Source organism: Diaphorina citri, unplaced genomic scaffold (genome assembly GCF_000475195.1).
Source record: "Diaphorina citri unplaced genomic scaffold, Diaci psyllid genome assembly version 1.1 scaffold957, whole genome shotgun sequence".
Classification (NCBI taxonomy): Eukaryota; Metazoa; Arthropoda; class Insecta; order Hemiptera; family Psyllidae; genus Diaphorina; species Diaphorina citri.
Window position 1 is genome coordinate 16,051 of NW_007378388.1, and position 72,089 is coordinate 88,139.

Here is a 72,089-nt window from a genome sequence, read left to right on the forward strand (position 1 = left end):
CTGTAGAACTGTAGAAGTCACTCAGAATAAAGCCCACTACGGTTTCTCCTATGGCCGATCCAACCCAAAGTCTAATGGGAAAGGTAACTTTAACGGATGAACTCCCAAACAGATAAGGTTCGTTCTCGGAACGGCTAGATTTCTCCTATCCTGTCTTAATTCTCACTTCGATTTCGGGACGATGAGATCTTGGCAGTTACAGTTCCCTCCATCAAAAATCAAAGTGATGGCACTATTATTTTCGTAGAAATCCCTTCTTATCACACACCCTGATTGAAAACCCCCCCAACACGAACCAGATCATCTGCATAAACAATATAAACATATACACAACCTGACCTACATTGTTTATTTTCCTTCGACTTCGAACTTGTTTGCTCCGCTTTTTCCATATCCAAGAGCTTTTTCAAAGACTTGATTGAGGTGCTTTGTAGCTTGTTTGACTTGTTTGTATATGCTCTTTGCTCTTTTTGTGTGACAAATTGTATATTTATGTAGGTTAAGTCTGGTTAGGTAAAATTGTACGTATGTATTTATATATATAGGTAGTTAGGTACGTGTGTTTGTTACCTTACCGTTTCCTACAGGTCTTTGGTAAACCTCCGTACCTACGAGCAGAGACAAGTTGTACGTGTATGTATATTTATGTAGGTTAAGTCTGGTTAGGTAAAATTGTACGTATATATTTATATATATAGGTAGTTAGGTACGTGTGTTTGTTACCTTACCGTTTCCTACAGGTCTTTGGTAAACCTCCGTACCTACGAGCAGTGGCGGTTCGTGAGCTTTTCAAAAGGGGAAGGTAGACACCCATGTTCACTTAGGTATTACAGATTTTCGGTAACTAGAAAATAGTGGTGAGAAAAACCTTGTGCCACAATGACGACCATGGACCATTCACCCTCTCCATCCACTATGGCAGAAAAAATACCCAGCCAAATTTATTGATTTTCTGTGAGGGTCGGTACTAAGGTCAAGGCACCGTTGAGGACGCTTCTATTCATTAGCATGGTTTTATTTTCTCTAGGGTGGGTACTAGGACTACTAGAGTACTAGGTACAAAAGGTCTGTTTTTCATTCCGACGTGGGTGCGATGCGAACCCGACGCGTGTTTTTCATTCCACTTCCCCTACTTTAGCGTCAACGTGAGCTTTAGCAACTTAAGTATAAGCTTAAAGGTAGACCAGAGCAGCGTTAAGCCTGATACACGTGCTTTTTTTTACTTTCTATTACAAAAGTAATGAGAAAGTATGCAATCGGTCCATTTTTTTCTTCTTTTTTTTCTTTCTTTTTTTTCTGGATGGTTTGATCTTTCGAGTGGTTGTGAAAGTGGGTAAAATTTCTCTACTGGTGTACCGGCCTAGCCGGCCTAATTAGCTTGGAACGTTGCGCGTCTGCTTTGTAAGCGCGAGATCACGGGTTAGAGTCTCACACGGGGCGGATATTATCCTATACTGATAAGGTTCGTTTTCGGAACGGCTCGCTTTCTCCTATATCCTGTCCTCCTTCTCTCTTCGATTTCGGAAAGATAAAACCTTAGCAGTTACAGTTCCCTCTATCAAACATCTTGAACAAAAAAAAGTGAGTTCCAATCAACTCCAGCATTCGATATTCCTATACCTACCAGCATTTCGGACATAAATCAGTCCATAAATCAGTCAACGCCAAACTTTCTTTAGATTGACAGCCCAGATTGTGAACCGCTTTCTCAAATCTAAACTGAAAACTTTTACCCGAGCAAATCTAAACAAAATCTAAATGCGAAAGCAAACACGAAATGAGTTTCTCAAAAAGGTAAAAAAAAAAATGAAAAGAGTTTTAGAGTTTCTTTATGGAAAATGCAAATAGAAAATTTGCCACTGCATTTTCAGCGTTTTTATTGGGAAAAAAAAATGAAAAGAGTTTTAGAGTTTCTTTATGGAAAATGCAAATAGAAAATTTGCCACTGCATTTTCAGCGTTTTTATTGGGGTCAAAAGTTGCTCGTGTTTTTGCGGGGTGTGCTTTGTTATTTTATAACTTCAAATAAAGCTCAACTTATACGTTTATACTTGTATTTTATACGTATACTTGTTTAAATCAAAACTTGAGGTTAATTGTAAAGAGAGGGGCATAAACCCCAAGACAATATTGTTTATGATTTCACATGAAACTCGTCAACGGGGAAAGGTGGCGAATATGGAGACCCATGGGTGAAAATGGGGAACTTGGGTTTTTTAACTTGTTAAAGAAAATTTGTCCGAAATTTGCAGGTATATTTATACTTGTATTTTATACGTATACTTGTTTAAATCAAAACTTGAGGTTAATTGTAAAGAGAGGGGCATAAACCCCGAGACAATATTGTTTATGATTTCACATGAAACTCGTCAACGAGGGAAGGTGGCGAATATGGAGACCCATGGGTGAAAATGGGGAACTTGGGTTTTTTAACTTGTTAAAGAAAATTTGTCCGAAATTTGCGGGTACCTACTTTTGATGGAGAATTTTCCTTTCTATTTGTGAAAGTTGTACCTATTGAAGTTTTGAAAGATGATAAATGGATCAGAGATGGCAATGATGGAATCTTCTGACCAACATCGATCTCATTGGTTGATGTCTGTGTGAATGTTACTCTCTTTACTTTCGTTGTTCTACTCTACTTCTTCGAACGCTGCTCAAAATGTTTATTGTTTTGATTGATAAAATTCAAGGTTAGGTAACACCATAATTAGAGTTAGACTTAGTTTAAATTTAACTCTTAGCTTAAGCTATGTGATTGGTTGTTTTCAAAGTTTTCAGCCAATGAGATTGCTTAGTCTAAGAATTCAACCAAGTTTAATTTAAACTTTAAACTCTGATCGTAGTCCCGGCCATCAGGAGGCCGAGAAAGAATCGGTATTTCCTGCACCCATTTCTAAACGGTCCCCATTTAGACGTCCGTTCCCCTACGTCACAAAGTACTTAACTTTGTTCTTATGAATTTATGTGGATTACGAGCGCCGTAAATTAAATCTAGCACACTATGTAACGCTTCTAACTTACTATAAATATATGTATTTCTATAAATATATAACTTGCTATAAATATAATCGTGCCATACACCTTGTGTTTAAGTTCCGAGTTATAAAATTTAGGATTCAGGGTGGGTTTCACCAACCTTTTTCTTTTACATTCACGGATATCGTATCCATTTTACACAATACGCGGAAAAGCCTACCTAAATAAGAATTACATAAGTTTCACGTATCTAACAACTTGAACTACTTAATGGGCAATTAAGGAATAAATCAATCCCCGCATCCCCGGCAGTATTCCTTATGGACTGAAGCCTTTGCATAGGGGAGAATTCACCACCTTTTTTAGCCCCTACAGCCCTGTTAGCTTAAAATGGAACTTAACAGGCTGTTAGTTTGACGGGCCTTCTAAGGGCTGAAGAAATATTGGTGAAATCCACCCTCAGGGTTGTCTGAAAAGTTCCTCACCTTTGAATCCTGGACATGACCCCTTTGAACCAGGATGGTCATATCCGAAATCGACCAAAGTTCGTAAAACACTATGAAAAAATGTTGGTTACTTTAGGTAAGCCAGCCTAGTTAGGTAGTTAGCTTGGTTGGTAGCGCGTCTACCTTGTAAGTTTGTAGACGATGTGACACACTTTTCTGTCACCCTGTTTCGAAATCGTAAAACCTTACTTACACCCTGTGATCATGACTGTAATTTTTCACTACGTTAGGGTAAAGTTGGTTAAACATTAAATCCGCCATTCATAACACTCTAGTGGCCTTTTTTTTTACTTTCCTTATCCTACAGAAAAGGAAAGTATGTATCTCGTAACTTGAAATTTGGTATGCAGCTGTTCAATGTGACAAGGATGCGACACGAAACTATTGGTTAAGCTAGATCCTGCTTTTGGCGGTATTTGGAGATTTGGACCGCTTTTTTACAGTTTTCGATCACTTTTTTTATGTTTTCAGCTGTACTGACTAATGGGTTAGAGATATTGTAAAAGTTAAGGTAGAAGAGCACGATCGCTTTTTTTTTATGTTTTTAGCTGTAATAATCGGTTAGAGACATTGTAAAAATTAGGGTAGAAGGAAGCCAAAATAAGCATCATTCAGTTCGATAAGGAAAGTCGTGTGATATTCACACCAGATTATTATTATTATTTTTTTTTGTCTCCCCTTTCCTCCCTTTCTGTTTTTTTTTCTCCTTCCCAAATCTCCTCTTTTTCTTTTTCCGCTTTATAAAAAAAAACCTTATCCTACAGGAAAGTATGTAGGTATCTCGTAACTTGAAATTTGGTATGCAACTGTTAAATGTGACAAAGGATGCGACACGAAACTTTTGGTTAAGCTAGATGCTGCCTTTGGCGGTATTTGGACCGCTTTTTTACAGTTTTCGACCGTTTTTTTATGTTTTCAGCTGTACTGACTAATGGGTTAGAGATATTGTAAAAGTTAAGGTAGAAGAGCACGATCGCTTTTTTTATGTTTTCAGCTGTAATAATCGGTTAGAGACATTGTAAAAATTAGGGTAGAAGGAAGCCAAAATAAGCATCATTCAGTTCGATAAGGAAAGTCGTGTGATGTTCATTCTAGTGGACTTTTTTTTATGTTAGATATTTACAGAGGGAAACTGTAACTTGCGGACGTCTGCTGTGCACAAATTTGTGTCAAGATTTCTACCTCACTGCAGTCTGCAATGTAAGGGGGTTTTTACGTTTTTTTTTTTTTTTATTAACTATTATTCTTTAGGTATTATTATTAGTAGTACCTACCTACCTATCTTTTTTTTTATTTTTTATCTGGCTACAAAAACCATCCATGCGTTATTTTAAAATCAAGCGAGGAGTGAGGATGGGGCGTGAACGCCAAGATTTGAATGGTCAAATTGTCCAACCAGTAATGTACACTAGAAAACGGCTACTTGGTCTGTAGCTTATAATTTCTCTAGTAGCGCTGTCAAATTTTGGCTTGGCGGGGCAGAGCGCTACATTGCTCCTTAATATGAAATTATGATTACGTATAGGTATGTGTTTCATTTATTTCTCATGCATACCTAGATTGTCCAGGACTTTTTCTCAATTTTTAAGCTCAATAAAAAGGGGACATTTGAAGAAAGAAATCTGAAATTGAAATTAAAGAAAAAGGAAAAGACGAAGGAGGAGGAGAAGAAGAAGGAGGAGGAGAAGAAGAAGAAGGAGGAGGAGGAGAAGAAGAAGGAGGAGAAGAAGAAGACGAAGGAGGAGGAGAAGAAGAAGGAGGAGGAGAAGAAGAAGGAGGAGGAGGAGAAGAAGAGGAAGAAGAAGGAGGAGGAGGAAAAGAAGAAGAAGAAGAAAAATCAAATGACGAGGGCAACGACTTTGAAAAGAAAAAAAGTAGAAAGAAAAAAAAAACCTCCCAACCCCCGCCTCAGACAACAATTAAATGTGGAACAATAGAAATTTAATTAAAAACAATTTTGTTTTTGATTCTTAATTATTATTATTATTTTTTTTTTCATCATGGAGTAAAACGATAAGTTTCATCATTAAGGTTGTTTGTGTGTCGTTTAATTGGAACTTTCTGGAAAATAAACGAGTGTAAAGAGGAGGAAAAAAAAGAAGTGGTAGGAGGAAGGGAGATGGGAGAGATAAAGAAGAGAGGGAAGATGAAAAGAAAAGTCAGGAGAGAGAGATAGAAAGAGAGAGAGAGAGAGGGAGAGAGAGAGAGAGAGAAAGAGAGAGAGAGAAAGGGAGAGAGAGAGAGAGAAAGAGAGAGAGAGAGAGAGAGAGAGAGAGAGAGAGAGAGAGAGAGAGAGAGAGAGAGAGAGAAAGAGAGCTCTGTATCGTCGTAAGGGCCAGCCGTTAGCGCGTTGTACTAGCACTCTGCACCTCCTAGGTCGTGGGTTCGATTCCAACCCTGGGCAAATTTTTCTCAGAAGAAAAATTCGTTCTCGGAACAGCTGGCTATCATTCTTCTCTCTTCAATTTCGAGACGATAAGTCCTCACTACCTTAGATGTTAAAGTTCCCTCTAGGCCGCGGGTTCGATTCCCGCCCGGGGCGGATTTTATCCTGATGGGATAATGTTCGTTCTCGGAACGGCTGGCTTTCTCCTATCCTGTCTTCCTTCTCTCTTCGATTTCGGGACGATGGGACCATAGAAGTTACAGTTCCCTCTGTCAAACCTCTTAAAAAAAAAAAAAAAAAAAAAAAAAAAAATTTTATGGTGGGATATCTGGGGTATCAAGCGAGGAGTGAGGATGGGGCGTGAACGCCAAGATTTGAATAGTCCAATTGTCCAACCAGTAATGTACACTAGAAAACGGATACTTGGTCTGTAGCGTATAATATCTCTAGTAGCGCTGTCAAATTTTGGCTTGGCGGGGCAGAGCGCTACATTGCTCCCTAATATGAAAATATAATTACGTATAGGTATGTGTTTCATTTATTTCTCATGCATTCCTAGATTGTCCAGGACTTTTTCTTAATTTTTAAGCTCAACGAAAAGGGGACATTTGAAGAAAGAAATCTGAAATTGAAATTAAAGAAAAAGGAGAAGACAAAGGAGGAGGAGAAGAAGAGGAAGAAGAAGGAGAGGAGGAAAAGAAGAAGAGGAGGAGAAGAAGAAGGAGGAGGAGGAGAAGAAGGAGGAGGAGAAGAAGAAGGAGGAGAAGAAGAAGACGAACGAGGAGGAGAAGAAGAAGGTGGAGGAGAAGCAGAAGAAAAAGAAGGAGGAGGAGAAGAGGAAGAAGAAGGAGGGGGAGGAGGAAAAGAAAAAGAAGAAGAAAAATCAAATGACGAGGGCAACGACTTTGAAAAAAAAGTAGAAAGAAAAAAACCTCCCAACCCCCGCCTCAGACAACAATTAAATGTGGAACAATAGAAATTTAATTAAAAACAATTTTGTTTTTGATTCTTACCTGCCGGTAATGGGGGTTCCGAAAACACTTGTGTCCCTAATAGGTAGGTACTTACCAAAATGAATTTAGTTATTTTTAAGTTGATATTTTTTGCAATTTTATCTTGTAGGTACTTTGGAATAGGTTTAGTTAGGGTTAAAATTGTGTATTTAGATAGCAAAGGGTCCGCCCGTTTAAGTGTTTAAATAAATAAAATAAATAAATATACGTATATAGGTACAGTCGAACCTGTCTAAGTGGGAATCCAAGGGAGCGGAAATTTTTTCCCACTTATCCAGGTTTCCCAGTTAAAAAGTATCCCACTTAGAGAGGTTTCCATTTTCCTATTCCCACTTATAGAGGTAAATGTGAACGCTGGTTTGAATATGCTATGCTTTCGTACAAAGACATTTGAAGAAAGAAATCTGAAATTGAAATTAAAGAAAAAGGAGAAGACAAAGGAGGAGGAGGAGAAGAAGGAGAAGAAGAGGAAGAAGAAGAAAGAGAAGAAAAAGCAAATGACGAGGGCAACGACTTTGAAAAGAAAAAAAGTAGCTAGAAAGAAAAAAACCTCCCAACCCCCGCCTCAGACAACAATTAAATGTGGAACAATAGAAATTTAATTAAAAACAATTTTGTTTTTGATTCTTACCTGCCGGTAATGGGGGTTCCGAAAACACTTGTGTCCCTAATAGGTACCTACCAATATGAATTTAGTTATTGTTTTAAACGTACATACAGTCGAACCTGTCTAAGTGGGAATCCAAGGGAGCGACAATTTTTTCCCACTTATCCAGGTTTCCCAGTTAAAAAGCGTCCCACTTAGAGAGGTTTCCATTTTCCTATTCCCACTTATAGAGGTAAATGTGAACGCTCGTTTGAATATGCTATGCTTTCGTACAAAATCCCACTTACAGAGGTCCGCAGAAGGCTCCGGACCTAGGAAAATGACAACCTTTCCCACTTACAGAGGCTCCGGACCGAGTATCTAGAAAAAGTCATTCCCACTTAGAGAGGCTCGATTTTCTCATTTAAATAGGTTTTTTTAGTAAAAAAATGAAGGGGCCACGATTTTTTTCCCAGTTATCCAGGTTTCCCACTTGGACGAGTCCCACTTAGACAGGTTTGACTGTATTATGTAAACAACTTTAATACGTATATTATTCAATTGAATAGGTACCTGTTTACCTACGCCAAGTTTTGATTATTACAATCAGGACCTAAGCGATGTTGGTTTTTATAGGCAGCTAATATACGCACCTACTTAGGTAAGCATTAACGAGTGAAATTTTAAAAATAGGTACGTTGTTAGAGATAAGAAAATTACAAATAGTTACCTTGAAAGTCTTGACATCCAATGAAAAAATTCGATTTTTTTTTCAAGAAAAATTCTAACAAGCTAACCTACCTACCAACAAACAAAACCTATCAACTAGCAAATTACCTACCTGTTGTAAATTTATTAGGACACGAAAAAAAGTCCACTAGCAATTAAGAAAAAAAAAAATATACTTTCACAAAAGTCCGAAAAAAAGGTCTGAAAAAATCTAACTCCTAAAAAAAACAGTCGAAAAATCTACTTGGGGGAAAAAAAAGTCGAAAGATCGAGAAAAAAAAGGAATTCTTTTTTCAAAAAGGAGTTCTGTCCGAGACAAAGTGAAAATTATCTCCTGTGAATCCGTGGGAAATCTAGTCGTTTAGAACTTTGAATGTGCCAATTCTAATCAATCTAGTCAAGTTGCCAAGAAATCTCTTTTTCGCGAGTGTTCCTACGAAATCAAACCTTCAATATCTGAAAAATTCCTCATCGTTTTCCATTGCTGAAAATCGTGTTAGTTTTTTCATTAATTCATAAAATATCGAACTAAACCTCAGCGTTTTTCGCCTCTTCCGTGTTTCGTTTCTTTTTCGTTCGTCCTAATTCGTCTTTGAAGAAAGTAAATAATCCTTCGTCGAAATTCGTCTTTACAAGAAAGTAATAAAAATGGCAAATTCCCTTCTCTCCAGCGAAGCGAGACTGTGTCTCTTCTCTCGCCTTGTGTTTCGACAGGCGAGTGTCTTGACCACTACGCTATCGAGGCAGGTTTAAAGCTGTGTCCAAACATAGTCGATCGACGAGGTGAATCTATGTTATCGAGGCAGTGTGGACGGTTCAGTCGACATCGATCGACGGCCGGTCGACTATGTTCGGACACACCTTTCAGACTCTACTTAATGTACTTAATGCCAGCCTAGTTAGCTTGAGAGGGTAACCTGCCTTGTAAATTCTAGGTCGTGGATTCGATCCCGCCCGGGGTCAACTTTATCCTAAACAGATCAGGTTCGTTCTCGGAACGGCTGGCTTTCTCCTATGCTGTCCTCCTTCTCTCTTCGATGTCGGGACGATAAGGCCCCTGCTAACGCTGTTACAGCTCCCTCCAACAAACCTCTTCAAAAATAATAGATAATCATAAATGAGATAAGAAAAATAACAAGGGGTTTGATGTCATACCTAACTGCTAAGGTGTATTTTCTTTTAGGATAACTGACCACTGCTCCATTAATTTTCTATTGAAGCAGTGGTCGATTTTCCAGTGGTCAATGGTCAGTTTATAAAACACACATTTTCCAGTAAAGACAATGGTTGTGTCCTAAAAAACGTCACAGTTCCGTGCTCTTTATCCTATCAAAATATTCGTGGGCACTTCTCTCTGCCTTCTACACATAATAAAAACAGTGTTTTTTTATATTGTCCATGTCAATGCCTTGTGTTTTATATTTAGGTCAATAGAAACGCCACGATATGTTACTGCGAAAAAAATAATAATGATATCGCGACAGAACGCGTCAGTCTTGATCGTGCGTTCGTTCGACACAGTCGCACCATGTCTACGACCGCGGACCGCCGTGCCGCTGCGGCGGCAAAGTGTCTCACGTTGGACAACATGAATCCGAATATCAAAGTGATGGAGTACGCCGTGCGAGGGCCGCTGGTCATTCGGGCCGGGGAAATCGCCCATGTCTACGACCGCGGATCGTCGTGCCGCTGCGGCGGCAAAATGTCTCACGTTGGACAACATGAATCCGAATATCAAAGTGATGGAGTACGCCGTGCGAGGGCCGCTGGTCATTCGGGCCGGGGAAATCGAAAAAGAGCTGCAAAGCGTAAGTAGACAAGCTTACCGTCCAATATAAATTATCTTGATTGATGTCTCAGCAACTTTGTGAAGGTCCATGTTGATTTGTTGATAGATGTAAATTGCCTTTGTTGTTTGTGAAAAAAGTCATCCTCACTCAAATGCTTTATGATGTTAGAGAATGCTGGATAGAGTGGTTATGGATATTCAAGCTTGTCGGTGAAAGGAAAGTAGGTACTCAACTTAGTCATCAAATGTGAAATTAGAAAATTACAATATCTACTTTCTAATTAGTTTTCCAAAAGTGCAAGTATCTTGCCATTGAATGTAAATTACAATATTTACTTAGTTTCTATCTTTCTTGTTATTTTTGCAAAGTGTAAGCTGTCAAACTTACCAATGAAAGGAAAGGGCTCACCTTTGCCGTCCAATGTAAATTACAACATCTAGGGTACATACAATCATCTTGTTTAGAATATAGACCACATAGCTATTTTAAACACATTTTTATAAAGGTCAGTGGAAAGGCCAAAGTTCAAGTTACCTACCTAACAAAAGCTGTTAATGATGAACTTTTTATAACCCAATAAACTTTCAATAAAGCTAATCAAGTAAATAATATTTATGTCCAATTTTTGTCATCACTTGAGCATTCTGTTGGCATGAAAAATGCCTTATAATAGTTTTGTAAAAGTTCTCTTCATTTTTATCTGGGGCATAGCCAAAACAGCAGAAAAACTTACTTTATTTACAAAATAGATATATACAAAGGGTAACAAAATTTATAGGTACAAAATAAAGTTTGATCAAGGGTGGGGTTAATTTAATGCCTACGGCATTCTCTACCACCCCACTCTTGATGTACATGTTTCTCTACCACCCCTGGGATTCAATGTTTTGGAGGGATTATGCAATATCTTACTTGTAATCATGAGAAAAAAATACAGGCCCCAGTATACCTCTACACCTACCTAGCTATACATGGGTATCTATTTGATCTAGGTAATTAAAATAATAATAATAAAACCTATTCATTTTTTTTTTTTTTTTTTTTTTTTTAAAAAGAAAAAAAAAAAAATTTTTTTTTTTTTTTTTTTTTTTTTTTGTTACAAAAACTTACTGAAAAAGAGATAAAGCAAGAGAGAGAGAGAGAGAGAGAGAGAGAGAGAGAGAGAGAGAGAGAGAGAGAGAGAGAGAGAGAGAGAGATGTGTTTGTCTTCAGGATGAGTCTCAGATTCCTGACCTGCCTCACTGTATCTTCTGCATCTTGTGTGTTTGTATTTTGATTCACCAGTCATTGACCTCAATACACTGTGACTGTATCTTATGATCACACTATGTTAGTCTATGTTACGAAACAGGCAGTGTTCTTGGTCTCCTTGAGTGAAAGTAAAAACAATGAACCTCTAGCCCACACCTGAGAGCAGCCTAAGACGCGTTTTGTTCTTATTGGAACTCATCAGTTAGACATAGCTCTCAGGTGCTGGCCAAGAATTTGGATGTGTAATGATGTTTTGTTCTTATTGGAACTCATCAGTTAGACATAGCTCTCAGGTGCTGGCCAAGAATTTTGATGTGTAATGAATGTTTCTTCTCAATCCTGATAATCCAAAAGCCAATAATAAACCAAGATAAAGTGGACTGTAATTTTAAATGAAGTCCTGCATTTTCTCTGTAAGATTATATTTAATGTTGAGTTTGTTGTGAGCGCCACAAACGTATATGAAGGAGACTTGATGCACCTAATCTATTCTCTAAGTACTTACAATGAGTAAGTACCTTACCTTAGTGAGCAGAACCCAGTTTTTTTTTTTTTTTTTTTTTTTTTTTTTTTTTTTTTTTATGTGTATCTCTTTATTCTCCTTCATATAAAGTTTTTTTTTTTTTTTTTTTTTTTTTTTTTTTTTTTTTTTTTTTTAAGTGGTAGTACCTACCTACTCCATTAGGTAAAATTAGGCATTTTTTTACCTTTCATTAAGTAGGTAAAATTTCACGATTATCCCAGATTCCCAGTAGGTAGGCATATTCTGTCCAAGTCTAGATTGACCCAAGATAATTGCTGGAAATCCCAGACATAATGAAACATTATAAAATAGTGTGGCCAGCCTAGTTAGCTTAGTTGGTAGTGCGTCTGCCTTGTAAGCGCTAGGCCGCGGGTTCGATTCCCGCCCGAGAAAAAAAAATACATGATGCTTTTTTTCGTCATATCTTGGCATTAGCTCAACATATTTTCTTATCAGCTGCCTCCCAACACCTCAACTAATTTTACTTCTCGATTTATCAGAGGCAGAAGTGAACCGTTCTCGTAACGAGACCAAGTGAAAATTATCTCCTATGAATCCGTGGGAAATCTAGTCGTTTAGAACTTTGAATGTGCCAATTCTAATCAATCTAGTCAAGTTTCCAAGAAATCTTTTTTTCGCGAGTGTTCAAACGAAATCAAACCTTCAATATCTGAAAAAATCCTCATCGTTTTCCATTGCTGAAAATCGTGTTAGTTTTTTCATTAATTCTTAAAATATCGAACTAAACCCCAGCGTTTTTCGCCTCTTCCGTGTTTCGTTTCTTTTTCGTTCGTCCTGATTCGTCTCTACAAGAAAGTAATAAAAATGGCAAATTCCCTTCTCTCCAGCGAAGCGAGACTGTGTCTCTTCTCTCGCCTTGTGTTTCGAAGCAATCATAAAAAATATCGAACTAAACCCCAGCGTTTTTCGCCTCTTCCGTGTTTCGTTTCTTTTTCGTTCGTCCTAACTCGTCTTTGAAGAAAGTAAATAATCCTTCGCCCAAAATCGTCTTTACAAGAAAGTAATAAAAATGGCAAATTCCCTTCTCTCCAGCGAAGCGAGACTGTGTCTCTTCTCTCGCCTTGTGTTTCGAAGCAATCGGAGTGTTTCGTGCCCGCGGTACTTTGGTTCGCATGACCGAACGGTCCTCCCTTCGAGTGATATCGCGACGCGGGAATCGAACCCACGGCTTAGCGCTTACAAGGCAGACGCACTACCAACTAAGCTAACTAGGCTGGCTTTTAAGAGGTTTGATAGAGGGAACGGTAACAACGAAAGCCGTAACAACGAAAGCCTATTTGTCCCAAAATTGAAAAGAGAAGGAGGACCGGATAGGAAATAGCCAGTCTACTTGGAATAGAGTTCCCAGTTGGAAAAACTTGTCTGCTTAGGACAAAGTGTGCCCTGAGCGGGAATCAAACCCGCGACCCAACTAGTTTATGGCATACCAACGAAAGCCTATTTGTCCCGAAATCGAAAAGAGAAGGAGGACCGGATAGGAAATAGCCAGTCTACTTAGGATAAAGTTCCCAGTTGGAAAAACTTGTCTGCTTAGGACAAAGTGTGCCCTGAGCGGGAATCAAACCCGCGACCCAACTAGTTTATGGCATACGGCGACTCCTGGGGCCTCCAATATTTGCTTGTCTCTTTGCGTGAGGTCAGTCGGATGATATATCTCCTTGTTAATGAGATTTTGGTAGGAATCCACATGAATGAGACTCCATTCATGATAAACTAAACACGTATTAGGCTGATATTACATACAAATCATCTTTATTAACCTGCCTCGGTGGTGTAGTGGTCAAAGCGCTCGCCTGGTAAACAGGAGGGCGTGGGCTCAATCCCAGCCGAGGTATGGAATTTTATCCTCAATATAATTTGAGAATTTGACCACAATAATAGTAGTAGCCTACTGCTGGAGTAAAGGGACTTTTCAGTCCTATGCGAGCAGTCTAATCCCCCAATTAAGAGTTATGGTGAACAAACAATTTCTTCCTTTTGATCGGACTTAACGTCACTGAATAGTTACCTAACTAAGTTCTTTATTAGCGGTGGTTTTACCCTCCTTTTGGCGACAAGCCTCCTCACATTAATCTCATCCAGCCTGAGGCCGGAAAAAGCCAGCAGGCTTCTCGAAAGGGTCTTTTTTTTATTTATTTGTCTTCTTCTTCGCCTTTTCCCATGTTCAGATGGGGTCGGTGTTTGTCGCCGGCCTCTCAATCAGCTTTAGAGTGATCGTTTGAGGCCAACTAACAAAATTTTCCGAGCGGGATGCCCTTCGCACTCAACCTTCGCTATTGATATAGCGTGAGGAAATTTGGGCTAGTCTTCTCCCTGTTTATAGTCCCCTAGCTAGACGCTGATCTACTCTCTTTTTATAGTCCCTCAGCCAGACTATTTTGTATTTATTTATTTGTATTTATAAAAAATAATCCTTTTTATTAAAAACAAAACATGGAATTTCATTCGATTAGATTACATTGAGAGGTATAAGAAATAATAAATAAATCCATTGTCAGTAAGGCTGATTGTTTTTCTCTTATCTGAGAAGGCGTTGTCATAATGCTGTGTACCTCTGAGTGATGAGCACCTTGTAATCTGACTGATAAAAATGATAGAATGTCATTTTAAGTGCTGAATTTGCACTTTTTGTCTGGATTTTTTTTTTTTCTTTTTTTTCCCCCTTGACGTCTTATTATGTTGAGGCGGTCTCTTCCTGATCCCTTATGTGCCGCGTCCATTTTAATTTAGGACTATTGCACTGAACTTCCCTTGACGTCTAATGTGACGAGAATTTTGGAGACATTGCCTCAGACGGGGCCCCCTCATTGTATAAACTATTTTACATACAACACCCTCAAAGAAAGTAGGCTTTGTCCTACAACTTGTTTCTGGTGATCCTCGCTCACACCAACCAGTTCCTCTTGCAAAAATTGTCCGTCATCTAAAGGGGCAACAGCCTGAGCATCAGGAGTACGCTCCCTCACTCTCGAGAATTTTACGACATATTTTTACCATTTATTACACCCACAAAAAAATCACTCATTCTCAAATGATGAGTGCGAAAACAAAAGTCCTAAAACACTATACTTGGGTAAAGTATGTATTTTATGATAAAGTTTAACGTGATTGAAATTTTACGTGCAAAATGTGGTACGTGCAAATCTGCACGTACGAATTTTTGATGGATAGAATGGATTTATGGATACAAATAAAAAAGTGGTTCCTAATTTACCTACCACAGTACAGTGGGAATTTTTTCTCTACTTTGTCCTTGTACTGTGCAATACCTACCTTGGTAGTGTAGTGGTCAAGACACGTCATTAGGAGGGCGTGGGTTCAATCCCAGCTGAGGCATGGGATTTTATCCTCAACATTGAGAATAGAATTTGGCAACAAAAATAGTAAGTAGAATAATATTGTTGGGGTAAAGAGACTCCTTTGGGTACTTATGTAGCTAGACTCAGTGGTTCTCAAACTGTGCTCCGCGAAGAGCTTCCAGGTACTCCGCATAGTTTCATTTTTCTTACCGCATAAAAAAAAAATCGCACGAATATGTTTAGTCAAATGGGAAGTATTGGAACAAGCCGTACGGACCGTACGCTAATGAACATTTCCGAATCATTCCGAAATATTTTTAAAAATTCCTAAAGGGTTGGGGGGGTGCTCCGTAGAGTTTACAGCAGTTGCTTGGTGCTCCGCGGCCAAAAAAAGTTTGAGAACCACTGAGCTAGACAATCAAAAATTATTACGTGACGTGAGGGCAGAGTGGGAATCATGAACGAAATTACCTACAATATCGTGGGAAAACTTTGAACTACATCTGACTCACGTTACGTGAGTGCAGTTTAGTAAATAGTAATGCAGTTGCTAAGTGATTGGATCACGTGAGCTCACGTGACGTGAGGGCAGAGTGGGAATCATGAACGAAATTACCTACAATATTGTGGGAACACTTTGAACTACATCTTTCTGACTCACGTGACGTGAGGGCAGTTTAGTTATCATGAACGAAATTACCTACAATATCGTGGGAAAACTTTGAACTACATCTTTCTGAATCACGTGACGCGAGGGCAGTTTAGTTATCATGAACGAAATTACCTACAATATTGTGTGAAAACTTTGAACTACATCTGACTCACGTTACGTGAGTGCAGTTTAGTTATCATTAATGCAGTTCCTTCTTTCTTTGCTTCTATCAAAGCTCTTTTTTTTTCTTTTTTTTTTAAAGATGAGTGTTCCACCGCCGTTTTTATTTCGTAGCAATGAAACAACTGCTACATTAGACGCATGTGGCCTGTGTCGTAGCATGCCCATCCCCTAGTATGCCTCTCATCAGATGGGCGAGAAGAAAAAAAAATTCCAGCTAAACATTACACTGGACTTTGATTTTAAATTGATTTGACATGTTGCCTGTTTTCTCCCTGTCCCTCCAGGTTCTGGCGTTGGTATCGTTACCTCAACTGTTTGATGATCCCAGATTCCCCGACGATGTTAAGCAACGGGCACAAGCCGTACTGGACGGGTGCCGGGGCCAAAGTGTAGGTGAGTAAATAGTAATGCAGTTGCTAAGTGATTGGATCACGTGAGCTCACGTGACGTGAGGGCAGAGTGGGAATCATGAGCGAAATTACCTACAATATCGTGGGAAAACTTTGAACTACATCTGACTCACGTTACGTGAGTGCAGTTTAGTAAATAGTAATGCAGTTGCTAAGTGATTGGATCACGTGAGCTCACGTGACGTGAGGGCAGAGTGGAAATCATGAACGAAATTACCTACAATATTGTGGGAAAACTTTGAACTACATCTGACTCACGTACTCACGTTACGTGAGTGCAGTTTAGTTATCATGCACGAAATTACACCGTACAATATTATGGGAAAACTTTGAAGTACATCTTCCTGACTCCCATGAGTTCACGTGACGTGATAGTAGTGTCTTTCTACCTTTACACCCCATTCTATGAAGAAGGAAAAGAATCTCTTTGTCAAATCGGACTAAAAACCATTTTTTGCCAATCAGATCTATAGAATTGATAATTGATTCATTGCAGCTTCGGAGCCATCATTTTGTCCATATAATATGGTCCCTATTATGATTTTTATCCTGAACGGATAATGTTCGTTCTGGGAACGGCTGGCTTTCGCCTAACCTGTCTTCCTTCTCTCTTCGATTTCGGGACGATAAGACCTTGGCAGTTACAGTCCCCTCTATCAAACCTCTTTTTTTCTATCCACTTCTTCTCTTCTATCCTTTTTCTATTCTACCCACTTCTGACAAACCTCTTTAATAATAAAATGTCTTTCTACATGCAGGGTCATACACTGATTCACCCGGTATAGAAATCATTCGTCGTCACGTGGCCCAGTATATTTCACGTCGGGATGGTCAGCCAGCTGATTGGCAGGATGTTATACTCAGTGCGGGCGCTTCGGACGGGATCAAGGTAGGTTTTCATTTACAACTCCTTATCATCAGTGGCGTATGGTCCATAAAATATAAAGATTAGAATATGGCGTATTGCCCATTGGAAGTTAAAGAATACAATAGAATAGACCTTGTTCATCCTGCTCGAATGAGACTTAAAAGTCCCTTTGCTCCCGCAGTCTAAACAAGGTCTTATGTATTTGGTACAGAATAGGTGTAAATTTTATAATAAAAATCTTGCTTATATTTAAGTTTTTTCCCTTCCTTTTCTTACAATTTTACAGTCTCGAAGGCTGACTGTGAACCAACTCACCTTTTCCCTCTTTATTTACTGTCAAAGGTCGTAGGGCAAGTTGATTGGACTTCCTAACCTCACGACTGCCCTGCTTATCACGAGAGATTAGCAACTACACGGGTCTAAGGATTAGAGTCCATAACGCATTATAAAACCGGGGAAAAAGTGAAAATTGGTGTGCAGGTACATCACACGGCTTTTTGGTACTCCCATTTTTACTTTCCTTATCCTACAGGAAGGAAAGTAATGTAATCGGGTCAAATTTTCGATGGTCAGATTTTAGTGCCAAAACACGTTTTGTAACAACACGGGTCTAAGGATTAGAGTCTATAACGCATTATTAAAACCGGGAAAAAAAGTGAAAATTGGTGTGCAGGTACATCACACGGCTTTTTGGTACTCCCATTTTTTCCAGTCCCGAGGAGGTTGGTGCCAAACTTGAACCAACTATGGTTGCGCTTTCACATTTTTACCGTTTTTTCACTGACGAAACGTTTTTGTTCACGATGTTATTTGAGTGGGGCAATTGAGTACGGGTCTACGAGTAGCTACTTGAAATCAGTTGCAACCAGTGGCAGAGTTACCTGAGTAAAGAAGAATAAAAATACAGGGTGGTCGGAATTTTTTTTAGAATACTCAAACCATAGATCCAGGAGGTCAATACAAGACTTTTTTACTCTATGAACATATGCCCTAAAATGCTTCCTAACCGTTTCCAGTCCCGAGGAGGTTGGTGCCAGACTTGGACCAACCATGGTTGCGCTTTCACGTTTTTGCCGTTTTTCCACTGACGAACCGTTTTGTTCACGATGTTATTGAATGGGGCAATTGAGTACGGGTCTACGAGTAGCTACTTCTTGAAATCAGTTGCAACCAGTGGCAGAGTTACCTGAGTAAAGAAGAATAAAAATATAGTAAAGGAGGCTCTCAGTAACGCCGTGATTCCACAAAAAATGTGAAGAGACATAATAATATATATTTATTGACGGGACGAGCCCTTTGTACAGTACTGTAAGACAACAACTGCCACATTAACCTTATTGTATAATTACATAATGTTTACCATCTTCACTGTTTTCAGTCCGTATTGAAACTCCTTATCGAAGACGTAGATGGCAAGAAACCAGGAGTCCTGATCCCTATTCCACAATACCCCCTGTATTCCGCTAGTCTAGCTGAATTCAACATGGAACAGGTAATTATAGTATTTTTGAACAATACCCCCTGTATTCCGCTAGTCTAGCTGAATTCAACATGGAACAGGTAATTATAGTATTTTTGAAGAGGTACGAAAATCAGAAACTTTGAACCAATCAGATGGTGCCTTTGTGACGTGTTCTGTACCTACTTGTACAGTGTGACCAGGAAGATTGCAAATTGAGAAAAAAAAAATCAAATATTTTAGATCGCGATTTTGAACTTTCAGGAGAAGATTTTCCATGGCAAGTCTAGTCTAGATCAGTGAGTTAATGAGTGAATCTCACTTTTATATGTAAATGTAATGTAAATGCAATTTCAGGTGCCTTTGTGACGTGTTCTATACCTACTTGTACAGTGTGACCAGGAAGATTGCAAATTGAGAAAGAAAAAAAATCAAATATTTTAGATCGCGATTTTGAACTTTCAGGAGAAGATTTTCCGTGGCAAGTCTAGTCTAGATCAGTGAGTCAATGAGTGAATCTCACTTTTATATGTAAATGTAATGTAAATGCAATTTCTTTGTGTTATTATGTCACAACCTTGGTGCTCACTGCAGCATTGTAGGATTTTTTCCCAATATCTAAAGGTCGTAGGGCAAGTTGATTGGACTTCCTAACCTCACGACTGCCCTGCTTATCACGAGAGATTAGTAACTACACGGGTCTAAGGATTAGAGTCCATCACGCATTATAAAACCGGGAAAAAAGTGGATAATGGTTTGAACATCACTCGATTTTTTTGGTACTCCAATTTTTTTTCAGTCCCGAGGAGGTTGGTGCCAAACTTGGACCAACTCTTCTTTTAGATAGCAGTGAAGAAAGTTACTTTTATATGCAGGGCCGTATCCAGGATTTTGTCGAGGGGGGGGGTCAAGAGTCCAACCAGTGATGTATCGGGGAGCGGGCTTTTACATATATGTATTATAGTAGTGTGTTCCTTTTATCCTCAGATCGGTTACTATCTAGACGAGTCCAAACAGTGGGGCCTCCCCATATCAGAGTTGGAGCGTTCGATTACCGAGGCCAGAAAACACTGCAACCCGAGAGCAATTGTGATCATTAACCCGGGCAATCCCACGGGACAAGTTCTGACCAAGGAGAATATTCAGGACATTATCAAGTTTGCACACAGGGAAAAGTTGTTCCTGTTTGCTGACGAGGTAAAGGGTTAAACACTATTTCGATAGTTTAATCTTACTATTTATATAGTTTAATCTTACTTTCTTTAATTTCTAGTCTCTTTCTGTGATCTTTGTGTTCCGTATACCTCTTTGTTTAAATGTGTTATTGTGAAGCCCTGACGATATGCTTGTGTTCTCGTCAGGTATACCAAGACAATGTATACGCAGAGGGCAGCAAGTTCTATTCCTTCAAAAATCTTTTTCTTTAATTTCTAGTCTCTTTCTGTGATCTTTGTGTTCCGTATACCTCTTTGTTTAAATGTGTTATTGTGAAGCCCTGACGATATGTTTGTGTTCTCGTCAGGTATACCAAGACAATGTATACGCCGAGGGTAGCAAGTTCTATTCCTTCAAGAAAGTCCTGGTTGAAATGGGAGAGCCGTACAAATCCATGGAGCTCGCTTCCTTCATGTCCTGTTCTAAAGGTAACCTTTTGTCTGTAGTCAGTAGTAATGTTATACTTTGTGAAGAGTCTATTCTATAGTTCATCCAGATCAATGTGACAGCAATGAGTCATCAACCCAAAATGAAGGAACCAAACAGGTTGCAGGAAATCCTTACATTGTTGCAATTCAGGTAATAGTAATGTTATACTTTGTGAAGAGTCTATTCTATAGTTCATCTAGATCAATGTGACAGCAATGAGTCATCAACCCAAAATGAAGGAACCAAACAGGTTGCAGGAAATCCTTACATTGTTGCAATTCAGGTAAAGGTCTATTTTTGACAAACTCTCTCTTCTAAAATGCAGAGGTAGCTCTAAGTTCAGAGGTTGAATTCCAGAACAGGTAAGGTGGATATCGCCTTACCTGACTTTGTTATCAATATACAGGGTGGCCCTAAAGTTATGATTATCAGGCAAAATAAATTCACGAAATAAAGTTAGAATCTATAGCGTTTGTTTAGGGTGTTTGTAAATTATTTACACAGCTCAGTTCCTCACTACTTATCAGTGCGTAAAAAATGTTTTATCAATATACAGGGTGTTCCTAAAATCGGTCATCCTCTTTCCGATCTAGGTACCTCAGATAGACAAGTCCAAAGTTCTACTTCTTGAGCTTCTTATTCTGATAAGCAATTTGAAGCTTGAATCCCTACAAAACGAATGTATTTATTTAAAAATATTTTCTAGATTTTTTTTTAAGATGTTGGATAGAGGGAACTGTAACTGCTAAGGTCTTCTCGTCCCGAAATCGAAAAGAGAAGGAAGACAGGATAGGAGAGAACCAGCCGTTCTAAGAACGAACATTATCCCATCAGGATAAAATCCGCCAATGATACCCTAAGTTGGATAAACACCTCACATATGGCTGATAGAAACAGCTGATTGCCCGTCAGAAAATAATAATAAAACATTGGCCCCCTAACCTAAGCCAAGGTGTGTCAACTTCTCAATGAAACATACGATTCGGCGTCACATTGATCTGGACACACTATAACTATTAAGTTGCATGGAGGGCCGCATTTAGGGTGCGGACCGAGCTCCATTTTTCTCCTTACTTGTAGGCGGGACTCCGAAAATATGGAGCATCCTACCACCTATTAATTTACATTTACCCTTTTTTTTCTAGTTAAGCAAGGTCTTTTTACTGAATTGTTAGTTGTATGTATTATTCTTTGCCACCGAAAATATGGAGCAGCCTACCACCTATTAATTTACATTTACCCTTTTTTTCTAGTTAAGCAAGGTCTTTTTACTGAATTGTTAGTTGTATGTATTATTCTTTAACCCATCAAATATACGAGACCTTGTTGTAATACTTTGTGAAGAGTCTATTCTAACTATTAAGTTGCATGGAGGGCCGCATTTAGGGTGCGGACCGAGCTCAATTTTTCTCCTTACTTGTAGGCGGGACTCCGAAAATATGGAGCAGCCTACCACCTATTAATTTACATTTACCCTTTTTTTTCTAGTTAAGCAAGGTCTTTTTACTGAATTGTTAGTTGTATGTATTATTCTTTAACCCATCAAATATACGAGACCTTGTTTAGACTGCTGGGGTAAAGGGACTTTTCAGTCCTATTCGGGCAGGATAAACAAGGTATATTCTATTCTATTCTCTTTATCCATCCTACCCAACAAATATAAGAGACCTTGTTTAGACTGCGGAGGCAAAAGGAATTATTCGTCTCATGCAAGCAGGATAAACAATGGCAGGATAAACAAGGTATATTCTATTCTAATCTCTATATCCATCCTACCCAACAAATATAAGAGACCTTGTTTAGACTGCGGAGGCAAAAGGAATTATTCGTCTCATGCAAGCAGGATAAACAAGGTACTCTATAAATTCTATTCTATGTGTAGAGCTAGGGAACCAGGAACCTATACAAGGCAATGAGAAAGTAGTGCAATCGGTTCAAATTTTCAAAAGTCGGGAAATGTGTGGAAAAATGAGTTTAAGGGTCCCCTAAATCCAAAAAAAGTGGATTTTTTTTTTTCACTAAAAAAACTCTTACCCTTTCTCCATTTCCCATTTTTTTCTCCAGTATTAAAACCCTCCCTATTTTGTGTTTCCAGGTTACATGGGAGAAGCTAGGGAACCTATACAAGGCAATGAGAAAGTAGTACAAGCGGTTCAAATTTTCAAAAGTCGGGAAATGGGTGGAAATTGGAAAAATGAGTTTAAGGGTCTCCTAAATCCAAAAAAAGTGGATTTTTTTTTTCACTAAAAAACTCTTACCCTTTCTCCATTTCCCGTTTTTTTCTCCAGTATTGAAACCCTCCCTATTTTGTGTTTCCAGGTTACATGGGAGAATGCGGTTTGCGAGGAGGTTACTCGGAGGTCATTAACCTCGACCCTGGGGTCAAGGCCATGCTCCACAAGTCTATATCTGCCATGCTGTGCCCTACTGTACTAGGTAAGAGAGAAACAATCTTTTATTTTCATTAGATAATCCAAAAGTTTTTTTTTCAAAATAAGATCCACAACCGCTGCACCGGCTAGAGTCCACCGGTTGATGTAACACTGGTCCCCCAAATCCAGCTAAACATTACACTGGACTTTGATTTTAAATTGATTTGACATGTTGCCTGTTTTCTCCCTGTGCCTCCAGGTTCTGGCGTTGGTATCGTTACCTCAACTGTTTGATGATCCCAGCAGTCTAAACAAGGTTTCGTATATTTAATGGGATATTGTTTTCTGTCCCTCCAGGTTCTGGCGTTGGTGTCGTTACCTCAACTGTTTGATGATCCCAGATTCCCCGACGATGTTAAGCAACGGGCACAAGCCGTACTGGATGGGTGCCGGGGCCAAAGTGTAGGTGAGTAAATAGTAATGCAGTTGCTATATGATTGGATCACGTGAGCTCACGTGACGTGAGCGCAGAGTGGGAATCATGAACGAAATTACCTACAATATTGTGTGAAAACTTTGAACTACATCTTTCTGACTCACGTGACGCGAGGGCAGTTTAGTTATCATGAACGAAATTACCTACAATATCGTGGGAAAACTTTGAACTACATCTGACTCACGTTACGTGAGTGCAGTTTAGTTATCGTGCACGAAATTACCTACAATATTGTGTGAAAACTTTGAACTACATCTGACTCACGTTACGTGAGTGCAGTTTAGTTATCATGCAGGAAATTACGTACAATATTATGGGAAAACTTTGAAGTACATCTTCCTGACTCCCATGAGTTCACGTGACGTGATAGTAGTGTCTTTCTACCTTTACACCCCATTTTATGAAGAAGGAAAATAATCTCTTTGTCAAATCGGACTAAAACCATTTTTTGCCAATCAGATCTATTTCCTGACTCCCATGAGTTCACGTTACGTGATAGTAGTGTTTTTCTACCTTTACACCCCATTTTATGAAGAAGGAAAATAATCTCTTTGTCAAATCGGACTAAAACCATTTTTTGCCAATCAGATCTATTGGTATTGGTAAAGGTAGGGCCATCGGCTTTAATAAACGCCCTTGGTCACTGCGACCTGGTTAGATCTTTTGTGACACTATAGAATCAGATCTATAGAATTGATGATTGATTCATTGCAGCTTCGGAGCCATCATTTTGTCCATATAATATGGTCCCTATTATGATTTTTATCCTGAACTGATGATTGATTCATTGCAGCTTCGGAGCCATCATTTTGTCCATATAATATGGTCCCTATTATGATTTTTATCCTGAACGGATAATGTTCGTTCTGGGAACGGCTGGCTTTCTCCTATCCTGTCTTCCTTCTCTCTTCGATTTCGGGACGATAAGACTTGGCAGTTACTGCAGTTCCCACTGTCAAACCTCTTTTTTTTCTATCCACTTCTTCTCTTCTATCCTTCTTCTATTCTATCCACTTCTATCAAACCTCTTTAATAATAAAATGCCTTTCTACATGCAGGGTCATACACTGATTCACCCGGTATAGAAATCATTCGTCGTCACGTGGCTTCTTTAGCTAGAGAAATTTCAGGCTGGTATAGTTTGGTATACTCCTTGTTTAAAGTCCCCAGCCAGACCAAGCTATTCTACTCCCTGTTTAAAGTCCCCCGGACAGATAGGATCTATTAAAATAAAATACTAAGCAAGATATAATTTGTACCCCTCAGGTCAGACTGTGATGGACTGTGTGGTGAATCCCCCTCAGCCTGGTGAACCATCGTATGAACAGTTCTCCCGTGAAAAGCAATCCGTGCTCGACTCTCTCAAGCAGAGAGCCAAAATGGTGGCCGACACATTCAACAGTATTGAAGGTAAGAAAAATTTTAAATTGAAGTCATGTGCATGCTTTTTGAAAACATGTAAACATCCAAAAATGTTGGTTTCAATTTAATTTTTTCAAGTCAGTGTCCCCATGGTGGAGTGGTCACTGCGCTCGCCTTGCACGCGGGAGACCCGGGTTCGATTCCCGGCTGGGTCAAAAAATTGTATTATGCAAATGATTGATTCCGTGACTGGCTGTTTGCGGGGCCCACTCAGCCTCGTGAGGAAAATGAGTAGCTATGACTCATACATATAAATGCGCATAGCGACCGGTGCCAGCATGGTAGGTAAACATTGGATGTTAGGATTATTGAGATATTTGGGAAAATCGTACAATGCTGCAGAGTGAGCACCAAAGATGTGATAGTATAATTTTTGCGTATACCTCCTTTTTACTTTCCTTATCCTATAGGAAGGAAAGTAATGTAATCGGGTCAAATTTTCGATGGTCAGTTTTTAGTGTCAAAACAAATCGTACAATGCTGCAGAGTGAGCACCAAAGTTGTGATTGTATAATTTTTGCCTATACCTCCTTTTTACTTTCCTTATCCTATAGGAAGGAAAGTAATGTAATCGGGTCAAATTTTCGATGGTCAGTTTTTAGTGCCAAAATTTCCGTTTTGTCAAGTCGCGGGGGGGGTACGTGAGATTGAACCCGGATACCCAAGGGGTACGCGGGCGAAAAAAAGGTTGGGAACCGCTGCTATAAACCATTAATGGTTCATTGTATTGCAGGAATGAGCTGTAACCCAGTGCAAGGCGCCATGTACGCATTCCCCCAGATGAAACTCCCGGCCAAGGCCATCGCCAAAGCCAAGGCAGAGGGCAAGTGCCCGTCAGTATTATACGCGTTCGAACTGCTGGAGAGGACGGGAATTTGTATCGTTCCCGGCGCCGGCTTCGGCCAGGTTCCCGGCACTTATCACTTCAGGTAAGTCAATTGGGTTTAGCCTCAAAGCATATTCCATGGTGTTATCCACCTTAACATGTGAGACAAACTCTTCTTCAATTCTTGAATTTTTTTCGTCAAAAAATACCAAAATTTCGCTCAGAGACCATCTTTCAGATAACCATTGAAAATACATAAGTGATAAGTGGCCCAGGCAGCAAGTGTGGTGGCGCCATTACACCCAAAGAGTAAAAAATCACCTCTGTACTACCTCTTTGCGTACAGAGAGGTATAATAAAATACGGTTCTACTTTACCTAATTGTTACCATCTTCACTGTTTTCAGTCCGTATTGAAGCTCCTTATCGAAGACGTAGATGGCAAGAAGCCAGGAGTCCTGATCCCTATTCCGCAATACCCCTCTCCCGGCACACAAACTCCCGGCCAAGGCCATCGCCAAAGCCAAGGCAGAGGGCAAGTGCCCGTCAGTATTATACGCGTTCGAATCGCTGGAGAGGACGGGAATTTGTATCGTTCCCGGCGCCGGCTTCGGCCAGGTTCCCGGCACTTATCACTTCAGGTAAGTCAATTGGGTTTAGCCGCGAAACATGGATTTTTATTATCAGAAGAGGAAGACCAAATGGAAAAACTGTGTGAACGAAGATCTACGTGAGAAGCAGCTATCTGGTAATGAGGTTAATAGAGCGGACTGGAAAAGACTGACACGAAATACCTACCCCGTTTGAACGGGAAAAGGTACAGTGGAAGAAGAGAAGAAAAAAAATTGCCAGTCTAGTTAGCTTGGTTGGTAGCTCGTCTGCCTTGTAAGTGCTAAGTCGAAGGTTCGATTCCCTTGGGGGTGGACTTTATCCTTAACAGATGAGGTTCGTTCTTGGAACGGCTTTCTGCTACTCTGTCTTCCTTTTCTCTTCAATTTCGGGAGGATAAGATCTTAGCAGTTATAATCCCCTCTAACCAAACCTCTATTTTACCTTCTATTACCAAAGTAATGATTTGAGCATAAAAGGTAGTAAGAAAAATCATGTTACAAAATCAGGTATAGGTAATATTTTTTTCATTTTTATTTTAGTAAAATGCACTTGGTAAACCCCTAGAAGTGTTATTATTTTGTTTATTCTCATTATTATTATTATGTTGTTTAGTATCATGCACCTACTTGTGTAATTTAATTATTTTGTATTGCTACCTTGTACCAATTTACAAAAATAAAGTTGTTTAGTATCATGCACCTACTTGTGTAATTTAATTATTTTGTATTGCTACCTTGTACCAATTTACAAAAATAAAAATAAAGCACTTTATTACAGTACATTACATGAGAAAGTATTGCAATCAAAGTTGTTTATTTAGTCAAGTGAAGACCTATTTTCTTCTTATTTTAGTATTCCAATCAGTCCATTTACATATTTATTTATTATTATTATTTTTTCTGATTATGGTCAGCTTGGTGGAATTCGAACTTTCTTCAATCGCATGTCTTTTTCTGTTCTTAATTTTTCCAGGACCACCATCTTGCCTCAACCGGAAAAGCTCAAGGCCATGCTGGAGAAATTCCGAGAGTTCCACGAAGAATTCCTCGCCAAGTACAAGTAAACCCACCGCATTCACCACCCTGTAATTTATTCACTTGATTCACACTGTATATTTCCATTGTTTATATCAGGGGTTTCCAACTAGCGGCCGGCGGGCCATATGCGGCCCACCAGACCATTTTTGTGGCCCACGAAGCTTTTTGGGATTTGTACAAACTTACCTAAATATTTCGCCTACCTAAATATTACTCAAATATTTTGAAAAACTTACCTTAATATTTTGAAAAAAAATTCGCCTGCGGCGCTCAAAATTCAATTGGGCTGCATTTCTGAAAAGTTGGGAGGGGGGTTCCTACAATGCTCCCCTATGCATTCGCCTGCGGCGCTCAAAATTCAATTGGGCTGCATTTCTGAAAAGTTGGGAGGGGGGTTCCTACAATGCTCCCCTATGCACCTATAGGTATGGCCCGCGAAGTACCTCCCAATGTAGCATGTGGCCCGCATACACATGGAAGTTGGAAACCCCTGGTTTAAATCAAATCTCCGTGGGTATTACATGCCGGAGGTCCCGGGTTCGATTCCGGACAAAGTCGAAGTTTTTCGGGCTCTTGAAATAACGAGATGCACGCAGCCTCTTGAGAACAATTTATCGTTACTGAGTATAAGTTACTGTTGTTACTGGTGTTTTTCTTTTCAAGATGAATGATCAGAAAGTCACGTCAAAATCTATATGAACAATATTGATCAGATGCTTTATTTGAGTAGCAACCAGTGGCGACATAACCAGAGTAAAAAGGAAATTTACAAAGTTAATAGAGTCCGTAAGGGAGGCTCTAATGCTGTGATACCCACAAACTTTTGGGAAGAGGCTCTCGGCTTCACCACAAATAATTCATGCTGTTTCCATTGTTTACGCCGCGTCTCATAAATCACCTATTTATAATTCACATTTTCTATGAAAATACATTTCACATGACTTGTGTAACTTTGTATATTTCACTGTATAGTGGAGAGATTTCGCAAAACTCCGATGAATCCACATCTTAAAACCTTTTTTTTTCTTCTAATGACATGATTGTGTATTTTTCACTGTACATTGGAGAGATTTCGCAAATCTCTGGTCCGATAATTATATCCACATCTTGAAACGTTTCGTTTAGTAAGTTTTACATATTGCTTATGACATGCGTATTTTTCACTGTACATTGTGGAGAGATTTCGCAAAATCCTCTATCCACATCTTGACAATGTGGAAACGTTTGTAAGTTTTACCAATCCCCTGACTGTTCAAATCCACCTATAAAATAGGCCTATGTATATTTTGACTATTATTCCATCTGTTACCATTATTTTTTCATTTTATTTTTATTTTTTACCTACGAATTAGTACCTACCAAACCAGAATTAGGAGGCATATCTCCTGGATATTTTGACGTCACAGCAACCATTAGAATGGTTAAGTAAGGATGTCTAATATAAACCTAACCATAATGGTTATGTAAAAGATTAGTAAAGGTTTTTCTTCTTTGGTATTACGTCCCAACTTTTGTGGAATGCAAAGTGTGAACTTTTTAATGGAACGTTGCATCAGTCAGCATTTTCCAACAATATTTTCCTGCTTGAGTGTTTTCCACCAAGGTTCTCACTTTGGGTAGGAATGCCTCGATATCGCCGTCAGTACTCTGGATCTTTTCCTGTAGAACTTCGATGGAGAGTTTGGCTTTCTCCAAAGTGTCCACCTTGAATGAAAAAGAAAGAAGGAGATTTACTTATAAGAAAAAATTTTGTTTTGTTGCTAATTTGCAACTAAGAGGCTTTAAGGCTTCTCTCACATTGGAAGCGTAGACGTGCGATATACATATATTTCATGTGAAATTCCTCGAAATTTTTTCCGAGAAAAATAAAGTGAACTCAAAAATGTTTTAAATTTTATGTGAAATATAAAATAAACTAGTATAGCTCGCTATACTGTAGTAGTAGAAAGTAAAAAATATTTCTTCTAGTTAGCTTGAAAGGTACGCGCCAGTTCGCGGGTTAGATTCCCGCACAGGACGGATTTTATCATGACCGATAAGGTTCGTTCTCGGAACGGCTGGCTTTACCCTATCCTGTCTTCCTCTATTTGTTTTCGGGACGATAAAACCTTAGCAGTTACAGTTCGCTCTAAACCCTTTAAAAAAAATCAACCAGCCCAGTAAGCTTCGAATGTAAGCACCAGGTCGCGGGTTCGATACCCGCCGGGGATAAACTTTGTACTGAACAGATGGCTTTATCTCCTACCCTGTTCTCCTCTATTCATTTTTGGCATGATTTCCCTCCGTTCTTAGAGTTCCCTCTATCAAACCTCTTCAAGAAACGAGAAATAAATCATTTGTTTTTACCTTCTCCTGATACAAGGCAAGGATCTTGGCCAGATAGCTCGGCAAATGTTTGATGTTTTGCAAGTACACCAGTTGAGTGTCAGTAAGAGCTGATAGCACTTTGCTTATCTTGGTCAGAGAGGTATCGTAAGATTCTCGCTTGGCAATGCTAATGTTGGTGTTGTCTGAGTTGGAGTTCTCCGCTATGTTGATCTTGTAGAAGGATTGTAGCTCGTAGATTTGATCCAAGAGGGAGTCGCGTAAGTCTGGATTGTCCAGGATCAGTAGAGCGTCGTGACCTATGGAAGATAAAATTAAACAAATTTTACTATTAATTAAAATAATAACAGGACATGAGAGCACTTTGCTTATCTTGGTCAGAGAGGTATCGTAAGATTCTTGCTTGGCAATGCTAATGTTGGTGTTGTCTGAGTTGGAGTTCTCCGCTATGTTGATCTTGTAGAATGATTGCAGCTCGTAGATTTGATCCAGGAGGGAGTCGCGTAGTTCTGGATTGTCCAGGATCAGTAGAGCGTCGTGACCTATGGAAGATAAAATTAAACAAATTTTACTATTAATTAAAATAATAACAGGACTTTTTCTTTGTAAAATTAACAGATGTTTCAAAATGAGTTTGACGGTACTATATGCTGAAGAGTTTTATTTTATTATTATTAATTTTTATTATTCTTTTTTTATGAGTTACCTAAAAAACCCAGGAAAACTGCACGCACGTGATTGCCCAGAGAATCACCCATTCAGATATCAAACATGAACAACATTGCTTAACTTTAGTTGCTTAAAGAAGAGAGTTCTTATACCCATTTTTTCGAAACGTATTTTCTGTAGAGATAGATTAGGAAAGAAATATTAAAAAAATAATGTTTCGTTTTGAACCTGAGGAGTTGGTATCTCCTTCGAGAGACATTGAAAGAAATAAAGAGGAGCAAACGTTTTGCGAGTAAGTTTTGATAGGTATCGACTGAATTTTATTCGGGAAACGAAAACCATCAAATCTTCACAAAAATATGTGGCTGAAACTCTCGCCACAAAATGTTCTTTTTATTCAAAGATTTTTTGACTCACTCATAAAGATACAGAGATCTCGAGAAAAAAAAAAAAAAAAAAAAAAAAAAAAAATTTTTGCCCAAAAAGGACCCACTGAAACCCGGAAAAAAAAAAAAAAAAAAAAAAAAAAAAAAAAAAAACCATTTTAGCCATAAAGGTACCTACTAAAACGCTCTCCTTCCAACAGATTAAACCTCTACGAAATTTTGTCTTCTCTTAGTAACCAAACAGGATTAGATGGGTGTAACATTTGATCTAAAATCGAAATAGGTAAAAATACCAATCCAGATTCTATCGCACAACAAAATGTCGAGTTTTATGTGTAGATTGTTGATACTATCCCGATTTTATACCGCTTCTAGACAACCCCTTATCCCGTTGAAATACAGCTATAAGACTGGCTTATCATCTCTGGACGTGTTTGACAAGTCACCGGTGTACCCAGATGAAACCCATTTGTGTAGAGGACGATTTATAAAACGGTGAACTTTCAAACGCACGCGAAACAAAAACTACAAATTGTAGAGAAAAAATATACCTACCTACCTAATTTCTAATTATTATTATTATTATTCTTCTGAAATTTGTCGTTTTTTTTATGATTTTTGGACCAAAAATAGACGGTATTTCTTTTTCCAGGATTATTTTTTAGTGGACTGCTAAGATCTTATCGTCCCGAATTGGAAGAGAGAAGAAAGACAGGATAGGAGAAAGCCAGCTGTTCCAAGAACAAACATCCGTTCAGGATAAAGATAAAATCCGCCCCGGGCGGGAACCGAACACGCGGCCTAGCGCTTGCGAGGCTGGCTGGAAAAAAAAGAGACCACAAAGATTTTAACAGGCAGGACATAGGTAGGTACCTATTATTATCCCGAAATAATCCAACAGAAGTTGCGATAGACGGATTGGCGGGGTTTTAAAAAAAATTGGCGGCGGCGTGTGGTCAGCGGAACTTTTTTTAGGAAGTGCTGCAGCGGAAAATAAATGGCGGCATTGACCGATTGGCGGGGTTTTTCAAATTTGATTTTTTGATAATTTTTCAAATTTTGTTTTCCGTTACTGTGACCTGTGAGCCTGTGACAGATAAAGTGATAAAGATAAATTAATTTAATTATTAAGGTAGGTACCTACTTACTACTTACCTTAATAGGCTTGATAATTAATTAACCACTTTATTTATTGGTCAAGTAGTTAAAGTACCGTTGAGAGTGGCAAGTAAATGGAAAGGTGACTGTGTCTGTTACGGTGATTCAAGTGAAGTATCCCAAGACAGAATTTATGTAGGTATATGGTGAAAAAACAAGGATAAAGGCCAAGGAAAAATCAAATCCAAAACACCTACTTCCCAGAATAAGATCAAGAATATTCTCCCAAAATGTCTAGAGTAGATGATATCAATCTGTTATTCAATACCAATGAACACCAAGATCTTCTGAACTGTTTGAAGCAGAACTACATTGCCGAAGAACAAGAAGCTGTGAAAGAGGTGGAACAGTTCATTGGACAATATTCTGAAGGTAATATTAAATTTTATACCTACATGCTAGATTAGTTTGCTTGCAAGGTAGCACACCTACCTTGTCCGTGCTAGGTTGTGAGTTTGATTCCTATCCAAGGCTAACATCCTGAACAGAGGTTTCTTTCTTGGAGCATCTGTCTTTCTACCAAATCATACGTACCTTTCTATTAATAAGAAACCCAGAATAAAGAGAGCCTTATAACTCCATAGCCATGAAAAAACTGCTACTTTAGACACGCGTGGTCTGTGTCGTAGCATGCCCATCCCGTAGTACGCCTCCCATCAGATGGGCGAGAAGAGACACAATACTTCCCATTTAGGGGCTGTCGTAGCGATGAAAAAACTGCTACATTAGACACTCGTGGTCTGTGTCGTAGCATGCCCATCCCGTAGTACGCCTCCCATCAGATGGGCGAGAAGAGACACAATACTTCCCATTTAGGTGCTGGGTCAACACGAGAACACCAGAAAGTACTTGAAATATTTGCAATCAAAAAAAACGAGTACGATTTTTGTTGATGGTGGGATTCGAACCCGGGACCTTCTGCATGGCAAGCAAGCGTGTTACCACTGGACCAACCATGTTTCTTTCTTGGAGCATCTGTCTTTCTACCAAATCATACGTACCTTTCTATTAATAAGAAACCCAGAATAAAGAGAGCCTTATAACTTGATTTTTGTTGATGGTGGGATTCGAACCCGGGACCTTCTGCATGGCAAGCAAGCGTGTTACCACTGGACCAACCATGTTTCTTTCTTGGAGCATCTGTCTTTCTACCAAATCATACGTACCTTTCTATTAATAAGAAACCCAGAATAAAGAGAGCCTTATAACTGCTAGATCTCAGGTTTGATTCCCATCTAGGGAAAATTTTATCCTACACAGCTAAAGTCCATTTTCAAAACAGCTGTGCCCTAAATCACCAAAGTATGGAAAAGTATCTTACAAGTGTAATAGCCAATGGAAAAAGCAGAATTTTGAATTTGGACAAATCATATCGAAATATGGGATTGTAAATACTTTTCCACACTTTGGTGATTTAGGGCACTGGCCTTCCTCCTATCCTATCCTCCATCTCTTTTTGCTTTTGGGACAATAAGACCTCCTCTGTTGTTACTGATCCCTCTATTAAATAAACCAAGTACAAGTTTCTGGTGTGCCTAACCAATGTAAAATAAATCTCTTTCAGAATCCTGCAAAAAACCCATGCATATAAACCAAATCAACTTGGCTCTCACATCACTCAACAGCAAAATGTCAAGTGTTCAAAACAAACTGTGCGAATTCAACAAGGCCACAGGCGAAGATAATGGTGATGTTCATTTTATCCATGTCCAGTGTCCAAACAGTAAAGTGAATTTAACAGAGGCTCTGCAAAATATTATTCATTTGAAAAGCTGTGATGTTTCCAGTTTAGTTGAAAATTTCAAAGAAGACAGCATGAAAGCACAGGTTTCTAAATGAGCAAAGTGAATTTAACAGAGGCTCTGCAGAATATTATTCATTTGAAAAGCTGTGATGTTTCCAGTTTAGTTGAAAATTTCAAAGAAGACAGCATGAAAGCACAGGTTTCTAAATGAGCCTATGGTAGGTAGAAATGTCCTACGAGAAGTGCCAATGCCAAGGTTTAATTTAAAGAAAGAAATATGAAGGCAGTTTAATGTACATAATAAAAGTCTGTTTAACATAAGAAATTTATTCAATTTAATTTACAATTTTCAAAAGATTTTCAATGTCTGGCTGGGGGACTTCAAACAGGGAAGATACTAGCTTGAAATATCCCTTGCTAAAGAAATAGCAAAGGGTTGAGTGAAAAAGGCATCTTTGAATTTTTTTTACCCAAAACCAAATTTCAGCCCAAAGCAATCACCCTAGGGCTGTTTGAGAAGGCTGACAAAAACACTGACCCTGTCTGAACACAGGACAAAGCGAAGAAGAAGAATTTACAATTTTCAAAAAGTACATGGATTTTCCTTCATTCTATTTTCCCTATGAGCTCCACTGTCCTCCCATTGTATCGGCCTGAGATGTCCTCACACACAAACTGTCTCAACTCCTTGGTGTTTTCCACCAAGGTTCTCACTTTGGGTAGGAATGCCTCGATATTGCCGTCAGTACTCTGGATCTTTTCCTGTAGAACTTCGATGGAGAGTTTGGCTTTCTCCAAAGTGTCCACCTTGAAATAAAAATAAAGAAAGAGATTTAAAATTAAATAAATAAACATTTTCTTATTTAATCACAATGAAACCCCAAAAATTTGCAAATAAAAATAAAGTGAATTAAAAAATGTTTTAAATGTTATGTGATGAAATAAGAATTATTTCTTCTATTTAGTTTACCTATAAAAAATCAATTTGGCCAGCCTAATTTGGCTTGAAAGGTAAGTGCTAGGTCACGGGTTAGATTCCCGCACAGGACGGATTTTATCATGACCGATAAGGTTCGTTCTCGGAACGGCTGGCTTTACCCTATCCTGTCTTCCTCTATTTGTTTTCGGGACGATAAAACCTTAGCAGTTACAGTTCGCTCTAAACCCTTTAAAAAAAATCAACCAGCCCAGTAAGCTTCGAATGTAAGCACCAGGTCGCGGGTTCGATACCCGCCGGGGATAAACTTTGTACTGAACAGATGGCTATATCTCCTATCCTGTTCTCCTCTATTCATTTTTGGCATGATTTCCCTCCGTTCTTGTAGTTCCCTCTATCAAACCTCTTCAAGAAATAAATCATTTGTTTTTACCTTCTCCTGATACAAGGCAAGGATCTTGGTGAGGTAACTCGGCGAATGTTTGATGTTTTGCAAGTACACCAGTTGGGTATCGGTGAGAGCTGATAGCATTATCTCCTACCCTGTCCTCCTCTATTCATTTTTGGCATGACTTCCCTCCGTTCTTGGAGTTCCCTCTATCAAACCTCTTCAAGAAACCAGAAATAAATCATTTGTTTTTACCTTCTCCTGGTACAAGGCAAGGATCTTGGTGAGGTAACTCGGCGAATGTTTGATGTTTTGCAAGTACACCAGTTGGGTATCGGTGAGAGCTGATAGCACTTTGCTTATCTTGGTCAGAGAGGTATCGTAAGATTCTTGCTTGGCAATGCTGATGTTGGTGTTGTCTGAGTTGGAGTTCTCCGCTATGTTGATCTTGTAGAATGATTGCAGCTCGTAGATTTGATCCAGGAGGGAGTCGCGAATAGTTTCAAGATCTCTTCCTTCTAGCTTTCTTCTGAGTTTTCCCACAACCAAAGAATCCCAAACTTCGGGACACTTTTTATTTTAGTGGATGTGTCATGTTTACCGACGTTTAAAGCCTAAAATATCCCATTTTGTTTGTCTACCTTAGTTTTTGTTGTGCGAGGTGCACCTCAAATTCTCTTCCTTCCGCGTTGACTTTCCCACAACCGATGAATTTCAAACTTCCGAACACTTATCTAAGTTCTCCAGTTCCTCTTCCGCTAAGGACAAAATTGAAACATAACACGCTGAAATTGTCACTCAACAAAACGGCATAACAGTTGGGTGATATCCAATAACCCAGAAACCACAGGAAGATTGATTCCAATGCATCGGTTTATGATGGGTGTACAACTTGATTGCCAATATTTAGATTATTTAGCACTGAGACAGGAAAGATACCAACACCTTGATTGCGTAGGTATCCTTAGAACGGAGGTAGGATCTTTTCAGAACTTTTATAGCATTAATTAAAATATAACTTTTAATACATTCATCAAAAAATAACTTTTAATACAGTCATCAAATGCAATAAATACATTTCAAAGAAGTATCTATCAACTATATCATTTTGTAATAAAGATACCATAAGTATTGGGAGGAATTAATTACTGTTTCACAGAGACAGTTCACTGTTCTCATTCCAAGACACACCTGGATTTCGGCTACTATGTCTTCTTTCATGTCGGAATCCAAAGCTGAAACTAAAAATCTACTTTTTATGATAAGTTACTTGTTTTCATGTGAGTTTTAAATAAATATTTAAGTTTATATTTATTATGCACAACATCAGCGTCAAATCAAAACACTGATCACCGTGGCGAATTCACTTTAATCTTCCTATGTGAATCTTAACCTCCCTATTCCTTCAACGTTATTTGTGTCTCCAGCTCCAGCTCTCCAGTCACAATCAATTTACCGATCATATATTTATTAGTTTTCAGTGCCTATAGATACGTAAATGAAGGACCTATTCTGTCATATTTCCTTCAGGATTAAGTCTCTCTAATTACTAATTACAGACAAGTTTCGATTCTTTCTAATTAGACAAAATCTATTTTATTCTATAGAAGCAGGTTGTTATATGGTGGTAGATATTCTCCTTTAAAGTTGTCATACTCTGCACAAATACCTACACAGTACCTTAGTTGTCTTTTATGTATTTGATAGAAGACAATATCAAATACATTTTAGGCTCCGGGGCCCTAAAAATTACCATATGGCAAAGAAAATCACTCCTATATGATCCTAGAGCCTTCAGCATGACTCACAAAAGGCCCTAAACTTTACCCATAGTCGGCCCTGGAGCCCTGAACCTTACTCACATATGGCTTATAAGCCCGCTTAACACTTTTATATCTGCTTGAAGAAGATATTTCGCTCTAATCCAATTCAGGGTGGTCTGGCTAGAATTTTATTATTATTTTTTATGTTGGTATTGTTTTGGCCAGGATTAACAACGAGGAAAAATAATTACTCTCAATGGTGGTGGTGTTTTACTTAAATTAATAATTATTATTTTATTGTTCGTTAGTCTCGTAGCTTAGAAGCTTTGTTCAGTGTCGTAAATAGGTCTCCGTTTTGTGGTCCTGACTCTTGTACATATGTACATATGTACCAGTTTGATATAAATGTTGTAAAACTGTAAAAATATATGGGTTGTACGAGTATGGAGTAACATGTAACAAGAAGATTGTGTGTTGTATGTGCCCCAAAATATACCCTCATAATTAGGCATGTACAAAAATTTATGCTATCTATCTTTCTGTTAAAGTCAATCTGCAACCAGTCAGAATTCTTTTTTCTCTCGCAAAATTTGAGCCCAGCTCCACCAGAAAGTAATGATTTGACAGCTCCATTAGAAACTAGAAAGTAATTATTTGACAACAAAATTAATCAGCCTCACCTCCCACGACTCGGTGTGAACCTGAGTGTCCGGATGTCAAACCTTGCTACCTGGATGTCAAACCTTACTGCTAAGGTATCAAACCTTGGTACCTTCTTGTCAAACCTTACTGCTAAGGTATCAAACTTTACTGTTAAGGTGTCAGACAGTCAGATACCTGACGAGTTCATTAAGAAAAGACAAAGACCCGAAATGCCGATCATGACTGATAAATCTATAGTTGTTATTAATGATGATTTTTTTCGAACAACTCTTTCCCGCTAATTATTGTATTAACTTTTACTTCCTGTCCTTTTATCTTTTATGCGAACACACTGTGTTTGACATAATATGAAAAATGAGTTCACCAAACATCAAGTGGCTAATACTGATACTCTGATAGAGTTGAAACTTTTTAATGAGTTCCTCTTGAAAATCTGTCGTCAGGAAGAAAAGGAAGAAGAGAACTCTATTGTTGAAGATCCAGATGGTTTATGAAGCCTTGCAGATTGGTCCGGTTGAGGACTTTATGGGTCTTTACTATCAAAGTGATTAATTCTCCACAAATATACACCTAATACCTCTTCGCGGTAGTAAAAAAACAAGAAGAAAAGTGTAATTAGGAGTTGAAACTTTTTAATGAGTTCCTCTTGAAAATCTGTCGTCAGGAAGAAAAGGAAGAAGAGAACTCTATTGTTGAAGATCCAGATGCCTCTTGAAAATCTGTGGTCAGGAAGAAAAGGAAGAAGAGAACTCTATTGTTGAAGATCCAGATAGTTTATGAAGCCTTGCAGATTCGTCCGGTTGAGGACTTTATGGATCTTTACTATCAAAGTAATTAATTATCCACAAATATACACCTAATACCTCTTCCGCTCTTCGCGGTAGTAAAAAAACAAGAAGAAAAGAGTAATTAATCTTACAACCACCGCGACTCGACAGTTTTAAAATCTCCTCCTTCTAGCTTTCTTCGTCCGGTTGAGGACTTTATGGATCTTTACTATCAAAGTGATTAATTCTCCACAAATATACACCTAATACCTCTTCGCGGTAGTAAAAAAACAAGAAGAAAAGTGTAATTAATCTTACAACCACCGCGACTCGACAGTTTTAAAATCTCCTCCTTCTAGCTTTTTTTTTTCAAGAGGTTTGACAGAGGGAACTGTAACTGCTGTGGTCTTATCGTCCCGAAATCGAAGAGAGAAGGAAGACAGGATAGACCGCGACTTGACAGTTTTAAAATCTCCTCCTTCTAGCTTTCTTCTGAGTTTTCCCACAACCAAAGAATCCCAAATTTCGGGACACTTTTTATTTTAGTGGATGTGTCATGTTTACCGACGTTTAAAACCTAAAATATCCCATTTAGTTTTTCTACCTTAGTTTTTGTTGTGCGAGGTGCACCTCAAATTCTCTTCCTTCCGCGATGACTTTCTCACAACCGATGAATTTCAAACTTCCGAACACTTATCTAAGTTCTCCAGTTCCTCTTCCGCTAAGGACAAAATTGAAACATAACACGCTTTTCAGAACAAAGTATCTATAAGTAAAATTTATTTAGATACCTATAAAAAGAATAAAAAATTCTGTAAAAAATTCAACTTTCACATCTGCCGTGATCTGCCACGAATCCCACATTCCACAACCCACAATCAAAATAATCTCAAATTTAAAATTTGGCGCGTCTTGATTTGTTGATAAGAGTAGTACTGACGAGATCACTAGAGCGCGCTAGCTGTCACCCAGGCGGTGAAGTGCAGTGGATTCGGTTCAAAACCATCGGAAAGTGAAGCCATTTTTTCGGTTTCCATGGAAACAGAAGGAGCTGGCTTCATAGCAATGCGCAGATTTGAAAAAAATATGTTTTGCTTTGCGCACATATTTTTCTAAAACTTTTGTACTTTTGAAACGTGCAAACGTGCTAAAAAATTCAAATAAAAATTATAAAAAAAAAGCTTATCTGTAGAGCTCTTAAGCATAAATCAGACAAAAACCTCTTCGTCAACCCGTGTTTGTGGTCCTGGAACTATAACAGAAGTGACGGATACAAGAAAGGTAAGAAAAAGTATAGGATAGACTAAGGTGGATGGACCCTCAATACTCCTAGCCAAGTACTTGCCTCCAAGTACCTACTAATTATTATTGTATTATGTATCAAAATATTACCTTCTACTGTAAGATTGTGTTTCCACTTGAAAGCATTACCTATCCTGTTTGAGTCCCGGTCGGGAATCGAACCCGCAACCTAGCGTTTACAGAGGAGGCGCGCTACCTATCAAGCTAACTAGGCTGGCGAAATCCGAAATCTAACACTTAGCGCAAGCGCAGGGCCGAAAAAACTTCAATTCTGACGGGAATCGAACCCGAACCTCCCGTTTGCTAGACTAGTGTTATGATCAATTTGATCCCAAGGGGGCACGGTTAGCCCAGTGGTAACGCGCTTGCTTACCATACAAAAGGTCCTGGGTTCAAATCCTAGAGTCGACAAAAGATTTGCATTCGCATCGCAAATACCTATTTCAACGGGTTACTTACTGGTGTCTTGATGTTGACCCAGCACCTAAATGTGAAGTATTGCTCCTTTTTTCGCCCATCTGATGAGGGACATAACACGGGAAGGACATGCTACGACACAGACCACACGAGTCTAATGTAGCAGTTTCATTGGTACGAAATAAAAAGGGCAAAAAAAAAATGGCAAAGTAAATCTTCACCCCCGACGAAGTGACGTATTCGAATCTTCCAATTCTGTAAATTATTCTGTTATTTAATTTTGTGTTCCTCTTTTTGTGATTGTGATTTAATTTTGCTGTGATGTGATTTAATTTTCCAGATTCTAAATAACTAAAAAATCCAAACTATTCTAAATTTCTCCGGATAAGAACTAGTGAACTTTTAAGTTCCCAATTGAAAATCCTCCTTCTAAACGTGGCTACCAAATGGGAAAAAACAAGACCAGACAGAACGTCTTCAAGGTAGCCGGATCGAGGTGCTTAAAGGCGAAGAATAAAGCGAAGGCCGTCACCTCACAGCTGAAGAAGGTTAGTACTTAAAGGGCTAGAAATGTTAGTGATAATAATGAGTAATATCAATAACGTATTTGAAGGGCTAGAAAGGTTTGGTATTTATTGATTTTTTAGAGGGATAATTTTTTTTGAGCATTCCCAGGAAGAAAGGCCTATGTTAGTAGCAAAAAGAAAATAGGTCCTTCTTCCAGAGAACGATTCAACTACTCAAGAAAATAGGTCCTTCTTCCAGAGAACGATTCAACTACTAAGGCTCAAGCTTTTTAGTGAAAGTTTACCTTTAGCCACATCAGAACTCGGAGCTTCCTCCAGCTTGGTCTCACTTTCCACTACAATCTCGTATGCGTTTCCTCCGTCAGCGTTGGTACTATCCCCACCCCAATCAATACCATCATCCCCCCAGTCAATCACATCCTGGGTACTATCCTGGTCAGGATCTTCGAAGCTTAAAAAAGGTTTTATGTAACTGTATAACTCAATCGTTCCCAGGAAGAAGGCCCTATGTTAGTAGCAAAAATAAAATAGGTCCTTCTTCCAGAGAACGATTCAACTGCTAAGCTTTTTAGTGAAAGTTTACCTTTAGCTACATCAGAACTCGGAGCTTCCTCCAGCTTGGTCTCACTTTCCACTACAATCTCGTATGCATTTCCTCCATCAGCGTTGGTACTATCCCCACCCCAATCAATACCATCATCCCCCCAGTCAATCACATCCTGGGTACTATCCTGGTCAGGATCTTCGATTTGAAACTCGAAGTTTTCAACCTGAGATGGAACCCTCTTAAATTTGAACTCAAATGTGGTTGTGTTAGACAAAATCCCAGACATGAAATCAGAGGTTGAGCAGCTTGGTATCAAATTTGATGCATCAGTCAAAGGAATGAAAAGTTTGGACAAGGCAGTGTTTGACACCAAAGTGACATTGCCCTGTGTTGTAGTGGATGCTACAGAGTTGGCGAAAATATTGTACATGCTCAAACCATACTTGTTTAAAATTAGAAAGCTGAATTCTGTGATGGACTACAATGATGCCTGCCTTGTTACCAATAGTCCACTGCTATTACAGTTCCCTCTGTGAAATCTCTTTTTTTAAGTTGGGGGAAAAGGCTAAATATTGCTCAGCCTTATAATAGACATTAAAATGCAGAGAAGCCAGCCTAGTGAGCTTGGAAGGAAGTGTGTCTGCCTTGTAAGTTCCAGGTCGTGGGTTTGATTCCCATAGGTATGAACTTTGTCTTGAACAGATAAGGTTTGTTTGCACAATGATGGACTTTCTCCTATCCTACCCTCCTTGTCTGTGATTTTAGGACAATAATAATAATACCACTGCTATTACAGTTCCCTCTGTGAAATCTCTTTTTTTAAGTTGGGGGAAAAGGCTAAATATTGCTCAGCTGTCACCAATAGTGTTGGGCTAAATGAAATTGACACAAAAGATAAACCACAGGATACCATTGCTACTGATAATAAAGAATATAATGTAGAAGGACAGAATGAAATTGACACAAAAGATAAACCACAGAATACCATTGCTACTGATAATAAAGAATATAATGTAGAAGGACACAAAGTTAAATACAACTATGACAAGAAAGTTATCCTTCTTAATCCCAAAGTAATTCAAAAGTTTGAAGACTTTGGTGAATTCAATGTCAAAGTGCTGGAAAATGCCAAGTTAACTGCTAAAGATTTCACTCACACTGAAGTTCTACTGACTTACGACAATTTTAGTGCAGAAGATATTCTCAAAGCTATTCTTCCTGACAATGTAGCAATGTCGAGTTTCACAAGTGTTGGACACATTGTACATTGTAATCTACGAGAGGAACTGATAGAGCACAAATTCATTATTGGAAGAGTTCTACTTGACAAAGTCCCGTCTTGTGAAACAGTTGTAAACAAGGCTCATGCAATTGACAACACATACAGGAATTTTCAAATGGAGCTTCTGGCTGGGAAGGATTGTATGGTTACAATGCATAAGGAGAATGGCTGCACTGAGCACAAATTCATTATTGGAAGAGTTCTACTGGACAAAGTCCCGTCTTGTGAAACAGTTGTAAACAAGGCTCACGCAATTGACAACACCTACAGGAATTTTCAAATGGAGCTTCTGGCTGGGAAGGATTGTATGGTTACAATGCATAAGGAGAATGGCTGCACATTCAAAATGGACTGGGAGACATTAAACAGGGAGTAGATCAGCTTAGTCTGACTGGGGACTTTAAACAGGGAGGATACCAGCCTGAAATTTGTCTAGTCAGAGAAATAGCAAAAGGTTGAGTGCAAAGGGCATCCACTCGTGAATTTTTTGTAGACCAAACAAAAGGTCAGCCCATAGGAATTACCCTAGGGCTGATTGAGGCTGACAAAAAATGCTGACCCTGTCTGAACACAGGAAAGGTGTCAAAAACGTAAGAAAGTGTCTAGTCAGAGAAATAGCAAAAGGTTGAGTGCAAAGGGCATCCACTCGTGAATTTTTTGTAGACAAAACAAAAGGTCAGTCCATAGGAATTACCCTAGGGCTGATTTGAGGCTGACAAAAAATGCTGACCCTGTCTGAACACAGGAAAGGTGTCAAAAACGTAAGAAAGAAAACTTACCTAGGAATTACCCTAGGACCATAGGAATTACCCTAGGGCTGATTGAGGCTGACAAAAAATGCTGACCCTGTCTGAACACAGGAAAGGTGTCAAAAACGTAAGAAAGAAAACTTACCTTTACTGATCAAATGCTGAAGTAGAGGTAACTCAAGTGGGGTAGACAAAACATAGGCAGAATATTCCAGATAATACTGAACACTATTCTGTAGCCCAACTATCTGCTTAGCAATTTCTTCGTATTTTTGTGGTAAACCAGCCACACTGTCTTTAAGCTCTTTCTGAATATTGTCACCTGGAAAAAGAACAATGATAAGCTTGGTAGCATATTTTCCTCTATGTACATATATTTATTTTTCCTTTTTTTAATACATTTTAACTCTATGAACAGCAGTTCATTTGTGCTGATACCCCTTGGTTATACTCATAAATATTAAGTCAAACAGGTGGAGTGCTTTGCTCAAGTGGGGTAGACAAAACATAGGCAGAATATTCCACATAATACTGAACACTATTCTGTAGCCCAACTATCAGCTTAGCAATTTCTTCGTATTTTTGTGGTAAACCAGCCACACTGTCTTTGAGCTCTTTCTGAATATTGTCACCTGGAAAAAGAACAATGATAAGGTTGGTAGCATAGTTTCCTCTATGTACATATATTTATTTTTCCTTCTTTTAAGACATTTTAACTCTATGAACAGCAGTTCATTTGTGCCAATACCCCTTGGTTATACTCATAAATATTAAGTCAAACAGGTGGAGTCAGCACAAACGACATGCAAGTGTTAAAGCGCCTAATGACAAAAAGAAAGAAAGAAAAAAAAAACAGGTGGAGTGCTTTAAAATTTCAAAGTAAAGGCATTAGCAAACTGGAGGGTAGTGAGGGCAATTAAGTATTCTACATTTCAAATTAAAAAAAAAAATATCTGAGTACCTTTGATGGCCAGTTGTTTTTTAAGAGTGACTATATCTTTGTTGGTTGATACAATACTTTTCTCATACTCTTCAATGCGTTTCTTGTATTCTGTCTTGGTGTTCTCCAACCTGTTCAGATGTTTTTTGTAGTTTGGAATTTCATACTTGATATTTTTCAGCAAAATGTCTGCACTCTCGGCTAAGTAAAGGGATTTCTTTTCATACAACTTGATGATTTCTTGCCAGTCTTTCATCCGATTTGAGCCATACATTCCTGAAAGTTCAGAGTATCACATTCCAACCTGTTCAGATGTTTTTTGTAGTTTGGAATTTCATACTTGATATTTTTCAGCAAAATGTCTGCACTCTCAGCTAAGTAGAGGGATTTCTTTTCATACAACTTGATGATTTCTTGCCAGTCTTTCATCCGATTTGAGCCATACATTCCTGAAAGTTCAGAGTATCACAAAATTAATATGTTATGTTTATGTGATGGTCAAAGCAAAAATAGAAGTATATGTGACTGCCTTGTTAGTGCTAGGTCTCAGGTTTGTTCTTGGAACAAATGGCTTTCTCCTATTCTGTGGGTACTCCCTTAAAAAAAAAAAAAAAAAAAAAAACGGGAAATTAAAATGTCCTACAAGAAGTGCCAATGCCAAGGTTTAATTCAAATAAAGAAATATGAAGGCAGTTTAATGTACATAATAGAAGTCTGTTTAACATAAGAAATTTATTCAATTTAATTTACAATTTTCAAAAGATTTTCAATGTCTGGCTGGGGGACTTCAAACAGGGAAGATACTAGCTTGAAATATCCCTAGCTAAAGAAATAGCAAAGGGTTGAGTGAAAAAGGCATCTTCGAATTTTTGTACCCAAAACCAAATTTCAGCCCAAAGCAATCACCCTAGAGCTGTTTGAGAAGGCTGACAAAAACACTGACCCTGTCTGAACACAGGAAAAAGCGAAGAAGAAGAATTTACAATTTTCAAAAAGTACATGGATTTTCCTTCATTCTATTTTCCCTATGAGCTCCACTGTCCTCCCATAACAAAGTATCTATAAGTAAAATTTATTTAGATACCTAGGTATAAAAAGAATAAAAAATTCTGTAAAAAATTCAACTTTCACATCTGCCACGAATCCCACATCCCACAATCAAAATAATTTCAATTTTAAAATTTGGCGCGTCTTGATTTGTTGATAAGAGTAGTACTGCCGAGATTACTAGAGCGCGCTAGCTGTCACCCAGGCGGTTGAAATGCAGTGGATTCGGTTCAAAACCATCGGAAAGTGAGGCCAATTTTTGGTTTCCATGGAAACAGAAGGAGCTGGCTTCATAGCAATGCGCAGATTTGAAAAAAATATTGTTTTGCTTTGCGCACATATTTTTCACTAAAACTTTTGAAACGTGAACGTGCTAAAAAGTTTAAATAAAAATTATAAAAAAAGCTTATCTGTAGAGCTTTTAAGCATAAATCAGACAAAAACCTCTTCATCAATCCGTGTTTGTGGTCCTGGAACTATAACAGAAGTGACTGATACAAGAAAGGTAAGAAAAAGTATAGGATAGACTAAGGTGGATGGACCCTCAATACTCCTAGCCAAGTACTTGCCTCCAAGTACCTACTAATTGTATTAGTATCAAAATATTACCTTCTACTGTAAGATTGTGTTTCCACTTGAAAGCATTACCTATCCTGTTTGATTATTGATCCTTATGTTTGCTGGTTAATTAAACTCTGTACATAAACCCACAAGTTAATGATGAGCAGGTTTCACGAATACCTACCTCTACAATATGCACTTGTCACTCCATGTGCTAGAAAAACATTGTACCTACATACTTCCTACCTCTTATTGGGCTCTCCTATAATACAAAGAACATTGTATTTGGCACCCTTGCATCTGTAGGTTTATGTTGAAGTGTGTGGTGTTTGTTGGTGTGCAAATAGAAATTTGTCATCTGAGACTGTCAAGGCCTAGACACACCAAAAAACCGCTGAGTATTACAACCCATGTTTATATGAGAGCTGACACACCAAAACCGCTGAGGTTTCCCGTCAATTACCTACTATACCAAATTTATTAGTGAGTGCTATGTATTAATAAAAAATTGCTTTATTTTATTTAACACAACTTAGCCTAATCCTACAAATAGATGTAGGAGAATAACCATTCCTTCTTTTATTTCTACAATATTAAAAAAGAAAAAAAAATCATTTAAAAATATAGAGGTTTACTATAAATTATTTTAATGTTACAAAGAACATTCCAACATGTTTTGCTGACCTCAAGGCAATTACCTACCATACCAGATTTATTAGTGAGTGCTATGTATTAATAAAAAATTGCTTTATTTTATTTAACACAACTTAACCTAATCCTACAAATAGATGTAGGAGAATAAACATTCCTTCTTTTATTTCTACAATATTAAAAAAGAAAAAAAAAATCATTTAAAAATATAGAGGTTTACTATAAATTATTTTAATGTTACAAAGAACATTCCAACATGTTTTGCTGACCTCAAGTGTAATTCTGCATTCTAATACACTCCATATTTTTGCCAAACAGTCTAAATTTGACTTGGTTAAACATTTCACCACTAAGCATGTTTTTAAAAATAAAAATGAAACTTTAGTTGAACAGTTGTCATTTAAAACAAATAAATCCAATACTAAACTATCTTATTTAACTGTGAAAGCAGCAATAAAACAAAAAGAATATTTTTTTCAAAAGCAAGGTGTACCTCAGTTAAAATTGGACAAAATCCCAGACATGAAATCAGAGGTTGAGCAGCTTGGTATCAAATTTGATCCATCAGTCAAAGGAATGAAAAGTTTGGACAAGGCAGATACGAACCAGTATTTCTAAACTTCAGTGATCCATTGAGAACTGATGCAACGTGGTATCACCGCTGGCTAGACATTTTTTCCCTCAATTCCTGTGGAAGACGTGTAGCCTTGTTCATCGTGAAGATGTGTCCACAGAGTCCATACATACTCGACCGGCCGTCGATCGCCATCGGTTCACATCGATCGACGGCCGTCGACTGTGTGTGGACACACCTCTAGCCCGCTCCATACAACTTTCAGCTCCCAACACACAAGACAACACAAAACAATAAACAATGGACGCATATCTGCCATGGAAGCCACCAAGCCAGATGACGTGATTACAATAATCATAACGCTACAGACAGTAGCGCTGATTCTAAACAATCAGTGATTACTTGATTCGACGCGGTACTGTGGATTGTCGTAAGGCTTCTTCGAGTTTTAATTGTTTGGCCCAAGACTTGGCTCTCTGAACGTGTAGAATTTAGCCGTGTTAGTCTCCTAATGGAGTTGCTATTTCAGCAAAGAAGTGTAATAAAAGGGAGAGCTGTAGGTGAAAAGTATTACAACTCGTACGTTTTCCGTTCGAAATGGGGTCGAATAGATGTTGGGGGCATTTGTAGATCATAGGTGGTTTTAGACTGCCTATTCACCTACTTTTTATGAGGGCTAAGGTTTTTAGTGATGGGGGTTTTACCCTCCATTTGGTGACATGATACCCGCCTAATTGACCTCACTCAGTTTGAGCGGAGCCGGGAAACGCCAGCAGCACGCGATTTCACAGATTATCATTATCACCCATCCAGATACGAACTATTACGAACCAGTATTTCTAAACTTCAGTGATCCATTGAGAACTGATGCAACGTGGTATCACCGCTGGCTAGACATTTTTTCCCTCAATTCCTGTGGAAGACGTGTAGCCTTGTTCATCGTGAAGATGTGTCCACAGAGTCCATACATACTCGACCGGCCGTCGATCGCCATCGGTTCACATCGATCGACGGCCGTCGACTGTGTGTGGACACACCTCTAGCCCGCTCCATACAACTTTCAGCTCCCAACACACAAGACAACACAAAACAATAAACAATGGACGCATATCTGCCATGGAAGCCACCAAGCCAGATGACGTGATTACAATAATCATAACGCTACAGACAGTAGCGCTGATTCTAAACAATCAGTGATTACTTGATTCGACGCGGTACTGTGGATTGTCGTAAGGCTTCTTCGAGTTTTAATTGTTTGGCCCAAGACTTGGCTCTCTGAACGTGTAGAATTTAGCCGTGTTAGTCCAGGTGCCAAACTGCCAAATATGGCAAGCAGAGGGAAATGGATTATTTTAGGTTGAGTTTTTGGCCCTAGAAATTTCAAGATTCACCAGTGACCATTGCGATTTAATTTGAATTAATCTACTTTTCGCCACTAACAAATGTCATTTTAGGGTTTGTAAGATAGAGTTGATGTTCTTTCCATTGGTCTATCCTTGGTTGGGAAATTTGTGTTCAGTGCTAGTATAGGTAATGGTCGAATGATATTCATTGATAGAGTTCTCTGCTCTCTGGTATAGATTCTTGGGAGCTAACTCTCCCAAGAATCTTTACTTCCAGTTCCAACTGCAAGACCTTTAAAAGCATGGTCTTCAATTATATAAAAATTTATGGTCATTTCTCGAGCTTTCTTTGGCATCTTTGTAAACTTTTAAACTTTCATACCGGCTCCAAAGACTATGTGTCAATGCACAATGTCCATCCTTGGCTGGCCGACTAAGATGAACTTGCTAGAAAAACAATTATTTTCAGCTCTCAATTTGTTTCAGCTCGTTAAAATGGTTTTCGGACTTTAATTACCCTCTCCTTGTGTCAGAAGCCACAGCCGCTTCTTTATAAATATTATTAAATTTTCTGTTTTATTATCTTTTTTTTTTCTCTTTATTTCATTTGTTTTCAAGACTCGTTACTTAAAGCGCTGAGGCCGATAGTACCACATTCCTGACTGATGGACAATATTATTACTATTGCTTATACCTTTATTTCAATACGTTTTTCTCTTTATGACTCATCCGAAGCTCTAAAGCTTTAGGAAATATTTCAGTTATAGGGTGTGCAAATAACTTACCATTTTATTTATCTAAAGCAGCGACCATATTTCGATCGTCCGCGTTGACTTTCCCACAACCGATGAATTTCAAACTTCCGAACACTTATCTAAGTTCTCCAGTTCCTCTTCCGCTAAGGACAAAATTGAAACATAACACGCTGAAATTGTCACTCAACAAAACGGCATAACAGTTGGGTGATATCCAATAACCCAGAAACCACAGGAAGATTGATTCCAATGCATCGGTTTATGATGGGTGTACAACTTGATTGCCAATATTTAGATTATTTAGCACTGAGACAGGAAAGATACCAACACCTTGATTGCGTAGGTATCCTTAGAACGGAGGTCGGATCTTTTCAGAACTTTTATAGCATTAATTAAAATATAACTTTTAATACAGTCATCATATCATCATATGCAATAAATACATTTCAAAGAAGTATCTATCAACTATATCATTTTGTAATAAAGATACCATAAGTATTGGGAGGAATTAAGGATCTTTTCAGAACTTTTATAGCATTAATTAAAATATAACTTTTAATACATTCATCAAAAAATAACTTTTAATACAGTCATCAAATGCAATAAATACATTTCAAAGAAGTATCTATCAACTATATCATTTTGTAATAAAGATACCATAAGTATTGGGAGGAATTAATTACTGTTTCACAGAGACAGTTCACTGTTCTCATTCCAAGACACACCTGGATTTCGGCTACTATCTATGTAGCATTTTATCTGTGTTTTGCTATAGGTAAATAGGCACCGGCTTTTAACACGACTGTAAAGGTAGAAACACACTGCCCTCACGTCATGTGAGCTCACTTGACGTAAGGGCATTGTAGCTTTCCTGAACGAAATCACCTACTACATTATGAGGGAACTTTGAACCACATATTTCTGACCGTGAGCTCACGTAACGTGAGGGTAGTGTGTTTCTATACCTAAAGTCACCACTCTCAAAGTCTTCCTCAGCTAAATACACGTTGGTTTGACGTAGTTATGCAAATGTTAGATTAGAATGTTGGTTATATTGGACGATGATTTTGCAAACACACCGGTTCTACATGTGACTCCTATAAAGTAATTTCTGTACTTTACAAACGTAGGGTTCCACTGTATTTTGCAAGGAGAGTATCCTCGCTATGAATTTTACGGGTAATATCTGTAAAACATGAAGTAAGTACCTACCAGCGTAGACGCAGCATCCGATAGCTATTAAGCTGAATGCTTGCTGATAATCACTTGGACAGGATTAGATTCGGCCAGTAAAAGATGATATTTATAATTCTGCGTGAATAATTGCAATGGTCTAAGATAACGAGACCTGAGAAAGTAAGATGCTTGCTGATAATCACTTGGATAGGATTAGATTCGGCCAGTAAAAGATGATATTTATAATTCTGCGTGAATAATTGCAATGGTCTAAGATAACGAGACCTGAGAAAGTAATCTATCTGAGAAACAAGGAACTGAAATTTTACGTAGGTGCAACCGCACAACTATGTCAAGACGGACCGCGGTAGTTCGCCAGGCCAAGTTCCGGTTGTGCTCCGTGGTGTAAATTTATTGTAAGGACAGTATGAATATGAAGGCAATAGACATTAAATCATTCAAATAAATTGCCAATGGTGACGAGACATAAATTGTAAATTAAAGCCATAGGTAAATTAGTGGATGTGTCAGCTCTACCATAATCTTACATTCTCTGACAGCAGTTCACTGTTCTGGAATGCTATCTCATGTGGAAGTTCTAAATGTACTACTGCAACGTACGAAGACATCATCTGCATGTAGTGGATATCATAATTAAGTTATAGACTAATCTAATTCTACTTGTCTGAGGAAAAGTCACACTATATCCAATCCTGCAGGAATATATCCTTAATCCATAATCTAACGAATATCAAAAGCAACTCATAACAAAACAGCACCCATCATCCAAGGAAAAGCAATCCTACGAATTGGACCATTCCCTTATGAAAATAAAACATCTCTGACGTCTTTCTTCTGTTCAGTTCTTCCTCTTGAAAACTTTGAAAAATAGCTCTCTATTTAGAAATAGTACGAGTACTTTATTACATCAAATTCTGAAAGCTCCTATAGCTGGAATAGCAATCAGAGCTAATCGTTCATTTGCTACCGAGGAGTGCTATTATTCTTGTGAGCAATCAGTTGATCTGGTTACTACCCGGCTTGGGTACTTCCCATTTTAATCTCATTATACCCAATACCAAGCTCTCATCTTATGGACGTTATCTAAATATTTCCAACTACAAGCCGTTCCGCAAGTTTCGGAGCCATGGTTTACTATGAACTTGTTAAAGTTATACTCGTAAGTTAAAGGACATAGAACTTTTTTTTAATGTAAAAACTGCAAATGTTAGATTAGAATGTTAGTTATGTATATTGGACGATGATTTTGCAAACACACCGGTTCTACATGTGACTCCTATAAAGTAATTGAAATGAAGATGAGATACAGTTAGACACATCATATTGAATACGTGATTAGATGAAGGAATCGGTTCAGGCAAAAGTTATATTGGACGACGATTTTGCAAACACACCGGTTCTACATGTGAATCCTATAAAGTAATTGAAATGAAGATGAGATACAGTTAGACACATCATATTGAATACGTGATTAGATGAAGGAATCGGTTCAGGCAAAGTTTACCAAATCCATTTCCCCGGCTTGGGTACTTCCCATTTTAATCTCATTATACCCAATACCAAGCTCTCATCTTATGGACGTTATCTAAATATTTCCAACTACAAGCCGTTCCGCAAGTTTCGGAGCCATGGTTTACTATGAACTTGTTAAAGTTATACTCGTAAGTTAAAGGACATAGAACTTTTTTTTTTTTTTATGTAAAAATTGGACCTTGCATTTTGTCAAGAAAGAAACTCCTGAAGCATATTTTTATGAAATTACCCATCTAAAGAGTTGGAAAAACGGTTAATAAATGAAAATGAATGTAAATATCTTACTCGTATGTCCGTCCATCAAAATCAACACAGCTGAAGTTCCACTGTACTTTAATGTAAAAATTGGACCTTGCATTTTGTCAAGAAAGGAACTCCTGAAGCATATTTTTATGAAATTACCTATCTAAATAGTTGGAAAAATGGTTAATAAATGAAAATGAATGTAAATACATATCTTACTCGTATGTCCGTCCATCAAAATCAACACAGCTGAAGTTCCACTGTACTTTGCAAACATAAAGTTCCTCTGTACTTTACAAACGTAGGGTTCCACTGTATTTTGCAAGGAGAGTATCCTCGCTATGAATTTTACGGGTAATATCTGTAAAACATGAAGTAAGTACCTACCAGCGTAGACGCAGCATCCGATAGCTATTAAGCTGAATGCTTGCTGATAATCACTTGGATAGGATTAGATTCGGCCAGTAAAAGATGATATATTTTTTATAATTCTGCGTGAATAATTCCAATGGTTTAAGATAACGAGACCTGAGAAAGTAATCTATCTGAGAAACAAGGAACTGAAATTTTACGTAGGTGCAACCGCGCAACTATGTCAAGACGCACCGCGGTAGTTCGCCAGGCCAAGTTCCGGCTGTGCTCCGTGGTGTAAATTTATTGTAAGGACAGTATGAATATGAATATGAATATGAATATGAAGGCAATAGACATTAAATCATTCAAATAATTGCCAATGGTGACGAGACATAAATTGTAAATTAAAGCCATAGGTAAATTAGTGGATGTGTCAGCTCTACCATAATCTTACATTCTGCTATTCTAGTGGACGAGCCTATTCTACCACGTAATATTGGAAAGAGGACGTATTTCTTATTCGGTAGATGTCCCCATAGTACCATGGCAAACGTTCTTTTATCTCATGGATGTGCTATTTTAAAGGCGCTTTAATCGCCCTAATTCAGACCGCAATTGACAAAAATGAAAGCGGAGACCGGCATCAAGGAAACAAAAATGACAAAAGAGCTCCGCTTTGACCTTTGTGGATACAATACAAACAAAAAATCAAATAGAAACTACAAAACCAAACGCTTGGCCGACACCGATTTATCACTCCCTCAATAAAATGGTGTGATATTGCTCGCAATACAATGCAAAACAATGATAAGACTACCATGCTTTCAGACGTAAAAGATACAGAGATTTCTAGATGTATTTCCAACATTGGAGGAATAAATAGGACATCCTTTCCATCTGAAAATTTGTGGTTTCCCCTTCTCTGTGTTCTCTGACAGAGCCGAAAATTTCGGATAAATCTTTTGATCTCGAATCTCATGTGTAGGTGCTTAGATAAATAAACTTCATGTCCGACAAGGGATGATTCAATATCTACCAATACATGTATATTGGAAGAATCAAAATACATTTTAAAATTGGTGGATGTGCCATTTATACCATGCATTAAAAGCTATGTACGAGTATCAAGTACTTTCATAGCTTCCTAATGTCTTCCTAGATGTGCCTAATTCACCTTTCATTCAATATCTTTTTTTTTATTTTTTTAAGAGGTTTGACAGAGGGAACTGTAACTGATGCCATGGTCTTATCGTCCCGAAATCGAAGAGAGAAGGAAGACAGGATAGGAGAAAGCCAGCCGTTCCGAGAACGAACATTATACCATCAGGATAAAATTCGCCCCGGGCGGGAATCGAACCCGCAGCCTAGCGCTTACAAGGCAGACGCACTACCAACTAAGCTAACTAGGCTGGCTCATTCAATATCTACCAATACATGTATATTGGAAGAATCAAAATACATTTTAAAATTGGTGGATGTGCCATTTATACCATGCATTAAAAGCTATGTACGAGTATCAAGTACTTTCATAGCTTCCTAATGTCTTCCTAATTATGTATTTTCACTGTTGTTGAATATTTGGTTTCTTCCATTTTGAATCGGAAATATTGATATACCATTCTGCAAAATAAAAGGCTTGAATAAAATTAATAAAATTAAGATATGGCATAAAATTTGATTTAAATTTGATACTATTTGAATTTTCTTTCTTTTCATAAACATTTTAGAACCGATTTGATCACCTTCAACATTTGAAGTATTCTCAACTGACGAGTACCACTGATCATTATATTTGTGTGAAGATCCCAGAGCATTTCAAATAACCTGTCAGCAACATGAACTATGACTAATAACTAACAACTATAATCATGTTTGATATTTTATTTCTCATGGTGAAGTTTGTCATTGAACTTATCACATTATTGACAAAATGGTTGTCATAAGTCCATAAAGAGATGAAGAGTTGAAAAATTTTGCAGTACCATTTTTCTGGAATTCCAACAATCGATTTCCAAGAATTGATGTAAATAAAGTAGATATTGAATTTGGGAATCAAGAGAGCAACCCGGAGATACTCCAAAAGGCCCTTCCTAAATGTCCTACTCTTAATTAGACAAATACTGATTTGTAGGTGGCCAAAAGCCCCCAAAAAACTCTAGATCACTTACCCAAACTCTGTCAGAGAAGAGGTCTCTAAATGACCTATACTCAACGGTCCCCAGGTAATTTTCTGTGTAGACCTCCCATGTTACTCAGCGTGCAGACCTTCATCTCTCCCCTTCAATTTCAGCGTATTCAACAACTTAACAAGACCAGCTTTGTATTTGCCTGGAAATAGACAATAAGTGCCTCGGAATTACAAGTTTCTATGAGGCCATAAACTTGCAAATAGCTATTTATATCCATTTGAACATGCATAATTACAAACATATCCACTTAATAGACAATGTTCAAGCGTTGAACACACTATTACACCGCGAGAAGATAATACCTGGATGTGTAAAGAGTGAGTGAGTGACCGAGTTATAAAAAAAGAACTACTCTTATGAGTGGACCACTCAGTGATTGACTCAGATCCTAAAACATGTAACTCACAACTCACTCCTCAACTCCATATGAGTTTAGAGGGTTGGGATCTGACTCATCGACTGAGTAGTCCTCTGAAAAGAGTAGTTCTTTTTTTTAACTCACTCACTCTACACATCTCTAGCTCACTACCTAGGTATCAGCATTAGTAGACAGAGCGTCTCTAAAAAGAGGAATTCTGAGACGCCCCTTTTCAGAGGCCAGAAACACATTTGATTTTAATTTTCTGTGTAGACCTCCCATGTTACTCAGCGTGCAGACCTTCATCTCTCCCCTTCAATTTCAGCGTATTCAACAACTTAACAAGACCAGCTTTGTATTTGCCTGGAAATAGACAATAAGTGCCTCGGAATTACAAGTTTCTATGAGGCCATAAACTTGCAAATAGCTATTTATATCCATTTGAACATGCATAATTACAAACATATCCACTTAATAGACAATGTTCAAGCGTTGAACACACTATTACACCGCGAGAAGATAATGTGGGAATCAAGAGAGCAACCCAGAGATACTCCAAAAGGCCCTTCCTAAATGCCCTACTCTTAATTAGACAAATACTGATTTGTAGGTGGGCAAAAGCCCCCAAAAACTCTAGATCACTTACCCAAACTCCGTCAGAGAAGATACTCAAGGGTCCCCAGGTAATTTTCTGTGTAGACCTCCCATGTTACTCAGCGTGCAGACCTTCATCTCTCCCCTTCAATTTCAGCGTATTCAACACAAGTCCATAAAGAGATGAAGAGTTGAAAAATTTTGCAGTAACATTTTTCTGGAATTCCAACAATCGATTTCCAAGAATTGATGAAAATAATGTAGATATTGAATTTGGGAATCAAGAGAGCAACCCAGAGATACTCCAAAAGGCCCTTCCTAAATGCCCTACTCTTAATTAGACAAATACTGATTTGTAGGTGGCCAAAAGCCCCCAAAAAACTCTAGATCACTTACCCAAACTCTGTCGGAGAAGAGGTCTCTAAATGACCTATACTCAAGGGTCCCCAGGTAATATTCTGTGCAGACCTCCCATGTTACTCAGCGTGCAGACCTTCATCTCTCCCCTTCAATTTCAGCGTGTTCAACAACTTAACAAGACCAGCTTTGTATTTGCCTGGAAATAGACAATAAGTGCCTCGGAACTACAAGTTTCTGTGAGGCCATAAACTTGCAAATAGCTATTTATGTCCATTTGAACATGCATAATTACAAACATATCCACTTAATAGACAATGTTCAAGCGTTGAACACATCACTATTACACCGCGAGAAGATAATACCTGGATATGTAAAGAGTGAGTGAGTGACCGAGTTATAAAAAAAGAACTACTCTTATGAGTTGACCACTCATTGATTGACTCAGATCCTAAAACATGTAACTCACAACTCACTCTTCAACTCCATATGAGTTTAGAGGGTTGGGATCTGAATGGATATGTAAAGAGTGAGTGAGTGAGTGAACGAGTTATAAAAAAAGAACTACTCTTATGAGTGGACCACTCATTGATTGACTCAGATCCTAAAACATGTAACTCACAACTCACTCTTCAACTCCATATGAGTTTAGAGGGTTGGGATCTGACTCATCGACTGACTAGTCCTCTGAAAAGAGTAGTTCTTTTTTTTTAAAAAAAACTCACTCACTCTTTATACATCTCTAGCTCACTACCTCGTAGGTATCAGCATTAGTAGACAGAGCGTCTCTAAAAAGAGGAATTCCGAGACGCCCCTTTTCAGAGGCCAGAAACACATTTGATTTTAATAATAGCATTTGAATCAAACACATAACTGATTTCGTCTTTTTTTTTTAGTTTCTAAAATTTGGGTTCTCTCCGGGATCTTTTACAAATGATTGCACTTGAATTAAGGAAATATCGAGAGACAAAATCAGGTTCGATGTTAGTAGGGAGTTTTATGGTTGGCTTCATCACTTTGGAAGTTATGCATGTAGAATTTTGTAGATACCTAATAGCTACAAGCAAACCTACATTTATGTAGGTAGACTATGTTGCTATTTACTTACCAGGCTTTCTTGAATACAACTGGATGAAGATGAGTTCAATATTCAGATACGTTCGTAGATATAGATCCGAGCCTGATATTTTTCGACACAAGTGAAAATGATAAACACCATAATATCACATAATAATAGCACCTAAAAATCAGAAATCAGGTACTCGATGTTAGTAGGGAGTTTTATGGTTGGCTTCATCACTTTGGAAGCTATGTGTGTAGAATTTTGTAGATACCTAATAGCTACAAGCAAACTTACATTTATGTAGGTAGGCTATGTTGCTATTTACTTACCAGGCTTTCTTGAATACAACTGGATGAAGATGAGTTCATTATTCAGATACGTTCGTAGATATAGATCCGAGCTCCGAGCCTGGTATTTTTCGACACAAGTGAAAATGATAAACACCATAATATCACATAATAATAGCACCTAAAAATCAGAAATCAAACAAAATTCATCCCATTACACAGATCAGGTACCTCAATAAAAAAACGAACAAAGGCCCCGGTCGGCAAGCTGAAAGGAAAAGGGCCCCGAAACACAAAGGAATTCCAAATGTAAAGTGTCATTGTAAACATCGGGGTGAGATGGTTTTTGCAAAACGCCGCTTTCCCACACAATCCTCACAGATCTTGTGTGGACCTTTGGGATTTCGTGTTTGACTTTCACACTTAATAACAACGTGCTATTCTCAAACATCAGACGAAATGCCGCTTTTATTTACTTTTTCGACAAAGTTATGGAAATTCAAATGGCCTATCGTCTGTGGCGAAATACTTTTGTTCCAGTGAAGAACCAAGATTGAAGAAGGGCCTGTTCCGCGAAACAATTCCGCACTTCAGGCGCAGACATATTGACGGTACTTACGATGTTTCCGCGCATAATGTGAAAAGTAAGGCGTGCGGAGTCATTTGTAGAATACCCCCCAGAATCCTAACCTAATTAATAAATGAAAAGATGCGTCTAAATATGAAATCACGTGACTAAAATGCGTTCCAGAACTTTCGGAATCTAGACCGTTCCCACAATGATGTGCCATAAGTTCTAGAACTCATCAACTTACGGTCCTTGTTACGGACCACAGTTAGTGGGACTCCGCCACAATGCGACGATACAGTAGATATGTTTACTGTCATTACACCAACAGCTCGGTATACATTTTAATGATTTTCTAATGCAATAGTTCTACATTTGATTTGTTGTGTATTCAATACCTATTCTCCGCAGTAACAGGTACGTATTTGATTTCAATAAATTAAATCTAATATTTAATAACGAAATTTATTCTAATTTATTTATGTCTGAGGCGGGGTAGCGATCAGAATTAACTGACTGGAGATAATTTTATATTTCAGAGCCATTCAAGTTGGGAGGGAAGCGTAGTTATTATGGGAATTGAAACAGTTTGTCAGTTAGATGCCGACGCAACAGTTAGATGTGAATTACATAAATGTAAAACCTTGTGTATGTCCGTCCAACTGGCGCATGGTAGCGATCAGAATTAACTGACTGGAGATAATTTTATATTTCAGGGCCATTCAAGTTGGGAGGGAAGCGTAGTTAGTATAGTTATTATGGGAATTCAAACAGTTTGTCAGTTAGATGCCGACGCAACAGTTAGATGTGAATTACATAAATGTAAAACCTTGTGTATGTCCGTCCAACTGGCGCAATTTGATCATCATTGACATCATCTTTCCTGACTTCATCCATGAAAAACTTTACATCCAAAATGACAATATTCTTCCATTTTTCATTTCCGTATCAGCAGATCTTCTTGATTTCCTGAACGTCTAATTATATCGTCCAAAAGACTAAACTGAAAGTCCTTCGTGACAAAACTTGGGGATCTGTAATCCCTTGTTTGATCATAATTGACATCACCTTTCCTGACTACATCCATGAAAAACTTTACATCCAAAATGACAAAATTCTTCCATTTTCCATTTCCCTATCAGATCTTCTTGATTTCCTGAACGTCCAATTATATTGTCCAAAAGACTAAACTGAAAGTCCTTCGTGACAAAACTTGGGGATCTGTAATCCCTTCTGAAAGAGACATACAAACTACAAATACAACTACACAATAACACCAATACGAAACCTGATATGAATACCATCTTGTTTTCAAAACAAATCAAGACTCCAATCTGTGCAAAGCCTGAATTCTCAACCCCCCCTGCTACGGGAACATTCATGAAAGGGGGCAGATACGAAACATGCATAGCTAAACAGCTTAAGGGATGAAGGGATGGGGGGTTTGATATTAATCCTGCCAAGCATGAACATTTATTTGTCAAGGGGTTGAACCAGAAGGGGAAATGTTTATGTACCTCATAACTTGGAAATTAAAACCATAGGTAAATTAGTGGATGTGTCAGCTCTACCATAATCTTACATTCTGCTATTCTAGTGGATGAGCCTATTCTACCACGTAATATTGGAAAGAGGACGTATTTCCTATTCAGTGGATGTACACATAGTACCATGGCAAATGTTCTTTTATCTCATGGATGTGCGATTTTAAAGGCGCTTTAATCGCCCTAATTCAGACCGCAATTGACAAAAATGAAAGCGGAGACCGGCATCAAGGAAACAAAAATGACAATGTACGTATTTCCTATTCGGTAGATGTCCCCATAGTACCATGGCAAACGTTCTTTTATCTCATGGATGTGCGATTTTAAAGGCGCTTTAATCGCCCTAATTCAGACCGCAATCGACAAAAATGAAAGCGGAGATCGGCATCAAGGAAACAAAAATGACAAAAGAGCCCCGCTTTGACCTTTGTGGATACAATACAAACAAAAAATCAAATAGAAACTACAAAACCAAACGCTTGGCCGACACCAATTTATCACTCCCTCAATAAAACGGTTTGATATTGCTCGCAATACAATGCAAAACAATGATAAGACTACCATGCTTTCAGACGTAAAAGATACAAAGATTTCTAGATGTATTTCCAACATTAGAGGAATAAATAGGACATCCTTTCCATCTGAAATGTGGTTTCCCCTTCTCTGTGTTCTCTGACTTAGAGCCGAAAATTTCGGATAAATCTTTTGATCTCGAATCTCATGTGTAGGTGCTTAGATAAATAAACTTCATGTCCGACAAGGGATGAATTTCAATAATCCAAAGATCAAACGACATGTTAAAATCCCTGAATACAGATTATGACCGGCTTCTGGCTATGAAATAAAACCTGTAGGTATTATACGATGAGACGGGCTGTTTTATTCCGACCATAAAAGTGTGATATGTTGATAGGTAAACAACAATAACACCTATAAAATAAAATATTATTTTACGACGGGCTGTTTTATTCCGACCATAAAAGTGTGATATGTTGATAGGTAAACAACAATAACACCTATAAAATAAAATATTATTTTACTATCATATTTATTTTTTATTGGATGTTATATCTCTGACCTGTTGGGAAGAGCATGAGTTATGGGCGGCATTATCATAAAAATCCTTGCTTTAAAACCTTTATAAAGCTTATGCCATCTTACGTTGTTCCAACATGGATTGAATGTGACTTTCTGTGAGCATTGACAACACAAGTCCATAAAGAGCTGAAGAGTTGAAAAATTTTGCAGTACCATTTTTCTGGAATTCCAACAATCGATTTCCAAGAATTGATGAAAATAAAGTAGATATTGAATTTGGGAATGAAGAGAGCAACCCAGAGACACTCCAAAAGGCCCTTCCTAAATGCCCTACTCTTAATTAGACAAATACTGATTTGTAGGTGGCCAAAAGCCCCAAAAAAAAACTCTAGATCACTTACCCAAACTCTGTCAGAGAAGAGGTCTCTAAATGACCTATACTCAACGGTCCCCAGGTAATTTTCTGTGATCAGTGCAGGACGGAAAGATCAAAAAGGTAAGTCTACTCCACACAGTCGACCGAAATTGATCCACATCGTACCAACCTAGTGTACCAACTGGAACCCATGAGTACCAACCTAGACGTCACATTACTCTGGAGGAATCCAATGGAGGCGGCGCTCTTCCTTGACTTGAAAACGGCGGATGAAGTTGATGATTATTGTATTGATCAGTGCAGGACGGAAAGATCAAAAAGGTAAGTCTACTCCACACAGTCGATCGAAATTGATCCACATCGTACCAACCTAGTGTACCAACTGGAACCCATGAGTACCAACCTAGTGTACCAACTGGAACCCATGAGTACCTACCAACCTAGACGTCACATTACTCTGGAGGAATCCAATGGAGGCGGCGCTCTTCCTTGACTTGAAAACGGCGGATGAAGTTGATGATGAAGATGCTAACACAACACAACACAACACAACACAACAACTGTAACTCATATAAAGTAGCAACATCAGAGGATTTTGGTGGAATGGAAAAAGTTTACAGACTGGACATGTTGCAGCACTTTCAGAGGATGCCGATGTTAATTGACATGACGCTGAAAGCAAGAGGTTCTAATACTGTAACTCATATAAAGTAGGCAACATCAAAGGATTTTGGTGGAATGGAAAAAGTTTACAGACTTGGAAGGGTTTAACTGAAAGTCCCTGTTTATAGTCCCCTATAGCTAGACGCTGATCTACTCTCTGTTTATAGTCCCTCAGCCAGACTAAGAAGAAGAAGGAAAAAGTTTACAGACTGGACATGTTGCAGCACTTTCAGAGGATGCCGATGTTAATTGACATGACGCTGAAAGCAAGAGGTTCTAATGCGATGGTAGAATGTACGATTGACTGGACATTCGAAAACTATTAGGTACTTTACCTTACTTGTAAACGTATACAATAGAAAATGAAAAACAAGTAGATTCAGTAGAAAATGGAAGAATAGATATACCTAGCAGAAAATGATGGAAAATAGATACATAGTAGAAAATTAAAGAATTGATATACATAGTAGAAAATGGAAGAACTTGTAGTTACTTTACCAATTCTCTTTACTGTTTGAACCTCACGCGTTCTTCGCCACTCATCAGTCACCACAACAAAGTAATGATCATAATAATGTGATTATGCTATCGTATCTACATCATAAATATTTGGATTGTTATCTCACACATTGACATTACTATTGATCAGAAGAATGTGGAATACACTCGGAGAAAAACTACAGGGTATGACAAAGGGTTTAAAGAACAAACAGGGTTTTATTGAAAGCTTGGAATGACACCGTAGCTGAGGATCGATAGTTGTCGAGGATTGTTTGATCATCATTGACATCATCTTTCCTGACTACATCCATGAAAAACTTTACATCCAAAATGACAAAATTCTTCCATTTTCCATTTCCCTATCAGATCTTCTTGATTTCCTGAACGTCCAATTATATTGTCCAAAAGACTAAACTGAAAGTCCTTCGTGACAAAACTTGGGGATCTGTAATCCCTTCTGAAAGAGACATACAAACTACAAATACAACTACACAATAACACCAATGCGAAACCTGATATGAATACCATCTTGTTTTCAAAACAAATTAAGACTCGATCTGTGCAAAGCCTGAATTTTCAACCCCCCTCTGCTACGGGAACATTCATGAAAGGGGGCAGATACGAAACATGCATAGCTAAACAGCTTAAGGGATGAAGGGATGGGGGGTTTGATATTAATCCTGCCAAGCATGAACATTTATTTGTCAAGGGGTTGAACCAGAAGGGGAAATGTTTATGTACCGTGTAATACGATATTTGAGATGGGAAACGAAAATCTCAAAATGGCCACAATTGGAAAACGCACTCATGTGAATGCGAAATTTCAAGCAGAACAGTGTCGTCTATCATAGAAGCTTCTTATTCCACATTTACAGAATCTACAGAAACGTCATTTGTGAGATAGTGAGGTGGCGATAAATTTCCGTCAGACAGTTTCGTACAAAGTTATGGAAATTCAAATGGCCTATCGTCTGTGGCGAAATCCTTTTGTTCCAGTGAAGAACCAAAGGGCCTGTTCCGCGAAACAATTCCGCACTTCAGGCGCAGACATATTGACGGTACTTACGATGTTTCCGCGCATAATGTGAAAAGTAAGGCGTGCGGAGTCATTTGTAGAATACCCCCCAGAATCCTAGATGAGCCTAGTCCTAACCTAATTAATAAATGAAAAGATGCGTCTAAATATGAAATCACGTGACTAAAATGTGTTCCAGAACTTTCGGAATCTACTAGACCGTTCCCACAATGATGTGCCATAAGTTATAGAACTCATCAACTTACGGTCCTTGTTACGGACCACAGTTAGTGGGACTCCGCCACAATGCGACGATACAGTAGATATGTTTACTGTCATTACACCTACAGCTCGGTATACATTTTAATGATTTTCTAATACAATAGTTCTACATTTGATTTGTTGTGTATTCAATACCTATTCGCGCAGTAACAGGTACGTATTTGATTTCAATAAATTAAATCTAATATTTAATAACGAAATTTATTCTAATTTATTTATGTCTGAGGCGGTCTCTTTACAGAGCTTCCTCTTGTCTCCACTTCGTCGATGAGTATTCGGAGTAACGTCAACAAAAGGATGTCATACTACCTGTGATAGTACTGTCGTAGATGCATGCCTCTGGTAGTTTTGTCATAGTATGGTAGTAATATAACTAGTGGTTAAATATAACTACATTATTGTCATAGTCAGAGTTTGGGTTTTAATGTTGGTGGTCTCTTCACGACGCAAGAGTTCAATGTCAGCCAAGCTATCGGCGCGGCGCGGCGGTGCTCCGGCCCACCGATAGGATGTTGAAATTGTTGAATGCACCAGTTCTCAATGGATCACTGGAGGTATGGAAAGTTAAGCATTTTGGTATCCGGATGGACAACCATCTGGGCAATCACATGCTACTAGTCTTTCCCGGCCCCACTCAGGCTCGTGGCTGAGGACTGAGGTTAATGTGAGGAAGCGGGTAGGGTAGCTTGTCGCCGAATGGAGTGTAAAACCCTCGTCACTAGAGACCTTGGTCGTTCGACAGTGACGTTACACCTTTAAAAAGTCAGTCAACAAGCCGGGCATATTTTTGTCCAGCAAAAACTCTTTGTTTCCTGGACTACTTATCGTAGCAAAAGGACCAAATACATAATATACATTGATGGTACCAGATACATAATATACATTGATGGTACCAGATACATAATATACATCGAGAGTACCCAAATACATATTGACTATTCTGGTTCCAGATGAGAAAGAGTAACGTCAACAAAAGGATGTCATAGTATACCTAGGATGGTACTGTCGTAGATGCCTCTGGTAGTTTTGTCATACTATGGTACTATGGTAGTAATATAACTATGGTTGAATATAACTACATTATTGTCACAGTCAGAGTTATTAATATTGGTGGTCTCTTCACGACGCAAGAGTTCAAAGTCAGCCAAGCTATCGGCGCGGCGCGGCGGTGCTCCGGCCCACCGATAGGATGTTGAATGCACCAGCTCTCAATGGATCACTGGAGGTATGGAAAGTTAAGCGTGTTCGGTATCCAGATGGGTGACCATTTGGGTAACCACGCTCTGGCTTTTCCGGTCCCACTAAGGCTGGGTGAGGTTATGTGAGGAGGCGGGTAGATCGGCGCCGAATGGAGGGTAAAACCCCTGTCACTAGACCTTAGCTGTCTAGTCAGTCAACAGGCCGGGCGCAATGATTATTTTTGTCCAGTGAAAACTCTTTACTTATCGTAGCAAATAGACCAAATACATAATATACATTGATGGTACCAGATACATAATATACATCGAGAGTACCCAAATACATATTGACTATTCTGGTTCCAGATGAGAATTGATTATTTTTGTCCAGCGAAAACCCTTCATCTCCTGGACTACCTATCGTAGCAAATAGACCAAATACATACTCGTAATATACATTGATGGTACCAGATACATAATATACATCGAGAGTACCCAAATACATATTGACTATTCTGGTTCCAGATGAGAACCAAGTTATCCCAGTGTCACGTCTACAATGACTGCCAGACAGCATTGACTGCTTAGGTCCACAGAGTCCACACACATCTGGTTAGATCTACCTCAGCAAACTCAGCAGGCATTCTCCTAATGTTCACACTTTTGTGTTCAACACAGGGCCGGTCACATCTGGTTAGATCTACCTCAGCAAACTCAGCAGGCATTCTCCTAATGTTCACACTTTTGTGTTCAACACAGGGCCGGTATTCAGCGATTTTTCAGTTTTTCTTTGGGTCTGATTTGGGAAATTCGTCTGTAGTTGGTGCATGTAAAATAATTCCAGAGCAGTCAACAGGATTCCGGAGCATTTGAGAGTTCGCAAAGGTCTCTGAATACTCTGAAATAATCTAATGAAGTTTATTATGTTCATTCCATAGACCTTTTTCCCCCTTTTCTAATCGTCTTTTCTTTCCCTCTTCTTATAAAAGTCTTTCAATTTAATTTCATGGAAAACAATTCTGCCGAGAAAAGCAACAGAGCAGTCAACAGGATTCCGGAGCATTTGAGAGTTCGCAAAGGTCTATGAATACTCTGAAATAATTTAATGAAGTTTATTATGTTCATTCCATAGACCTTTTTCCCTCTTTTCTAATCGTCTTTTCTTTCCCTCTTCTTATAAAAGTCTTTCAATTTAATTTCATGGAAAACAATTCTGCCGAGAAAAGCAAAGGAGAGCAGTCAACAGGATTCCGGAGCATTTGAGAGTTCGCAAAGGTCTCTGAATATTCTGAAATAATCTAATGAAGTTTATTATGTTCATTCCATAGACCTTTTTCCCCCTTATCTAATCGTCTTTTCTTTCCCTCTTCTTATAAAAGTCTTTCAATTTAATTTCATGGAAAACAATTCTGCCGAGAAAAGCAAAGGTACTCCGACTCCACCTGTTAGGTACTTGTCACCAGTTGTTTATCCAATACCAAGGTAAGAACTTTAATGGTCTTCAATAACGTTCAGGTTCTTTTATTGCTATAGGTCGCTAAGATGATACCTGGGTAATCTCAAGGAACCAAGCATACCCAACCAAGCACAGTTTACAGACCTTCCCCCTTAGATTCGCCCGTGATCAATCGAATTGGTTGGGTACTTTTTTTCTTCTTTTAATTTAAAATCCAATACCAAGGTAAGAGCTTTAATGGTCTTCAATAACGTTCAGGTTCTTTTATTGCTAGGTCACTAAGATGATACCTGGGTAACCTGGGTAATTACAAGGAACCAAGCATACCCAAACCAAGCACAGTTTACAGACCTTCCCCCTTAGATTCGCCCGTGATCAATCGAATTGGTTGGGTACTTTTTTTCTTCTTTTAATTTAACGCATATTAGAATAGTACCCTGACAATCAAATCAAATATTTATATTCAGTTTCATCTGTGTTTCTTCTCTTCGGGGTACAATGGAAAAATTAATATGATCTTTGTTATTGTGCTCGCCCGTTTCCATTGTGTGATAATGCTCATTATTTCTGTTAGAGATATCATTTTCTTCTAATATTTCATCTTTTACAAATTCCTTTCCACACTTTAACATCGTCATAGATTAAGTTATGAAAAGGAAATTGCTTTCGGAATCCCTTGGAATGGGATACCTAAAAGTAAGCTTAGGCTTACTTCATAATAATGTTTACGTGCATTGAGATTATCATTATGTATTGAGTATACTTCCATCTTCCATCATGGCCGTCCCTATGATGATTGCAAGTTTGGCATTTGTTCAGAAACTGTTTACTGTTTATCTAATCATTATTGAGTATACTTCCATCATGGCCGTCCCTATGATGATTGCAAGTTTGGCATTTGTTTAGAAACTGTTTATCTTCAGTTGGAATGTGCTTTGATCGTTCATTGACAGTGTAAAAATGCCCTGTTACATACCTATCTTTCAATTTCATCCATACGTAGGTATATCCTCAAACTTGATGGTGTGCTGGTTGACTCCTTTTCCATATTCTAAATCTAAAACATACTGTATCAGTATCCTGCTTGAATATCTTAATCCACTCACCACATTCAGTATTACATTCACTCCTGTCTGGTAAATTCATTATTTGGTTGGTATCTTTCCCATTTTGGAGAAAGAGCCGTTTTAACTTTTGAAGCAAGAGCCCCTGAAACACTTTTAAAAGCATATATGAACCGAACTGTTCTGAAGAAAATATGCTTTGATGGAGCAGAATTAAAAGTTTAGGTAGAGGAGTCAAACATAAACATGTCATATATACCTATGCTAATCATCCGGACAAGAATGTTGACTAAGGCTAGTTTTGAGCTGTTGTAGACAGAGCGGTGCAAACGTTTCATATTGTTTCTAGACACTGGTGAGTATTAGAAACATTAAGCTTGGTATACACGCTAAGATAATATAATATGTCGTCTGACTTAGTTTTCAAAGCGACACTATGACATATCGTTGCGACTATGATATTTGCGCGAATTTCAATTTAAACGAGTGAATTTTGAGCACAAATATCGCGTACACACGCAACAATCTGCAAATATAGACCAAGTTGAGACGTTGAGAGACATGTCCTAACGTGTGTACCGGGCTTTAGAAACATTACGAGGATTACGAGTACATGTAGAGTTGTAGAGCCCCGTCAGTTTACAAAGCAATGTACACAACACGTAATAATTTACCTTTATTTTAAAACTTTATGAAATAATATACCCGGGTAAGGCAATAGCAAGAAGGTAATAACAAGGAATGCTCTCGTCTCTCGCAGTGTAAAATAGAATACAGTCAGTCTTCAGATCTGTTAAGTATAGGTTTAATATATTATGTTTACTGAATACTCAAACCCTATTGAAGAGCTCTTTAATAAGCCAGCATACCGAGCGAGAATATCTGCCCGGGGCAGTTCATAGCTAACTCCCACTTGTCGAAGAAATCACGACGCTTGTATCAAATTACCGTGTACCAATCAACTTGGTGTTTTTTTATATATTTTTTTCTTTTAATATTTTACCGATGAAATTGTACTTCTTTGTTTTTTTTTTCTCTCTTAACGCGTCTTGAAAGAGCGAGAGAGGACGACGAAAAGAAAGAGAAGAAAGGTGACGGGTTCAATGTGTAAAAGATGCAAGAACAAGCCTTTTAATATTTTACCGATGAAATTGTACTTCTTTGTTTTTTTTCTCCTAACGCGTCTTGAAAGAGCGAGAGAGGACGACGAAAAGAAAGAGAAGAAAGGTGACGGGTTCAATGTGTAAAAGATGCAAGAACAAGCGAAGAATAATAGGAATCGCAATAGTTGTTCTAAACGATACTGATGAAATTTCGCTACTAGAAGCAATTATGTCTGATTACTCGTGTTGCAGACAATATGACAAGACCATACCCGTCTGCACCTTCTTGGAGAATAATAGGAATCGCAATAGTTGTTCTAAACAATGATGATGAAATTTCGCTACTAGAAGCAATTATGTCTGATTACTCGTGTTGCAGACAATATGACAAGACCATACCCGTCTGCACCTTCTGGGACAGGAAATTACACATAATATACATATTTATGCTATCTATAGCCATGGAAGATGTGCGAACCCATATAGACCTTGGCTGATGAAATTTCGCTACTAGAAGCAATTATGTCTGATTACTCGTGTTGCAGACAATATGACAAGACCATACCCGTTTGCACCTTCTGGGACAGGAAATTACACATAATATACATATTTATGCTATCTATAGCCATGGAAGATGTGCGAACCCATATAGACCTTGTGGACAGGAAATTACACATAATATACATATTTACGCTATCTATAGCCATGGAAGATGTGCGAACCCATATCCCATATAGACCTTGTGTCATACACTCTCCATTAGTTACCAATTCCTATTTTGTTCTCCATTTAGGCGGTGCGGTGTCTAATATGCGCAGTCTAGAAGCATAATATAGCGAATCTAGATTTATTTTCCTTCTAGACCTTGTTATAGTATAGGTGTTACAACACCAACACTCTCCATTAGTTACCAATTCCTATTTTGTTCTCCATTTAGGCGGTGCGGTGTCTAATATACGCAGTCTAGAAGCATAATATAGCGAATCTAGATTTTATTCCTTCTAGACCTTGTTATAGTATAGGTGTTACAACACCATTTCGTCCTGGTTTGTGAACAGCATCGAACCAGTCCTCGTAGCTCAGAGGAAGAACGTTGTACTCGTAATCCAAGGGACTGGGGTTAGAGTTCCAAATGCGACTTGAAAGTTTAGTAACGTTATTTCGAAGTGGAAATTTGTAAAAACTTTGCCAAAAAAATCAACACTATCTTTGAATAACAGCATCACCTCTCCTGAAACATTCCTTAACGAGGATTCCTTTCCTGCGACTGCAACACAATACCGCCACTTGTTCTCCATTTAGGCGGTGCGGTGTCTAATATACGCAGTCTAGAAGCATAATATAGCGAATCTAGATTTATTTTCCTTCTAGACCTTGTTATAGTATAGGTGTTACAACACCATTTCGTCCTGGTTTGTGAACAGCATCGAACCAGCCCTCGTAGCTCAGAGGAAGAACATTGTACTCGTAATCCAAGGGACTGGGGTTAGAGTTCCAAATGCGACTTGAAAGTTTAGTAGCGTTAGCGTTATTTCGAAGTGGAAATTTGTAAAAGCTTTGCCCAAAAAATTAACACTATCTTTGAATAAGAGCATCACCTCTCCTTAAACATTCCTTAACGAGGATTCCTTTCCTGCGACTGCAACACAATACCGCCACGTTATTTCAAACATCCATGAAAATCCCATTAGAACGCTGGGGTTCGATTTCCAAATGCGACTTGAAAGTTTAGTAGCGTTATTTCGAAGTGGAAATTTGTAAAAGCTTTGCCCAAAAAATTAACACTATCTTTGAATAACAGCATCACCTCTCCTGAAACATTCCTTAACGAGGATTCCTTTCCTGCGACTGCAACACAATACCGCCACGTAGAGGGCATATTTAGGGCCATAACCCAAATAACCCATAACTTTCGGAACGTAGGTAGGTAAGTGTCTTTCTATCGATGAACACCAATTTTTTTAAAGACGGCAAATATTGCAGAAGCTCGCATACCTTCTTCAACTTATTATTTAGGTATCTATTACATGAATTGTGAGTTACAGTTATATGTTTTGGAAGGACAACATTAAATATTTACTGCTATTTTTTCCAGATTAAAATTGTCATCCACACTCGTATTGTATGAATATTAAATACCCGGGCGTGCAATCCGGATAATAACCTCCGAAGAATCTGTGCAAAGCCTGAATTTTCAACCCCCCTCTGCTACGGGAACATTCATGAAAGGGGGCAGATACGAAACATGCATAGCTAAACAGCTTAAGGGATGGGGGGTTTGATATTAATCCTGCCAAGCATGAACATTTATTTGTCAAGGGGTTGAACCAGAAGGGGAAATGTTTATGTACCGTGTAATACGATATTTGAGATGGGAAACGAAAATCTCAAAATGGCCACAATTGGAAAACGCACTCATGTGAATGCGAAATTTCAAGCAGAACAGTGTCGTCTATCATAGAAGCTTCTTATTCCACATTTACAGAATCTACAGAAACGTCATTTGTGACTTTTGTGAGATAGTGAGGTGGCGATAAATTTCCGTCAGACAGTTTCGTACAAAGTTATGGAAATTCAAATGGCCTACGTCTGTGGCGAAATATTGTTGCAGTGAAGAATCAAAATTGGAAAATGAACCAAGGGGCCTATTCCGTGAAACAATTCCGCACTTCAGGCGCAGACATATTGACGGTACTTACGATGTTTCCGCGCATAATGTGAAAAGTAAGGCGTGCGGAGTCAGTTATGGAAATTCAAATGGCCTATCGTCTGTGGCGAAATACTTTTGTTCCAGTGAAGAACCAAAGGGCCTGTTCCGCGAAACAATTCCGCACTTCAGGCGCAGACATATTGACGGTACTTACGATGTTTCCGCGCATAATGTGAAAAGTAAGGCGTGCGGAGTCATTTGTAGAATACCCCCCAGAATCCTAGATGAGCCTAGTCCTAACCTAATTAATAAATGAAAAGATGCGTCTAAATATGAAATCACGTGACTAAAATGTGTTCCAGAACTTTCGGAATCTACTAGACCGTTCCCACAATGATGTGCCATAAGTTCTAGAACTCATCAACTTACGGTCCTTGTTACGGACCACAGTTAGTGGGACTCCGCATTTGTAGAATACCCCCCAGAATCCTAGATGAGCCTAGTCCTAACCTAATTAATAAATGAAAAGATGCATCTAAATATGAAATCACGTGACTAAAATGTGTTCCAGAACTTTTAGAATCTAGACCGTTCCCACAATGATGTGCCATAAGTTATAGAACTCATCAACTTACGGTCCTTGTTACGGACCACAGTTAGTGGGACTCCGCCACAATGCGACGATACAGTAGATATGTTTACTGTCATTACACCTACAGCTCGGTATACATTTTAATGATTTTCTAATACAATAGTTCTACATTTGATTTGTTGTGTATTCAATACCTATTCTGCGCAGTAACAGGTACGTATTTGATTTCAATAAATTAAATCTAATATTTAATAACGAAATTTATTCTAATTTATTTATGTCTGAGGCGGTCTCTTTACAGAGCATCCTCTTGTCTCCACTTCGTCGTTGAGTATTCGGAGTAACGTCAACAAAAGGATGTCATACTACCTGTGATAGTACTGTCGTAGATGCCTCTGGTAGTTTTGTCATATTATGGTACTATGGTAGTAATATAACTAGTGGTTAAATATAACTACATCAGTACATTATTGTCATAGTCAGAGTTTGGGTTTTAATCTTGGTGGTCTCTTCACGCCGCAAGAGTTCAAAGTCGTACCTAGGATAGTACTGTCGTAGATGCATGCCTCTGGTAGTTTTGTCATAGTATGGTACTATGGTAGTAATATAACTATGGTTAAATATAACTACATTATTGTCACAGTCAGAGTTTTTAATATTGGTGGTCTCTTCACGACGCAAGAGTTCAAAGTCAGCCAAGCTATCGGCGCGGCGGTGCTCCGGCCCACCGATAGGATGTTGAATGCACCAGCTCTCAATGGATCACTGGAGGTATGGAAAGTTAAGCGTGTTCGGTATCCAGATGGGTGACCATTTGGGTAACCACGCTCTGGCTTTTCCGGTCCCACTAAGGCTGGGTGAGGTTATGTGAGGAGGCGGGTAGATCGGCGCCGAATGGAGGGTAAAACCCCTGTCACTAGACCTTAGCTGTCTAGTCAGTCAACAGGCCGGGCGCAATGATTATTTTTGTCCAGTGAAAACTCTTTACTTATCGTAGCAAATAGACCAAATACATAATATACATTGATGGTACCAGATACATAATATACATCGAGAGTACCCAAATACATATTGACTATTCTGGTTCCAGATGAGAACCAAGTTATCCCAGTGTCACGTCTACAATGACTGCCAGACAGCATTGACTGCTTAGGTCACTTGATAGATACTTCCCCAATGCTTGCTCTACTTTTCTACAGTTTTGCCTTTAATGAGAACCTGCTGTTTGGTGGATGTGTCAATTTCACCATTTTCACTTTGAATAGAATTGGTAACGTATCTACTATCTACTTATTTATTTGATGGTGAATGTGCCTAATTCACCTTT

The 72,089-nt window shown here is 38.4% G+C and overlaps 4 protein-coding genes and 1 long non-coding RNA gene across 6 annotated transcripts; 4 read left to right on the forward strand and 1 right to left on the reverse strand.

Annotated features, from left to right (window-relative positions):
* Positions 1 to 9,672: 9,672 nt before the first annotated feature.
* On the forward strand, positions 9,673 to 27,263 carry LOC103513332 (alanine aminotransferase 1). The gene is made up of 10 exons (XM_026826559.1): positions 9,673 to 10,006; positions 16,185 to 16,310; positions 17,086 to 17,216; positions 18,574 to 18,687; positions 19,642 to 19,851; positions 20,177 to 20,297; positions 22,618 to 22,734; positions 24,433 to 24,576; positions 25,322 to 25,517; positions 26,998 to 27,263. The coding sequence occupies exons 1-10, from the start codon at positions 9,727 to 9,729 to the stop codon at positions 27,086 to 27,088; spliced, it is 1,530 nt and encodes a 509-aa protein (XP_026682360.1). The 5' UTR covers positions 9,673 to 9,726; the 3' UTR covers positions 27,089 to 27,263.
* On the forward strand, positions 9,859 to 10,051 carry LOC113469106 (alanine aminotransferase 2-like). The gene has a single exon (XM_026826560.1). It carries the CDS (start codon positions 9,860 to 9,862, stop codon positions 10,034 to 10,036), a length of 177 nt encoding a protein of 58 aa, XP_026682361.1. The 5' UTR covers position 9,859; the 3' UTR covers positions 10,037 to 10,051.
* Positions 27,264 to 28,598: 1,335 nt separating the features above from the next.
* On the reverse strand, positions 28,599 to 44,173 carry LOC103513333 (CDK5RAP3-like protein). The gene is made up of 8 exons (XM_026826561.1): positions 43,931 to 44,173; positions 43,648 to 43,757; positions 42,831 to 43,008; positions 40,803 to 40,924; positions 40,393 to 40,503; positions 29,764 to 29,929; positions 29,409 to 29,520; positions 28,599 to 28,766 (listed from the first exon to the last, which is right to left on the reverse strand). The coding sequence occupies exons 1-8, from the start codon at positions 44,071 to 44,073 to the stop codon at positions 28,599 to 28,601; spliced, it is 1,110 nt and encodes a 369-aa protein (XP_026682362.1). The 5' UTR covers positions 44,074 to 44,173.
* LOC103513331 lies at positions 31,495 to 33,722 on the forward strand. 2 transcript variants are annotated; one of them, XM_008478151.3, is made up of 3 exons: positions 31,495 to 31,972; positions 33,165 to 33,427; positions 33,544 to 33,722. In XM_008478151.3, exons 1-3 carry the CDS (start codon positions 31,831 to 31,833, stop codon positions 33,553 to 33,555), a joined length of 417 nt encoding a protein of 138 aa, XP_008476373.1. In that variant the 5' UTR covers positions 31,495 to 31,830; the 3' UTR covers positions 33,556 to 33,722. The 2 variants fall into 2 exon arrangements, with proteins under 2 accessions (XP_008476373.1, XP_017301266.1); XM_017445777.2 differs by having other exon boundaries at positions 33,165 to 33,343; positions 33,460 to 33,722.
* On the forward strand, positions 38,984 to 40,092 carry LOC113469107. The gene is made up of 2 exons (XR_003392633.1): positions 38,984 to 39,143; positions 39,922 to 40,092. It is a non-coding gene; the product is annotated as an uncharacterized LOC113469107 (long non-coding RNA).
* Positions 44,174 to 72,089: the final 27,916 nt, after the last annotated feature.

What these genes read in the sequence shown, in the direction of transcription:
- LOC103513332 (XM_026826559.1), top strand. Translation starts at nt 9,727, where the DNA reads ATGTCTACGACCGCGGACCGCCGTGCCGCTGCGGCGGCAAAGTGTCTC. An exon ending in GCGCTTCGGACGGGATCAAG is followed by an intron (nt 17,217 to 18,573) that starts GTAGGTTTTCAT and finishes CACTGTTTTCAG; the next exon opens with TCCGTATTGAAACTCCTTAT. An exon ending in CTGAATTCAACATGGAACAG is followed by an intron (nt 18,688 to 19,641) that starts GTAATTATAGTA and finishes TTTTATCCTCAG; the next exon opens with ATCGGTTACTATCTAGACGA.
- LOC113469106 (XM_026826560.1), top strand. Translation starts at nt 9,860, where the DNA reads ATGTCTACGACCGCGGATCGTCGTGCCGCTGCGGCGGCAAAATGTCTC.
- LOC103513331 (XM_008478151.3), top strand. Translation starts at nt 31,831, where the DNA reads ATGTCTAGAGTAGATGATATCAATCTGTTATTCAATACCAATGAACAC. An exon ending in CATTGGACAATATTCTGAAG is followed by an intron (nt 31,973 to 33,164) that starts GTAATATTAAAT and finishes AATCTCTTTCAG; the next exon opens with AATCCTGCAAAAAACCCATG.
- LOC103513333 (XM_026826561.1), bottom strand. Translation starts at nt 44,073, where the DNA reads ATGTATGGCTCAAATCGGATGAAAGACTGGCAAGAAATCATCAAGTTG. An exon ending in AAAACAACTGGCCATCAAAG is followed by an intron (nt 43,009 to 43,647) that starts GTACTCAGATAT and finishes TTCTTTTTCCAG; the next exon opens with GTGACAATATTCAGAAAGAG. An exon ending in TCTTACGATACCTCTCTGAC is followed by an intron (nt 29,521 to 29,763) that starts CAAGATAAGCAA and finishes TACCTCTCTGAC; the next exon opens with CAAGATAAGCAAAGTGCTAT.